Below are 71,029 nucleotides of genomic sequence, written 5' to 3'. Positions count from 1 at the left end.
CCCCTTGTGCCTGCAAGGTGTTAAAAAATTTGCCATGGGCAGTGACACTGCTTTCAGAATCTCCAACACCAACTTCATGGCATGCAAGAAATTTGCCACACTGTTGGCTGTCTGCAGTAAACGCATCACCTCCTGTGTGGGGCCCCTCAGGGTTTTCATCAAGCACTTGAGCTTTTCCTATTCAGACATATTCCAATCTGGCAGGGCCCGTTGACTTGTATCAGCCAGTTTTCAAAAGTTTCTTCCTCCTGGGCTGGCACCACCCTCCAGAGAACAATTTCATCTTTCCTTCTGCCATGTTGACCCTTGAAGGACCAAGACTCCCCTTCCCCCTCAGGGACCTCAACATGGAATGGGCCCAGGGTGGCAAGGCTGTATTCTGCTGCCAGTTGTTACCCACACGTGCAATGATGCTGGCCATGACTGACGATGATCATCTATATGAATGTAACAAAATGCTCAGTCTTTCTAGAAAAGCCTAATCTGCAGCAGAAATCCCCAAAGCAACATTCCGGGCTCCATCTTCCTTGTATCTCAGTAGGGTCTGTAAAGAAAAGGAGAGGGGAAAGGTTAGTAAGGTAGTAGAGCAGTTTGCAGTCGCTTCCTTTATGTTCCTGAACACCCTGTGGGTACATTTTCCATTCGGTCACTGCCCTGAATATCCTGCAGGAAACTGGCAATTACAACCTTCAGGAGTTAATGGGGCTTCCCGGTGCTAGCAGGGTGCTTTTCTGATCTACAACTATCCGGAGAATCCTCCAGGAAGAAAGGCAACAGTGGCTTAGAATTCTAGGTGAAATAGTGCTTAGAGCCCATATTGGGCTCTCAAAATAGAAGGCAGTGGTCTAAGTCTCACAGATTTGTGGTAGCCAATAAGATCTCCATGCAACTGACGGTTTCAGGTCAATCACACCCCCTTCTCAAAGTTTCCCCCGTTATTTTTCAGATTCCTATATGAGCTTGGAAACAAGTGCACGCCTTTATTTCATTATCCGTTTCTGCAACAAGAGCTTGCGTTAGAAAGCTGGATTCCGAGGTAGGTTGACCTCTGTCCACGAGAGATTGCAGATCCGTCTTCAGGCCATGGCGGAGGGCAAAGCAGGGAGGGAAGAGTTAGAAGGAGTTTCATCCCTCATCTCGCTCCCTCGACCCCTCCCTCCACAGTAGTCAGACGGAGAATTCCGACCCCCTATTACGTACCCCCGAACCCACTCCAGGAAATCGTTGTCCTACCAGCCCCGCAATCAGCCGCACAGAAATCTAGTTCGAATTCGAATTGGGTGGCCTGCCACGGAGAGAGGGAATGGGAGTTGGACACACACACCCACATATGCCTCACCAGGAAGGGATCAGGAGATGCAAAGGGGGTTCAAGGCAGACAGCTTGTGATCCCCCCTGCTTCCCGCCCCCTAACTATCCCCCTGAAAACGTCCTCCTGTCAATCTAGGCAAATCCTACCCATTTGGCATCATTCAGTGGAACCCACTCCCGTCTCTGCACAGCCGGGCCGCTGGAGTGCTCCTTCGGCTGCCTTTCAGCTCTCGCGATTCGGTAGAGAGCCGCCCAATCGTGATGGAGCTCTTCCCTCCTCTCTCCGGGACAGGCAATCGCGCCCTTTTTCTTTACCTGTTCTCGGCCGGTGGATAGCGAATGCTCCGGCGTGGACAGGGGTGGATGCCCCCTTCCGGTCGCCGTGGCCCTGCAGGGGAAAAGGATGACGCCTCCTCTACCGCTAACCAACTCGGAGCCTCCAGACGGAGCCTCTTTACCCAGCTTTGGGTAGCTGAGTCGAGGCAGCTAGGTTCCCAAGGCAGCAGCGGCCGTCCCCGCCCACTCGCTGGGCGCTCCCAGCAGCCGCCGCTTCTTTTAACCTCTGCGGGTTGAGACAAAGAGCATGATGAGTCGGTTGGCGAGGCCAATCAGCGGGGCGAGGGGGCGGCCTCCCCGCGCAGCCTCCTGCTCAGGGCCATTGCTAGCAAAAAGGAGTAGCTGGCCGGCGGGGGCTGCGGCACACACGCGCGGAAGCCGGTGCGGTGTCAAGTGCAGCTCGGACTCTCGGACCCTGCCGATTGGCATTTTACAGTGAGTTTGCTGCTTGCCCCTCGCTTTCTTTCTCTTTCACCTCTTCCACCTCTGCTGTCCTCCACGCTTTGAGACGCGGATGTCTTCAACACGAGGTGGATCAGACATCAAGCGAACAGTGAACGTTCCTCACCTTTGTACAGAGGGAAGGGGGAAAAAGCATTTACCGAGCGCTTTCTACGTGCAAATGGGCTTGCACGGACAACTCGTTTATTCTTCTCAACAGCCTTGCGAAGGAGGTAGCAGTATGCCCTTTTAACAGAGAGGGACTTAAGCACTCAGTCACTATGCTTAGGAAGTGCAGAGGTAAGAGCTTACACTCAAGTCTACAAGTCTGATTTCAAAGGCTGCCCCCTACTCCTCTCTACTCTCAGATTGAGGGTTAGTTGAGAAAAGCCAAAGCCAAAGTGGAGATGGGAAGGCCCATTTGGAGCTATATAGAATTAGCGAGCAACGACTATTATCTCCATTTGTCAGATGAGGAAACAGGCACAAGGTTAGGCAGCTTGCCCCACATCCACACAGCAAGTAAATATCAGCATCCGGTTTTACTGTTGTTTTCCAAATACCAACTCTTGTCCATCTGAGCTGCCTAGAGGGCATTTTTTTTACATAAGTGGTCTTAAGCCAGCTCAGCTGCAGTCTTAGTGTGCTGGTAGTGCTGAGGGAGGGCTTGGAGAGGCAACGCAAAGAGGGATAGGGGAAGAGGTAGGAAACTTGTATGGTACCCATTGTACAGAATAAGAAAACTGGAGCCTTTTTCTTTCTCTGCTTTACACTACAACAAGCTGCTTGCTTTTCTTTCAGTAAAACATTATTTTTACAGCTTATGACCTGAAAGGAGACAAGATTCAGAGAGGTAAAATGACTTGCCTGAAATTAAAAGGTGAAGCCAGAACTTGGATCATATCTTCTCTGACACCAGAATCCATGCTATTAACCCACAGTATGGGTATGAAGCTGGCTGCCTCAGAATCATTTAGAGAAAGAGAAAAAGATCTACAAAATCAAATCAACCCCAAAGAATAAGAAAATGGCAATAGGAACATATATATCAATAATTACTTTAAATATAAATGGATTAAATGCTCCAACCAAAAGACACAGACTGGCTGAATGGATACTAAAACAAGACCAATATATATTCTATCTATGAGAAACCCACTTCAGACCTCAAGACACATATCTACTGAAAGTGAGAGGATGGAAAAATATATTCTATGCAAATGGGAAGCAAAAGAGAGCTGGAGTAGCAATCCTCATATCAGACAAAATAGATCTTCAAGAAGATTACAAGAGATAAGGAAGGGGACTGCATAATGATCATGGGATCAATCCAAGAGGAAGACATAACAATTATAAATATGTATGCACCCTACATAGGAGTACCTCAATACATAAGACAAACACTAAGACTCTTGAGAGTCCTTTGGACTGCAAGGAGATCCAACCAGTCCATTCTGAAGGAGATCAGCCCTGGGATTTCTTTGGAAGGAATGATGCTGAAGCTGAAATTCCAGTACTTGGGCCACCTCATGCGAAGAGTTGACTCATTGGAAAAGACTTTGATGCTGGGAGGGATTGTGGGCAGGAGGAGAAGGGGACGACAGAGCATGAGATGGCTGGATGGCATCACTGACTCGATGGGTGTGAATCTGAGTGAACTCCAGGAGTTGGTGATGGACAGGGAGGCCTGGCGTGCTGCAATTCATGGGGTCGCAAAGAGTCAGACACTACTGAGCGACTGAACTGAACTGAACTGAACAGACATAAAAGGAGAATTTGACAGTAACACAATAGTGGTAGGAGACTTTAACACCCCACTCACACCAATGGACAGATCATCAAAGGAGAAAATTAATAAGGAAACACAAGTCTTAAATGATACGTTTCAGGAGATGGATCGCATTGATATCTTCAGGACATTCCATCCAAATCAGAAGAATACACCATTCTTCTCAAGTGCACGTGAACCATTCTCCATGATAGACTGCATCTTGGATCACAAATCAAACCTCAGTAAATATAAAAAAAATTGAAATCTTATCCAGCATCTTCTCTGACCACAATGCTATGAGACTAAATATCAATTACAAGTAAAAAACTGTAAGAAACACCAAAACATGGAGATTTTAAAATGTGTTTCTAAATAACCAATAGGTTACTGAAGAAATCAAAAGAGAAATAGACACGTACACACGTACACAAAGATAAACTCAAAATGGATTTAAAGACCTAAATATAAGACCAGAAACTATAAAACTCTTAGAGGAAAACATAGGAAGGACACTCAATGACATAAATCAAAGCAATATCCTCTATGACCCACAGCCTAGAGTAATGGAAATAAGAACAAAAGTAACCAAATGGAACCTGGTCAAACTTAAAAGCTTTTGCACAGCAAAGGAAACTCTAAGCAAGGTGAAAAGACAGCCCTTGGAATGGGAGAAAATAATGGCAAATGAAACAACTGACAAAGGATTAATTTCCAAAATATACAAGCAGCTCATACAACTCAATGCCAGAAAAACAACCCAATCAAAAAGTGGGGAAAAGGCCTAAACAGACATTTTCCCAAAGAATACATACAGATGGCTAACAAACACATGAAAAGATACTCAACATCACTCATTATCAGAGAAATGCAAACCAAAGTGAGATATCACCTCACACTGGTCAGAATCAGATCAGTTCAGTTCATTTCAGTTGCTCAGTCGTGTCCAACTCTTTGGAACCCCATAAATCACAGCATGCCAGGCCTCTCTGTCCATCACCAACTCCCGGAGTTCACTCAAACTCACGTCTGTCGAGTCGTTGATGCCATCCAGTCATCTCATCCTCTGTCGTCCCCTTCTCCTCCTGCCCCCAATCCCTCACAGCATCAGAGTCTCTTCCAATGAGTCAACTCTTCACATGAGGTGGCCAAAGTACAGGATTTTCAGCTTTAGCATCATTCTTTCCAAAAAACACCCAGGACCAATATCCTTTAGAATGGACTGGTTGGATCTCCTTGTAGTCCAAGGGACTCTCAAGAGTCTTCTCCAACACCACAGTTCAAAAGCATCAATTCTTCAGCGCTCAGCTTTTTTCACAGTCCAACTCTCACAGCCATACATGACCACTGGAAAAACCATAGCCTTGACTAGACGGACTTTTGTTGGCAAAGTAATGTCTCTGGATGGCCATCATCAAAAAGTCTACAAACAATAAATGCTGGAGAAGGTGTGGAGAAAGGGGAATACTCTTGCACTGTTGGTGGGAATATAAATTGATACAGCTACAATGGAAGGAGGTATGGAGAATCCTTAAAAACCTAGGAATAAAACTACCATATGACCCAGCAATCCCACACCTAGCATATACCCTGAAGAAACCAAAATTGAAAAAGACACATGTATCCCATTGTTCATTGCAGCATTACTTACAATAGCTAGAACATGGAAACAACCTAGATTTGCATTGACAGATGAATGGATAAAGAAGTGGTACATATACACAATGGAATATTCAGTTCAGTTCAGTTCAGTCGCTCAGTCATGTCCGACTCTTTGCCACCCCATGAATCACAGCACCCCAGGCTTCCCTGTCCATCACCAACTCCCAGAGTCCACCCAAACCCATGCCCATTGAGTCGGTGATGCCATCCAACCATCTCATCCTCTGTCGTCCCCTTCTCCTCCTGCCCTCAATCCTTCCTAGCATCAGGGTCTTTTCCAATGAGTCAGCTCGTCACATCAGGTGGCCAGAGTATTGGAGTTTCAGCTTCAACATCAGTCCTTCCAGTGAACACCCAGGACTGATCTCCTTTACGACGGACTGGTTTGATCTCCTTGCAGTCCAAGGGACTCTCAAGAGTCTTCTCCAACACCACTGTTCAAAGCATCAATTCTTCGGCGCTCAGCTTTCTTTATAGTCCAAATCTCACACCCATACATGACTACTGGAAAAACCATATCCTTGACTAGACAGACCTTTGTTGGCAAAGTAATGTCTCTGCTTTTTAATATGCTGTCTAGGTTGGTCATAACTTTCCTCCCACGGAGCAAGGGTTGTTTAATTTCATGGCAGCAATCACCATCTGCAGTGATTTTGGAGTGCAGAAAAATAAAATCAGCCACTGTTTCCACTACCATAGGCAATGGGAACTTGCTGTATGGCTCAGGAAACTCAAACATGGGTTCTGTATTAACCTAGAGGGGTGAGATGGGGGAGTAGGTGGGACGGGGGTTCAAAAAGGAGGTGATATATGTATACCTATGGCTGATTCATGCTGGAATTTGACAGAAAGCAACAAAATTCTGTAAAGCAATTATCCTTCAGTAAAATAATAAATTAAAAAGAAAAAAATTTCATACAGATGTATCTAATCAGTTATTTTCTAACAGAGAATCTTTTGATCTTTAAAACAATACCTTTCACGACCTGCAATTTTATGTCCATTAGAGAGTGTCCAGGGAAGGCATTTCAAACATCTATCTCCACTGGTACAGTCAGTTGGGGACTGGCAGCCTGTAAGTCACAGCTCTTGACTCAAAGTGTGGTTGAGTGACCAGAGCTCAAAAGATAATAGCCTTTCTATGAAAATCAAGCTGGAGATTAAGGGGGAAGGAACTGTGGTACTTGGCCAGTTCTTTTTTGGTTCTTTATTTATATTTAGTTATGGAGATTTAAGGATATGAATCCAGAGCAGGTCATGTCTTCAGGCCCTTACAGCAATGTAGAGGAGAATTATCAGCAGTATAAAACCTACAGTATCTCCTTTTACTTCAAGATGTTTGAATGGCCAGGTTCATGTTGAAGTTCACGGCTTTTCTTGTCCATTCCCTTTTCTTTGTGGTCCAGGAAGATTTTTATTTTAATTTCATTTGTGTAAATTTCCTATATACGGAGTGATGAATTTTAATGGTGCTGCTAATTTTCTATTAGTTTCCTTGATAAACAAGTTTCTAGCTTATGACATCTGTTGAGAGAGAGCAGCCTGTGGGATTTCAATCCTTTACAATTTATTATAATTTGCTTTGAAGCTCATTATTTCATCCTATTGTAAAATATTTCATTTGAATATTTAAAATAAGCTATAAGTAACCCTTTTAACTAGGATGATGAAATGTGTGGAGGATATCTCTGTTATGCAAACAATGAGATAAAAGTGATATAAACTACAAAATTCAAAAATTTCAGTGCTCATTCTTCACAGCCAGTGTTCTTGCCTGGAGAATCCCAGGGACGTGGGAGCCTGGTGGGTTGCCATGTATGGAGTCGCACAGAATCGGATGTGACTGAAGAGACTTAGCAGCAGCAGCAGCATTCTTCACAGAGATCAAAAACAAATTATTATATCTCCGACAGAGCACCACCTCCTGAAGAGTAAAAAGGGGGCAAGATTTGATTCCAGAGAGAGTTATTGGACTATTGCAAATATGAATGGGGCCAGTATCACCTCCAGACCTCTCTTTGAGATCAATAGTAAAAGAATTTAGGCAATAGCCCCCTTTCTTCTTATTATTCTGTAATGTTGAAAATTAAAACTAAGGATTTTGAAGGGAAAAAAAGAGCTTATTATGCAAGCTACATTAAAATCAACCATGATGTGTATGCCCAGCAGTGGGATTGCTGGGTCATAAGGCAGTTCTATTTGCAATTTTTAAGGAATCTCCACACTGTTCTCCATAGTGACTGCAATAGTTTGCATTCCCAATCCCACTTCTGGGCATACACACCGAGGAAACCGAATTGAAAGAGACACGTGTACCCCAATGTTCATCAGAGCACTGTTTATAATAGCCAGGACATGGAAACAACCTAGATGTCCATCAGCAGATGAATGGATAAGAAAGCTGTGGTATATATACACAATGGAATATTACTCAGCCATTGAAAACAATACATTTGAATCAGTTCTAATGAGGTGGATGAAACTGGAGCCGATTATACAGAGTGAAGTAAGCCAGAAAGAAAAACACCAATACAGTATACTAACACATATATATGGAACTTAGAAAGATGGTAATTATAACCCTGTATGCGAGACAGCAAAAGAGACACAGATGTATAGAACGGACTTTTGGACTCTGAGGGAGAGGGAGAGGGTGGGATGATTTGGGAGAATGGCACTGAAACATGTATACTATCATGTAAGAAACGAATTGCCAGTCTATGTTCGATACAGGATACAGGATGCTTGGGGCTGGTGCACTGGGTTGATCCAGAGAGATGATATGGGGTGGGAGGGTGGGAGGGGGGTTCAGGATTGGAAACCGATGTATATCTGTGGTGGATTCATGTCAATGTATGACAAAACCAATACAGTATTGTGAAGTAAAATAAAGTAAAAATAATTTTTTTAAAAAATAAAAATTTAAAAAAAAATTAAAATCAAACCATGAAATACAGTGCATACCTTACTGTTGCAGCAATTAAAAATTGGTATATCCACTGGGAAAAAAATTCAGAAGTGGAAACTCTGTGCAGGTCCAATGTCTACTCTGAGAAACCATTGTGAACAATTTGAAAAGAGTGACTTCAGAAAATGACTTAATTTCTATGTTGTTAATAGTTGCTGCTTCAAAACATCAGTTTTTCTTTCTATGAGTCAGAAACGCATTACCAAGGTGGATTTAGAAAAGGCAGAGGGACAAGAGATCATATTGCCAGCATTTGTTGGATCATCAAAAAAGTAAGAGAGGGCCAGAAAAACATCAACTTTGGCTTTATTGACTATGCCAAAGCCTATGACTGTGTGGATCATAGCAGACTGTGGAGAATTCTTCAAGAGATGGGAATACCAGAACCCCTTGCCTGCCTCCTGAGAAACCTGTATGCAGGTCAAGAAGCAACAGATAGAAATGGACATGAACAACAGACTGGTTCCAAAGTCAAGGGAAAGGAATACGTCAAGGCTGTGTATTGTCACCCTGTTTATTTAACTTATATGCAGAGTACATCATGCAAAATACTGGACTAGATGAAGCACAAGCTGGAATCAAGACTGCTGGGAGAAACATCAATAACCTCAGATATGCAAATGACACCACCCTTATGGCAGAAAGGGAAGAGAAACTAAAGAGCCTCTTGATGAAAGTGAAAGAGGAGAGTGAAAAGGTTGGCTTGAAACTCAATATTCAGAAAACGAAGATCATGGCATCTGGTTCCATCACTTCATGGCAAATAGGTTGGGGAAAAGTGGAAAAAGTGGCTGACTTTATTTTTCTGGGCTCCAAAATCACTGCAGATCATAACTGCAGCCACGAAATTAAAAGATGGTTACTCCTTGGAAGGAAAGTTATGACCAGCCTAGACAGCATATTAAAAAGCAGAGACATTACTTTGCTAAAAAACGTCCGTCTAGTCAAGGCTATGGTTCTTCCAGTAGTCATGTATGGATGTGAGAGTCACACTTTAAAGAAAGCTGAATGCCGAAAAACCTGATGCTTTTGAACTGTGGCATTAGAGAAGACTCTTGAGAGCCCCTTCTACAGCGAGGAGATCCAACCAGTCCATCCTAATGGAAATCAGACCGGAACATTCATTGAAAGGACAGATGCTGAGGCTGAAACTCCAATACTTTGGCCACCTGATGTGAAGAACTGACTCATTTGAAAAGACCCTGATGCTGGGGAAGATAGAAGGTGGGGGGAGAAGGGGACAACAGAGGATGAGATGGTTGGATGGCTTCACTGACTCAATGGCCATGAGTTTAAGTAAGCTCTGGGAGTTGGTGATGGACAGGAAGGGGCTGGAGTGCTGCAGTCATTGGGGTTGCTCAACCTTCTTTATAGTCCAACTCTCACATCCATACATGACTACTGGAAAAGCCATAGCTTTGACTAGACAGAACTTTGTTGGCAAAGTAATGTCTCTGCTTTTTAATATGCTGTCCAGCTTGGTCATAGCTTTTCTTCCAAGGAACAATCGTCTTTAATTTCATGGTTACAGTCTGCAGTGATTTTGGAGCCCCCCACCAAGAAAACTCCCTCACTGTTCCCACTGTTTCCCCATCACTGTGAAGTGATGGGACCAGATGCCATGATCTTCATTTTCTGAATTTTGAGTTTTAAGCCAACTTTTTCACTCTCCTCTGTCACTTTCACCTAGAGGCTCTTTAGTTCCTCTTTGCTTTCTGCCATGAGGGTGGTATCATCTGCATATCTGAGGCTATTGATATTTCTCCCAGCAATCTTGATTACAGTTTGTGCCTCATCTACACCAGCATTTCTCATGATGTACTCTGCATATAAGTTAAATAAGCAGGGTGACAACATACAGCCTTGATGTACTCCTTTCACAATTTGGAACCAGTCTGTTGTTCCATGTCCAGTTCTAACTGTTGCTCCTTGACCTGCATATAGACCTCTCAAGAGACAGGTCATGTGGTCTGGTATTCCCATCTCTTTCAGAATTTTCCACAGTTTCTTGTGATCCACACACTCAAAGGCTTTAGCATAGTCGATAAAGTAGAAATAGATGTTTTTCTGGAACTGTCTTACTTTTTCGATGATCCAATAGATGTTGGCAATTTGATCTCTGGTTCCTCTGCCTTTTCTAAATCCAACTTGAACATCTGGAAGTTCAACGTCCATGTACTTTTGAAGCCTGTATTGGAGAATTTTGAGGATTACTTTGCTAGCATGTGAGATGAGTGCAATTGTGTGGTAGTTTGAGCATTCTTTGACATTCCCTTTCTTTGGGATTGGAATGAAAATTGACCTTTTCCAGTCCTGTGGCTACTGCTGAGTTTTCTAAATTTGCTGGCATGTTGAGTGCAGCACTTTCACAGCATCATCTTTAAGGATTTGAAATAGCGCAATTGAAATTCCATCACCTCCACTAGCTTTGTTCATAGTGATGCTTCCCATGGCCCACCTGACTTCACATTCCAGGATGTCTGGCTCTAGGTGAGTGATCATGCCATCGTGATTACCTAAGTCATGAAGATCCTTTTTGTATAGTTCTTCTGTGTATTCTTGCCACCTCTTCTTAATGTCTTGTGGTTCTGTTAGGTCTATACCATTTTTGTCCTTAATTGTGCCCATCTTTGCATGAAATGTTCCCCTGATATCTCTAATTTTCTTGAAGAGATCTCTAGTCTTTCCCATTCTATTGTTTTCCTCTATTTATTTGCACTGATCACTAAGGAAGGCTTTCTTAACTCTCTTTGCTATTCCTTGGAACTCTGCATTTGAATGGGTATATCTATCCTTTTCTCCTTTGCTTTTTACTTCTCTTCTTTTCACAGCTATTTGTAAGGCCTCCTCAAACAGCTATTTTGCTTTTTTGCATTTCTTTTTCTTGGGGATTGTCTTGACCCCTGTCTCCTGTATAATGTCATGAAGCCCTGTCCATAGTTCTTTAGGCACTTTGTCTAGCAGGTCTAATCCCTTGGATCTATTTGTCACTTCCACTGTATAATTGTAAGGGATTTGATTTAGGTCATACCTGAATGGTCTAATGGTTTTCTCTTCTTTCTTCCATATAAGTCTGAATTTGGCAATAAAGAGTTCATGATCTGAGCCACAGTCAGCTCTTGGTCTTGTTTTTGCAGACTTTATAGAGCTTCTTCATCTTTGGCTGCAAAGAATATAATCAATCTGATTTTGATGTTGACCATCTGGTGATTTACATGTGTAGAGTCTCCTCTTGTGTTGTTGGAACAGGGTGTTTGCTATGACCAGTGCAGTCTGTTTGCCAAACTCTATTAGCCTTTGCCCTGCTTCATGCTGCACTTCAAGGCCAAATTTGCCTGTTACTCCAGGTATCTCTTGACTTCCGACTATTGCATTCCAGTCCCCTATAATGAAAAGGACATCTTTTGGGGGGTGTTAGTTCTAGAAGGTCTTGTAGGTCTTCATAGAACCGTTAAATTTCATCTTCTTCAGCATTACTGGTCAGGGCATAGACTGGGATTACTCTGATATTGAATGATTGCCTTGGAAACAAAAAGAGATCATTCTGCATCCAAGTACTCCATTTCAGACTCTTTTGTTGACTATGATGGCTACTCCATTTCTTCTAAGGGATTCTTGTCCACAGTAGTAGATATAATGGTCATCTGAGTTAAATTCAACCATTCCAGTCCACTTTAGTTCACTGATTCCTAAAATGTTGATGTTCACACTTGCCATCTCCTGTTTGAGCACTTCCAATTTGCCTTGATTCATGGACCTAACATTCCAGGTTCCTATGAAATATTGCTCTTTACAGCATCGGACTTTCCTTCCATCACCAGTCACATCCACAACTGGGTGTTGTTTCTGCTTTGGCTCCATCTCTTCATTCTTTCTGGAGTTATTTCTCCACTGATCTCCAGTAGCATATTGGGCACCTACCCACCTGGGGAGTTCATCTTTCAATGTCCTATGTTTTTGCCTTTTCATACTGTTCATGGGGTTCTCAAGGCAAGAATACTGAAGTAGTTTTGCCATTCCCTTCTCCAGTGGACCACATTTTGTCTGAAACCCTCCGTCATGACCTGTCCATCTTGGGGTGGCCCTACATGGCATGGCTCATAGTTTCACTGAGTTGGACAAGGCTGTGGCCCACGTGATCAGGTCAGTTAGTTTTCTGTGACTGTGGTTTCACGCCTGTCTGCCCTCTGGTGGAGAAGGATAAGAGGCTTATGGAAACTTCCTGATGGGAAAGACTGACTGAGGGGGAAACTGGGTCTTGTTCTGATGGGTGGGGCCATGCTCAATACATTTTTAATCCAATTTTCTGTTGATAAGTGGAGCTGTGTTCCCTCCCTCTTGTTTTACCTGGGGCGAAACTGTGGTGGGGGCTTCCCTAATGGCCCAGATGGTAAAGCATCTGTCTGCAATGCAGGAGACCCAGGTATGATCCCTGGGCTGGGAAGATCCCCTGGAGAAGGAAATGGCAGCCCACTCCAGTATTCTTGCCTGGAAAATCCCATGGACCATGGAGCCTGGTAGGCTACTGTCCATGGGGGCGCAATGAGTCAGACACGACTGAGAGACTTCACTGTAAACTATGGTGGAGGTAATGAAGATAATGGCAACTTCCTTCAAAAGGCCTCATGCATGTACTGCTACACTCAGTGCCCCAACCCCTGCACAGGCCACCACCAACCTACGTCTCCACTGGAGACTCCTGGACACTCCCAGGCAAGTCTGGGTCAGTCTCTTGTGGGGTCACTACTCCTTTTTCCTGGGTCCTGGTGAGCACAAGTTTCTGTCTGTGTCCTTCAAGAGTCTATTTCCCAGTCCTGTGTAAGTCCTGGCCCCTCTATGGTGGGGTTAATGGTGACCTCCTCCAAGAGGGGCTTATGCCATACCCAAGTCTGCTGCACCCAGGGCCCCTGCCCCTGCGGCAGTCCATTCCTGACCCGTACCTACACAGGAGACACTCAAACCCAGTTCTGTCTCAGTCTATGTGGGGTCTCTGGGTCCTGGTGCACACAAGGTTTGTTTGAGCCTTCTGAGTGTCTCTGGCAGAGATGGGGGTTGTGATTTCTAAAGGCGCAGTTTCACCCCTCCCTACCATCCTTGCTGGGGCTTCTCTGACCTTGGACATGGGGTGTCTCCTCAGGGCCACTCCAGTGCCACACAGTATGTGGCCCGCTTCTGTATTTCTTGCCTGGAGAACCACTGCTCCCTGACAGAGAAGCCTGGCTAGGCCACAGTCTCCAAGGGTCGCAAAAAGTAGGACACTACCAAAGCAACCCACACATGCAGAGGCAGCAAGATGTTTTTTTGCCTGTGGCAGCTCTGCCCCAGTGAGAGTTGAGGGTGAAGGTGGCACAGGCTTGCTTGCAGGGACTCCTGGGCAGCACCACAGTGTGCAGGGACATCGAGACTGCCTCCAGCTGCAGGAAGTTATGGCCCTATCAGAGGTCTTTCTTTTCAAGCCTATTGTAGCTGGCAGAACAGAAGGCCTCTTTGGACCAGTCTTTCTCCTGATAGCTCCACCCGTTCAGGCACTTAGAGCGGCTTCCTTGCCTGGAGGCCAACTTCTCTGCATAGATTGGCACATCAGGCACTTAAAGGGGCACCCTGGGTGGGGTCCTACTCTGTAGTTCAGTGCGTCAGGTGCTTGCTGGGCCAGCCTCTCTGTTGTTCAGCTGCCAATGCTGGCACTGTGGGGAGAGAGGCTATGGTGATGGCTCCATCCCCAAACGTGACTCAGCAGTATCGCCTAGCTTCCATGGCTGCCTGGCTTTCCTCCACAGGCATTTCCCACCACAGTCTCCTCCCTCACATCCCCTTGATAAGTCTCTCCACAGTTGCAGCAGCCCTCACTTTGGGATTGCTCCACAATCCCTAAACTCCAGCTACCAGCCGCTGCACCTTCCAGGGGATCTGCATCCCCGTCTTGGGTATGTATGGTTGCGAGGACTGTCTGATTCTCATTCCATTTTGGCTGCCACAGATCAGCTGTTTCACTCTCAGCCTTAAACGCTTCTCCGCTGACTCAGACAATTGCCCTGATGTGGGGATCGGACCCCTGCTTCAGTTCCCCCACCTGCCGAGGGCAGGTCCAGTCCTACTCACACTCCTGTTTTCCCCCCAGGTTCCTTCATCCTACCAAGGTTTGGATGGGTCTATATATTATTTTCCGCTGGTCAATGACTGCTGTCCACTGTCAGCTGGTGTTCTGCATGCACTTCTGTGTCCGAAGGTGTATTCCTGATGTATCCGTGGAGAGAGATGTACTCCACGTCCACCTGTTCCTCTGCCATCTTGTTCTCCTGTATGAATGTTTAAAACAATTTCAAAAACCAGGAAATTAGAAAATTGAAATGTGTGTGAAATTTTTGTTTTGCCGGTTCTGTACTATATGTCAGTCCTCATTTATATATTTAAATGTTTGATTAACTAGGATATGTGGAAAATATGTAAATGAACTGGGATATGTGGGGGAAATATACTAGAGGTAGTGGATGAGTATATCAGTTTCTTCACTCTGTCTATTGCATATCACACATAAACTGCTTCTGAAGAACTCCATAGTACACTTTGGGAGAATGAGAATAAACTGGGAAATGAAATTGCTAGGAAAATAATTCAGAACTTACCGAACTCTGTCATGACTGACCTAGAGAAAATTCTACAGCTGGGGTCAAGAGGTTGGAATTTTGTAGATCCTCCTAGCTTTTCTCTCATTGTTCTGCTGAGAATCAAATCCTTCACAGATTTTTACATCCAATAACAGTGGTACTGATAAATTCTTTTCAACTTTAAATTTTTTTATGGATATATTCATGAGTTGCAATATTATATTTGTTCAGGTTTACAACATAGTGCTTCAGTTGCTTTATATATTATACTTTGTTTACATTATTATTAGATAATTGGTATATTTCTCTGTGCTGTACAGCATATCCTTGTTGCTTAAAGTTCAAAATGAAGAGTTTAAAATATCATGAAATATTAAGTTCTAATGAAAACCATTCTAAATTAGAAAAGACTGAAATCGCAGAATGCCTTCTCTCTCTCCAAGGATGTAGTAACCTTGAAATCAATCTTTTAAAAAAGAAATAGGAGAATAGAATTATGGACAGAGGGAAAGGGGAGGAGAGGGTGAGATGCAAAGAAAGAGTAACATGGAAATTTACATTACCATATGCAACATGGACATCACCAGATGGTCAACACCGAAATCAGATTGATTATATTCTTTGCAGCCAAAGATGGAGAAGCTCTATACAGTCAACAAAAACAGGACCAGGAGCTGACTGTGGCTCACATCATGAACTCCTTACTGCCAAATTCAGACTCAAATTGAAGAAAGTCAGGAAAACAGCTAGACCAAGCAGGTATGACCTAAATCAAATCCCTTATGATTATACAGTGGAAGTGAGAAATAGATTTAAGGGTCTAGATTTGATAGATAGAGTGCCTGATGAACTATGGAATGAGGTTCGTGACATTGTACAGGAGACAGGGATCAAGACCATCCCCATGGGAAAGAAATGCAAAAAAAGCAAAATGGCTGTCTGAGGAGGCCTTACAAATAGCTGTGAAAACAAGAGAGGCAAGAAGCAAAGGAGAAAAGGAAAGATAAAAGCATCTGAATGCAGAGTTCCAAAGAATAGCAAGAAGAGATAAGAAAGCCTTTCAGCAATCAATGCAAAGAAATAGAGGAAAAGAACAGAATGGAAAAGACTAGAGATCTCTTCAAGAAAAATAGAGATACCAAGGGAACATTTCATGCAAAGATGCCTCGATAAAGGACAGAAATGGTCTGGAAATAACAGAAGCAGAAGATATTAAGAAGAGGTGGCAAGAATACACAGAAGAACTGTAAAAAAAAGATCTTCATGACCCAGATAATCATGATGATGTGATCACTAATCTAGAGCCAGACATCTTGGAATGTGAAGTCAATTGGGCATTAGAAAGCATCACTACGAACAAAGCTAGTGGAGGTGATGGAATTCCAGTTGAGCTATTTCAAATCCTGAAAGATGATGCTGTGAAAGTGCTGTACTCAACATGCCAGCAAATTTGGAAAACTCAGCAGTGGCCACAGGACTGGAAAAGGTCAGTTTTCATTCCAATTCCAAAGAAAGGCAATGCAAAAGAATGCTCAAACTACCGCCCAATTGCACTCATCTCACACGCCAGTAAAGTAACGCTCAAAATTCTCCAAGCCAGGCTTCAGCAATACATGAACTGTGAACTCCCTGATGTACAAGCTCCTTTTAGAAAAGGCAGAGGAACCAGAGATCAAATTGCCAACATCCGCTGGATCATGGAAAAAGCAAGAGAGTTTCAGAAAAACATCTATTTCTGCTTTATTGACTATGCCAAAGCCTTTGACTGTGTGGATCACAATCAACTGTGGAACATTCTGAAAGAGATGGGAATACCAGACCACCTGACCTACCTCTTGAGAGATCTGTATGTAGGTCAGGAAGCAATAGTTAGAACTGGACATGGAACAACAGACTGGTTCCAAATAGGAAAAGGAGTACGCCAAGGCTGTATATTGTCACCCTGCTTGTTTAACTTCTATGCAGAGTACATCATGAGAAACGCTGGACTGGAAGAAACACAAGCTGGACTCAAGATTGCTGGCAGAAATATCAATAACCTCAGATATGCAGATGACACCACCCTTATGGCAGAAAGTGAAGAGGAGCTAAAAAGGCTCTTGATGAAAATGAAAGAGGAGAGTGAAAAAGGTGGCTTAAAGCTCAACATTCAGAAAACGAAGATCATGGCATCCGGTCCCATCACTTCATGGGAAATAGATGGGGAAACAGTATAAACAGTGTCAGACTTTATTTTGGGGGGCTCCAAAATCACTGCAGATGGTGATTGCAGCCATGAAATTAAAAGATGCTTACTCCTTGGAAGAAAAGTTATGAGCAATGTAGGTAGCATATTCAAAAGTAGAGACATTACTTTGCCAACTAAAGTCCGTCTCGTCAAGGCTATGGTGTTCCCTGTGGTCATGTATGGATGTGAGAGTTGGACTGTGAAGAAGGCTGAGCACCGAAGAATTGATGCTTTTGAACTGTGGTGTTGGAGAAGACTCTTGAGAGTCCCTTGGACTGCAAGGAGATCCAATCAGTGCATTCTGAAGATCAACCCTGGAATTTCTTTGGAAGGAATGATGCTAAAGCTGAAACTCCAGTACTTTGGCCACCTCATGCGAAGAGTTGCCTCATTGGAAAAGGTTGTGATGCTGGGAGGGATTGGGGGCAGGAGGAGAAAGGAACGACCGAGGATGAGGTGGCTGGATGGCATCACTGACTCGATGGACGTGAGTCTGAGTGAACTCCGGTAGATGGTGATGGACAGGTAGGCTTGGCCTGCTGCGATCATGGGGTCGCAAAGAGTCGGACACGACTGAGTGACTGAACTGAACTGAACTGAACGGGAATTTGCTGTTATGGCTCAGGAAACTCAAACAGGGGATCTGCATCAACCTAGAGGGGTGGGATGGGGAGGGAGTTCCAAAAGGTAGGGGATATATGTATGCCCTAGGCTGATTCATGTTGAGGTTTGACAGAAAACAGCAAAATTCTGTAAAGCAATAATCCTTCAATAAAAAAATAATTAATTAAAAAATAAAACATATCTCAAAACAAACAAAAATAAAAGGAATAGGAAAATCACCAACTACTTTGAAATTCAGCAATATACTTTTAGAAATAAAAATGTCAATGCACCAAGAAGAAAACACAATGCACATTAAATTCAGTAAATACTATCATAAGCAATAGCAGTCAAATACTTGAGGTGGAAGAAGAAGTCATCTCATTTCTCTTAACTGCTGAACATCCTCCTCCTTATTTTGATGCAAGGAGCTAGAGGCATGTCCCACAAAAGAAATGGGTGCATGCATGCGCGCTAAGTCTCCTCAGTTGTGTCCCGCTCTTCGTGGCCCCATGAACTGTGGCCCACCAGCCTCCTCTGTCCCTGGGAATTATCCAGGGAAGAATACTGGAGTGGGTTTCCATGCCCTCCTCCAGGGAACCTTCTCCATCTAGGGACAGAACCTGGGTCTCCTGTGTCTCCTGCATTGCAGGGAGGTTCTTTACTACCGGCACCACCTGGGAAGACCCAAGAAATGGATGCGTGCATGCTAAGCCGCTTCAGTCGTGTCTGACTCTTTGAGACCCTATGGATTGTAACCCGCTAGGCTCCTCTGTCCATGGGACCTTCCAGCAAGAATACTGGAGTGGGTTGCCATGCCTTTCTCCAGGGCATCTTCCCACTCCAGGGATTGAATCCATGGCTCTTCCATTCCCACATAAGAAGGCAGGTTCTTTACCACCAGCACCACCTGGGAAGCCCCAAGAAATGGATGCCTGTACTTAAATCGGCATGGTTAAAAGCAGGTGCTTGAATGGAAAAACATCAGGGAAACTATCACCCCATGTTCCCACTCCATCTCTAGGATGAGTGTCACAGGAAGGTTGCTATTTGTTCGTCTCTCCTCACTCCACCATACGTTTGGCCAATTGCTTTGGCTCATGGGCTACCAGTCCCTCATTGGCTGCTACTGTGGAGACTGGCTACATTCTCTGTCACTGGACTATCCCATCATCCCTGCAAGTGTGCAATTCAGTCAGGATTTTTGTTTTCTTTCTTTCTTTTTTTTAAAGCAAAATGTTCTAGGTTGCAAACAAAAAATAGGATCAGAGAAATCTGGATAAGGTAATTTCAAAAGATACGGCACTTGATTCCAGAAATTTAGAATTTTCTTATTTTACACTGTGTTTGAGTCCTATTTTACACATGGAAGTGAATTGGGATTGAAGGAATAGAATGGGTAAATGTGATTTTTATATCTTCTACTGCTGGTGCAGTGGTTTAGAATCTGACTGCCAGTACAGGAGATGAAAGAGACACAGCTTCTATCCCTTGGTCAGAAAGATCCCCTGGAGTAGGAAATGACAACCCAGTTCAGTATTCTTGCTTGGAAACTTTCAAGGAGATAGGAGCCTGGCGGGCTCCTGTCCATGGGGTCAGAGTCGGACATGACTGAGTGACTGAGCGCGCACACACACACACACACACACACACACACACACGCATACACACACACAATCGTGCTCTTTGTGAGCCTGCGTGCTACCTTGCTTCAGTGGTGCTTGACTCTTTGCAGACCCTATGAACTGTAGCCCACCAGGCTCCTCTCTCCATGGGATTCTCCAGGAAAGAATACTGGAGAGGGTTGCCATGCCCTCCTCCCGGGGATCTTTATGACCCAGGGATGGACCCTGCCTCTCCTGCGACTCCTGCATTGCAGGCGGATTCGTTACTGCTGAGCCACCCGGGAAGACCACACTGGTTTTTATCGGTTGCTATACTCATATAAAAATCTCTGGATGATACCTAAATATAGATGGGAGAATGAAAATGGAAAAGGCCAATGAAACTTTTAGGGAAAGAATTTTGACCATAAAGATCCCTGAAATCACTGAGAAACCACGAATAGAAATAACCATTTAGGAAAGGGACGAGTTGCAACATGTTAAGAAAAAAGGACACGATCTTCCGTCGAACAAATGACACAACCGACACATATTGAAGCAAAGTTAAAGAGGTTTTTAATGTTTTCTTTGGGGTAGAAATGTTTTAAAGATTAAATGTAGGGCCTAAGGGGTGAACCCTTAAGTCTGGTTTGCGATGGTCAGACAGTCCTGAGGCAGTTCATCTGCAGAGGTGGTATCTGATGACCGACTTGGTGGCCTCGGACGTGGCATACTTGCCGAGCTCCCCAGGCAACAGAAGACGCACAGATGTCTGGATGTCTTCGGTCATGATGGTGCAGCGCTTGTTGCTGTGGGCCAGGCGCCCGGCCTCTTCGGCAATCCGCTCGAACATATCTTTCACAAACGAATCCAGGACGTTCACGGACTCACGGGAAAGACTCAGGCCTGTATGTACTTGCTTCAGCACCCTAGGGAAATAGGTAGCAAAGCTTGAGAAATTGCCCTGACGGCAGCGGCGGCGACGGCAACGGCGGCCCTTAGCTGTCTTCTGCTTCGCCTTTCTTGGTTCCGCATCATAGGGCTCTGGTTTGGAGGTCTCTGCTTTCGCCATCTCCGTTTCAGAGGGCTCAGTTTCGGAGGTGCTGGTGTCTATGGTGATCACGTCTTCCTCATGGCTGTCAGAGGACGGTTTCCACACGGCAGTGCCACCATTCTCCATAGCGCAGCCCAGAAGAACAGTGAGGCCGTTGAAGGCCGTTGGTCGAGTTTATAGGCCCGGCTTTCCCTGACGTCACAGACACTGTCCATCTCTGATTGGATGCAAGGCAGGGAAGCCTGTTACTATGGCAGCTCATGTCCCGTGACACCGGACGTCCCACCTCCCAACTCCTGCCCTGCCCCTCCCCCATGTTTAACCCCCAGTCAGCCCATCTCCCCTGGTGGCTCTGATGGTAAAGTGTCTGTCTACAATGCGGGATACCTGGGTTGGATGCCTGGGTCGGGAAGATCTCATGGAGAAGGAAATGGCAACCCACTCCAATACCATTGCCTAGAAAATCATATGGATGGCGGAGCCTGGTGTCCATGGGGTCGCAAAGAGTCGGACATGACTGAGCGACTTCACGTTCACTTTCAGCCAAACTCAGTGAAATTCACCTAAGTTGGAAAATGAAACAATCAGTTAAAGCTTCCTGAAAGAGTATAACAGTCCTCCATAGCTCCAGCTCTTTCAGGCATCAGAGTGACTCAGGTCACTTGGTGGACATTTTACTCCAACACAGAATCTTCTCTTGGCTGACCTACAGTGGCATGAGCAGAAAGTCCTGGCTTCCCCAGCAGAGTGCTCCTGAAAATCATAGGAATGAAATGAACAGCTATTACCTCCAGAATTTATCAAAACCAGTGATCAGTATGAAGAGAATGACAGAATCCCATTCTCCAAATACAGAACACAAACAGAAATAGGAATACTTACACATATACACTAAAAATATGTAACATTTTGCAAATTATAAATTCTTGTCTTAAACCTCATTTAGGTCCCCCAAATACCACACATACTGGAATTGATTAATGATTTATAGTGGTTATTTCTCAAAAAATGATCACTCTTATTGCTGAGAAGCCACTAGGGTGAGTTAAAACGCATAAAAAGAGAGAGAAATAAAACACCTAGAAATAAACGTACCGAAAAAGAAAGTGAAGAAGAACTAAAAAGCCTCTTGATGAAAGTGAAAGAGGAGAGTGAAAAAGTTGGCTTAAAGCTCAACATTCAGAAAACGAAGATCATGGCATCCGATCCCATCACTTCATGGGAAACAGATGGGGAAACAGTGGAAACAGTGTCAGACTTTATTTTGGGGGGGGCCCAAAATCACTGCAGATGGTGACTGCAGCCATGAAATTAAAAGATGCTTACTCCTTGGAAGGAAAGTTATGACCAACCTAGATAGCATATTCCAAAGCAGAGACATTACTTTGCCAACTAAGGTCCGTCTAGTTAAGGCTATGGTTTTTCCAGTAGTCATGTATGGATATTAGAAGTGGACTGTGAAGAAGGCTTAGCGCTGAAGAATTCATGCATTTGAACTGTGGTGTTGGAGAAGACTCTTGAGAGTCCCTTGGACTGCAAGGAGAAGGAGATCAGCCCGGGATTTCTATGGAAGGAATGATGCTAAAGCTGAAACTCCAGTACTTTGGCCCCCTCATGAGAAGAGTTGACTCATTGGAAGAGACTCTGATGTTGGGAGGGTTGGAGGAAGGAGGAGAAGGGGATGACAGAGGATGAGATGGCTGGATGGCATCACTGACTTGATGGACGTGAGTCTGATTGAACTCCGGGATTTGGTAATGGACAGGGAGCCCTGGCATGCTACGATTCATTGGGTTGCAAAGAGTCGGACACGACTGAACGACTGAACTGAGAGCTCCTGTCCAAAATGCTAGTGATTAGGTCAATTAAACACATTCATTTATTGTCTCATACTTGTGGAGGCTCTAAGTCGAAATCAAAGTTTCATCTGAGTTGGATCTTTTGCAAGGTGTGAATGCATAAGGGGCCTTCATTCCTGGCCACTTTCCTTGGCTTGTAAATAGCTGAAATCTCCCTATACCTCCCCACATTTTCTTCCCTATATGTATGTATCTATGTCTGATTTTCCCTTTTCCAGTTCAGTTCAGTTCATTTCAGTTGCTCAGTCATGTCTGACTCTTTGTGACCCCATGAAACGCAGCACGCCAGGCCTCCCTGTCCATCATCAACTCCTGGAGTCCATCCAAACACATGTCCATTGTGTCGGTGATGCCATCCAACCATCTCATCCTCTGTCGTCCTTTTCTCCTCCCGCCCTTAATCTTTCCCAACACCAGGGTCTTTTCCAATGAGTCAGCTCTCCACATCAGGTGGCCAAAGTATTGGAGTTTCAGCTTCAACATCAGTCCCTCCAATGAACACCCAGGACTGACCTCCTTTAGGATGTACTGGTTGGATCTCCTTGCAGTCCAAGGACTCTCAAGGGTCTTCTCCAACACCACAGTTCAAAAGCATCAATTCTTCGGTGCTCAGCTTTCTTTATACTCCAACTCTCACATCCATGCATGACCACTGGAAAAACCATAGCTTTGACTAGACGGACCTTAGTTGGCAAAGTAATGTCTCTGCTTTGGAATATGCTATCTAGGTTGGTCATAACTTTCCTTCCAAGGAGCAAGCGTCTTTTAATTTCATGGCTGCCGTCACCATCTGCAGTGATTTTGGAGCCCAGAAAAGTAAATTCAGCCACTGTTTCCACTGTTTCCCCATCTATTTCCCATGAAGTGATGGGATCAGATGCCATGATCTTCGTTTTCTGAATGTTGAGCTTTAAGCCAACTTTTCTCTCTCCTCTTTCACTTTCATCAAGAGACTTTCCCTTTTTATATGGATATAGCTCATTTGGATTAAGACCTATTCTAATGAACACATTTTAACTTGTTTACTTGGTAAATACTCTATCTCCAAATATGATCACATATGAGTATGAGTGTTTATGGCACAGATACATTAAGTTTAGAGGCACAAAATCAACCCAAAGGAGATATACATTTTGAACTAATTGTGGGCATATCGCCTTCTTCTTCCATCTTATTAAAAGAACACTGGTGACCACTTATGAGAAACAAGGTGGCCCCACCACAGTCAGTTTCACAATTCTGTGAATGTTCAGTAATGTCATTTTAGTATTTTACCTCTTCTTCCCTCTGTGAGGGAGAAGATCATCTGTCATTCGCAATTGGTACAAAGTATTCTTTACACCTACATTTGTAATTATTTCCTATTGTGTAGGATATAAGAGCCTGTAAAGTACACCACTCTCAGCCAAACACTGAGACAAAATCCTGATAATTCACAAAATCAAACTTTTCCTGAGCCCTTCAGGAAAGGGACATGGCTCTACAGGACAGAAAAAAAAAACCAAAAGATTTTCTTTAAACTGGCAGAACCTCATGAGATTAAGAAAAAGAACTGAGGTCCTCATTTCACGCCAGTCAGAATGACTGCTATCCAAAAGTCTACAAGCAATAAATGCTGGAGAGGGTGTGGAGTAAAGGGAGCCCTCTTACACTGTTGGTGGGAATGCAAACTAGTACAGCCACTATGGAGAACAGTGTGGAGATTCCTTAAAAAACTGGAAACAGAATTGCCGTATGACCAGCAATCCCACTTCAGGGCATACACACCAAGGAAGCCAGAATTGAAAGAGACACGTGTACCCCAGTGTTCGTTGCAGCACTCTTTACAATAGCCAGGACATGGAAACAACCTAAATGTCCACTGGCAGATGAATGGATAAGAAAGCTGTGGTACATATACACAGTGGAATATTACTCAGCCATTAAAAAGAATGCATTTGACTCAGTTCTAATGAGGGGGATGAAACTGGAGCCTATTATACAAAGTGAAGTAAGTCAGAACGAAAAACACCATTACAGTATGAAAATGAAAGTGAAGTCGCTCAGTCGTGTCCGACTCTTTGCGACCCCATGGACTGTAGCCTACCAGGCTCCTCCCTCCATGGGATTCTCCTGGCAAGAGTACTGGAGTGGGTTTCCATTTTCTTCCCCAGGGGACCTTCCAGACCCAGGGATTGAACCAGGGTCTCCCGCATTGCCGGCAGACACTTTAACCTCTGAGCCACCAGGGAAGCCTACTAACGTGTATATATGGAATTTAGAAAGATGGCAATGATGACCCTATATGCGAGACAGCAAAAGAGACACAGATGTATAGAACAGTCTTTTGGACTCTGTGGGAGGAGGTGAGGGTGGGATGATTTGAGAGAATAGCATTGAAAGATGTATATTATCATATGTGAAACAGATTGCCAGTCCAGGTTTGATGCATGAGACAGGGTGCTCAGGGCTGGTGCACTGGGATGACCCAGAGGGATGGGACGGGGAGGGAAGTGGGAGGGGGGTTCAGGATGAGGAACACATGTACACCCATGGCTGATTCATGTCAATGTATGGCAAAAATCACTATAATATTGTCAAGTAATTAGCCTCCAATTAAATAAATAAACTTTTTTAAGTAAAATAAATATATTAATTTTAAAAAACCATAATGAATTTATAAGGACTGAAATGAAACAGTAACTTCTCTCTTCAAATAGAGGGGGAAATCAGAAACTTTTATAAAGTGAATAAAATTATTCACTATTGAAATAGTTGAGGAATTTACATGAGTGGTGTGACTTTATTTTCCCTTAAGTGCTCACCAATGTTCTCTGTATTATTATTATTATTATTATTATTATATGAGTATGTACACACCATTACTTATTATCAAGCATCCATGTTAGAATGCAGAGAAGTGTCTTATATACTATTAATTATGAAGCAATGTTATATAAATTGTACAAGGGACCATGAAAAACAGAGGGAGCTACAAAAATCTTACACTTACTAGCACATCAGCAGAAACATTCATAGATATATAAGAAATCATAAATAATCGCTCCCTTAATGCACTAAGTTCTGAAGTAATTTATAAGGCATCCATCAATAAATAACTTGTGATTATCAAAAATTCAATATTTTCCAAATTGCACAGGGATTTGGATACCCTTATTCATCAAAAAATTCTATATAAGTCTTTCCCTCAATATTCTACATTTATATGCTTGAAGAATTAAAAATTGCAACTATACCACCTAGTAAATGTCATACCAGCATTTATCTGTGAAAAAAAATTGGTTTCAATACAATGGAAAATTCAACAGCTATGCCCACCTAAACTCAAAATTCTTGTCTTCTCTGGGTTGAATTCCGTTCAGTTCAGTTCAGTCACTCAGGCATGTCCAACTCTTTGCGACCCCAAGAATCACAGCATGCCAGGCCTCCCTGTCCATCACCAACTCCCAGAGTTCACTCAGACTCGCATCCATCGAGTCAGTGATGCCATCCAGCCATCTCATCCTCTATCGTCCCCTTCTCCTCCTGCTCCCAATCGCTCCCAGCATCAGAGTCTTTTCCAATGAGTCAACTCTTCGCATGAGGTGGCCAAAGTACTGAAGCTTCAGCTTTAGCATCATTCCCTCCAAAGAAATCCCAGGGCTGATCTCCTTCAGAATGGACTCTGGATCTCCTTGCAGCCCAAGGGACTCTCAAGAGTTTTCTCCAACACCACAGTTCAAAAGCATCAATTCTTCGGCGCTCAGCTTTCTTCACAGTCCAACTCTCACATCCATACATGACTACTGGGAAAACCATAGCCTTGACTAGATGGACGTTTGTTGGCAAAGTAATGTCTCTGCTTTTGAATATGCTATCTAGGTTGGTCATAACTTTTCTTCCAAGGGGTAAGTGTCTTTTAATTTCATGGCTGAAGTCACCATCTGCAGTAATTTTGGAGCCCAGAAAAATTAAGTCTGATACTGTTTCCACTGTTTCCCCATCTATTTCCCATGAAGTGATGGGACTTGATGCCATGATCCTCGTTTTCTGAATGTTGAGCTTTAAGCTAATTTTTTTTCACACTCCACTTTCACTTTCATCAAGAGGCTTTTGAGTTCCTCTTCACTTTCTGCCATAAGAGTGGTGTCATCTGCATATCTGAGGTTATTGATATTTCTCATGGGGAAATTAAATAAATACTCTTGTTTAGGCTTCAGAGACAGCACAATAGGCCTCTGACTTTGCTTCTGACCAACCTGGACACTGCCCTGACTACTGCTGTGGCTGTCAGCCACATCTACTGTGAGTGTGGAAGAGAAACACAATTGATAGATAGGAAGTGGATCTTGCAGTTTGTTAAGTGCCTGGAGGAGGTCTGGCCAACCATTCCAGGATTTAGCAACTTTCCAAGATTTGCAGAACAAAGCCAACAGCATTGGAAAAAATTAACATCGTACCACAGCTGCAGTTTTGCTTACAGATTGAAAATGATAATCAGTTTGTGGCCTGGGATTATAAGCAGGGAACCCGGAACTGCAATCTTTGAAGTCTCACCCACGGAGTGGACGGGCTGCCTGGGACCTTTTCCCAGTTGGGGCTCCAGATGTGCTGTGTCACGTGACTTCCCAGAGCTGTTTAAGTCTGAATGCTGTTCGAAATCCAGATTGGTGATGTATCCTCTGCTCTATTTCTCTCTCTCTTTTTAATGTTAGTATATTGCAAGTAAGTTAGATAATTCTCTAATAACACTTGTATTGTTTATTTGTATATAATGAGTAGCTCATTTTGTTAACAAATCCTTTGAACCTGCGATGAAAGTGAAAACTTTTGACAAAACGACTATGGTAAAGTAACTCCTAAGAAATGTTTGTCACTTCTGGTAGGCAGAGGAGATGTATTTTCTTAGTCCATTTCTTAGGTTTCTTGACCTCCATTTAATTCTTTTATTCTCTTTATGAAGTATTTTGTAGTATTTCTTTCATCTATCTTCTAGATCATATATTCTCTCTCCATTTCTGTCTCGCTGTTTAAACTTTCTTTACCCTTCTGTTATGATGTTCAGTACTAGAAAGCTTATTTGTCTGCTGATAATTAGCTATTTATTACTCATGTCTTATGTATCTTATCATCTATTTAAATATGTTAGGTATATTTCTTGTACTTCGCATCTGATTATTAGTCTTTACAGGTTTTCATCTTGGTTTATAGTTTATGCTGATGCTGTCATTTTAGAGGGGGAAGTTGTATTTGCTCGGGAGGGGGGGCATTAATTGCAGGAATACTTGTGGAAGCCTCAATTAGGGTTAAGCTCCTCTAGTTGCAATTAGATTTGCATTTGCCATACGTTTGCAAACAGAAATTACTTGGGCCATGCTGATAGTATTAATTAGAATACCAAAGCTACATCAGTGCACTCTTTTGGTTACAAATGCTTTATCAAAATTTTATTCCCCACCCATAGCTAAAGACAAAAATTAGAATTTTCTTTGATCCTTTCTTAGTTATGAGAAAGAAAGTCCAGTTTTTCACTATGGGCATAGTCAATTAATCAGTTAGAATTATGTGTGTGTGTCAGCTGTCTATTGATTTGAGCCACTTTTCAAGCACATCTGAGTATTTGAAATACTCTTTAGCATAACTTTGTATATTACAATTTATAATGGGAACATTTAAAAATTTTCTAGCACAATTTCCAAATGTGAAATGTAAATATCTGTTAAAAATATGAACCATCCTAAGACCACTCAGTGATAATCACCTGATACCTAAGCTACACTGCAAAGTTCCAAGCGCCTTCACACATATCTGGTGCTGAAAGGGGCCTCTTTTCTTGTGGGGAGGTCTAGCAGGACAGACTAACCCTTTCCATGGTAGCTCTATGTCCTCAAACAGCAAGGCAGAAGGACATTCCTTCTTAAACCTTAGGCTGGTAAATGGCCTAATACAATTTCTACCAGTTTTATTTATTCATTGCTCAAAATAATCAGAAGCTTCATCAGCTCAAGAGGAGGGGGAAACAGACAAGACTTCTTATTGGAAGGAGTACTCAGGGACAAGCAATATTCCTGAATCTAATAGACACTGAAATTAAAGTCAAGCTTCTTGCAATATTTTTGTGTGCCATACACAGGGTAAGGCTATAGAAATAAGTGTTCACTATAATATGATGATTTCCTTGGATTGGCTTACTCTTTACTTACTACTAGGAGAGGGACACCTACTATTTAGTGGAATCTTATACTGCATGCCACAGCTTTCACACCAAAGTGAACTGAAATTTCTAACCATTATAGACATCGTAACCATTTATATAGACAAAGAAACAGGCAGATAGACAGCAAGGAGAATGTAAGTACAGATTTCTTGGTGAAAGGAACACAGACAGACCTGGCCTGAATAACTAACTTTTTTGATTTAGGAATACAGAGTTTTCTCATATACCTCATGGCCCTCTTCTTTTTGGGTCCTCTAATATCTGACATTTATTTGTAATTTGCCTCCTCGATTGTGAAAAGTGCATATCCACAGAGTCATAAATGGGGCAGTCTTGAGGAAAAAAATTAGGGAGAGGGAAAAGCATAAAAAACTGCCCTTGTATGATGTTGGAGTTTGGTTAAGGGAAACACTTTATTATATGTTTTTCACTTGAATTATTTTCCAGAGGATTATTTGAGATCATTGGAGGTTATGCTTTTATATCGAGATATTTCCTATGAAGCAGGCTCATCAAGAGAAGCATGGTTTCTGTAATCCTCTGTTAGAATCACTCAAAGGCAAAAGCATGCCTAATACTGGATCAGACACTGAAGTGAGATTCAGGAAATCACCTGGATCCTGGTGTCAGTTCTAACTCAGTAGCTGTGTGGCTCTGGGTAATGCTCTTCACCTACCAGAGTATGGTAAAGGACTCGAGTTTTCAGACAGTTATATTACACGGATATATTACATAAGCCAGTCCATTGACTTCCACAAGCACAGTAACCCTGCATATTACTCCTACTTAAAACAAATTTCCCTCAGGTGCATGACAAAATACCTGCTCAAGCATCAGCCCTACCATGCTATATGACTTCTGCTTCTCTTCACTTCTCAAAGATCGATGAATTCCACAATGCCTCTGTATAGAGGGATACTGCAGTTATTTCTGCAATATTTTGAACTGAACGAATTTCAGCTCTCGTTTATGTTTTACAGTAAATTCTATCATAGAGATGATGTTGAAAAACATTTGAACTATTTCCCTGGGGTTGAAACTTACAGTTTGTTACTTAAGCAGTAAAGCCCTTGTGCTAATTTGTGTTTGCAGTAGCCAGCACCACTAGGTCGTGATTATTCTTTAGGTGCCTGTTTTCTTCAATCACCCTGTGAAGTGAGCAGTTACGTATGCTCATTTCCCCTCTTGGTCTTCAGCAGTGAACCTCATTTCTCTCCCTCCTTCCTAGGTGGCAAGTCTCAGTCACCCATGCACTTCTGCCTTCATGGACTACATGATGCGGTTGTAAAACTGGTTTCCTAACGCCTGTATTTGATTATTGGATTCAGTAAATGTGAAACACACCTAGACCAGTAAAAATATGCTAGTGGGTTAGGTTTGCTGGCAGGAATTCTCACATAATAACAATGTATAAGATTTGACTGGAAAAACATTTGTATGTCATATGGGTAAACACTGGGATATTGAAAGCAGCAACAATGAGCACAACAGAAATGAAGTTATTCTGTGAAATAATGTCTTTTTCCTATGGGTCCATAGTTCTCTTTTCAAAAATGCAATGGCTCTGAAATGAGCTTTTCATTTCCAAAATTATATTCAGCTTGTCTGCAATCATCTCAAGGTCCCACCTAGAGATATTTTCTTGCCATTGCTTTGGTGGAAGAAGTTCCTGCTCTCCTTGGGAATCATATTCTTTTTTTGAGAATGACATTCTAACATGTATACTATCATGTAAGAATTGAATCGCCAGTCTTTGTCTGATGCAGGATACAGCATGCTTGGAGCTGGTGCATGGGGATGACCCAGAGAGATGTTATGGGGAGGGAGGTGGGAGGGGGGTTCATGTTTGGGAACGCATGTAAGAATTAAAGATTTTAAAATTAAAAAAAAATAAAATAAAATAAAAGTTCTCTCATGAGATTTCTCTAATTTTCCACAAGATGCTAAATAATATTCTTGATAATTGGACTCACATTTCCTAAATATTTAGTGCAGTGACCAAAGAGAGCCCTGGAGGTATAACAGCCCATCAGAATTCTTCTATATTGGACCAAAAGATACAGACCTTCATTGCCCATTCTTGAAAAGGCACTGTCCACTTCATACCTGTACTACTCAGGGAGGCTCTCTCTAGTATCTTGCCACAGGACCTAAATTCTTTTTCTTTATCTCATGAGGTTCTGCCACTTTAAAGAACGCCTTTTGTTTTTTCTGTCATGTAGAGCCGTGTCCTTTTCCTGAAGGGCTCAGGAAAAGTTTGATTTTGTGGATTATCAGAATTTTATGTCAATGTTTGGCTGCTGCTCCTGCTAAGTCACTTCAGTCGTGTCCGACTCTGTGCGACCCCATAGACGGCAGCCCACCAGGCTCCCCCGTCCCTGGGATTCTCCAGGCAAGAATCCTGGAGTGGGTTGCCATTTCCTTCTCCAATGCATGAAAGTGAAAAGTGAAAGTGAAGCTGCTCAGTCGTGTCCAACTCTTCGCGACCCCATGGACTGCAGCCTACCAGGCTCCCCCATCCATGAGATTTCCCAGGCAAGTGTACTGGAGTGGGTTGTCATTGCCTCCTCCTCTTATATCCTATCCAATACGAAATAATTACAACTGCAGGTGTGAAGAACATTTTGTAACAATTGAAAATGACACACTATCTTCTCGCTCACAGAAAGAAAAAGAAATAAAATACTAAAATGAAATTACTAAACATTCACAGAATTGTGAAAATGACTGTGGTGGGGCCACCTTGTTTCTCATAAGTGGTCACCAGTATGCTCTCTTTTTATTTATTTATTTTACTTTACAATACTGTATTGGTTTTGCCATACATCAACATGATGGAAGAGGCTGGAAATATTCTCATGTTTAGTTCAAAATACATATCTCCTATGGGTTGAATTTGTGCCTCTAAAATTAATGTATCTATGCCATAAACACTCATATTCATATGTGATCATATTTGGAGATGAGCATTTACCAAGCAAACAAGTTCAAATATGTTCATTAGATAAGTGTTAATTTAAATGAGTCATATCCATATAATAAGGGAAAATCTGACATACATACACAGAGGAAAGAAAATGTAGACAGGTATATGGGGATTTCAGTTATCTGCAGGCCAAGGAGAGGCCTCACACCTTGCATAAGATCAATTCAGATGAAACCTTGATTTGGACTTAGAACCTCCACAAGTATGAGACAAATGAATGTTGTTTAAGTGACCTAATCACTAGCATTTTGTACAGGAGCTCTAGAATACTTGAGAAAGTGTTGAAAGTGTTACTCGCTCAGTCGTGTTTGACTCTTTCTGACTCTATGGATTGTAACCTAGCAGGTTCCTCTGTCCATGGAATTTTCCAGTCAAGAATACTGGAGTGGGTTTCCATTTCCTACTCCAGGGAATCTTCCGGACCCAGGGATTAAACCTAGGTCTCCTGCATTGCGGTGGATTCTTTACTACCAAGCCATTTCCTAATACTGATAATATATATAAATGACCTTGATTAGTTTTATAAGACCAACTATAGATAATTGTGCTTGTTACCCTACTGTCAGAGTAGATAAATAACCAAACCTGTTACCTGCTGTCACCAGACCTGAACACCCCAGGAAGACAGTTATTGGTTCAGTCAGGAAAACCTCGCTGTAGAGTGGTTCAGTGACTGTGCCTACCAGTTTGAGTCCCTCCTTGGCTGACATGGAGTCAACATGAACTTTTTTAGCTTCTCTGACTGAATGAATGCTCTCACCATCCCTATGAGGTTAAGTTGCAAATCATGAAGGTTTTCCACTTCAAAAACAAGAGAATGAGGGGTGAAAAAGAATGACATTAGATTAGCTGAACAAGTTAGGGTAGAAACTTGTGATTATAGGAAGTTTGAAATGGGTTTGTTTGTTTGTTTTTGTTTGTTTTTGTTTGTTTTTTTCCTGAATTTTCTGTTGCACTTAACTTTTATGCTGTGTCGGAGTCTTCTTTTTATGTGAATCCATAAACAATGGTAATGTTGAGAAGGTTTCTGAATGGAGTATGCCTTTCCTATCAACACCATCATTCGTGAGTTGAGACTGGCAATTGTTATTTAAGCCGTGAAGCCATTTCCCTTATTTTGCATTCACAGTGACCCACAACACTGCAAGGTGATTGCTCACTAGGCGCTCTTATTTCCTCAATCATCAACTGAAGTGCATAATCACCAGTGTTACTCCCCCTTCCAATCTTCAACATCAAACTCTGCTTTTCCATCTCCATCCTAGATTTCCTGTGTATCAGAGACTTTTGAGGTCACAGTTATCCCCTCAAAACCCAATTGTGGTTATTTTCAGTGTTTTTTTTTTAATATAACTGATGTGTTCATTTAATGTCTGAATTTACAAATGTGAAAGAAACACAGCTCATTAAAATGTCTAATGGAATCTTAAAATGACTTCCTACACAAGATATGATTATATTTAGGTCTTCAGTCCATTTTGAGTTTATTTTTGTATATGCTGCTAGAGAATGTTCTAATTTTACTTTATTGCATGTAGCTATCCAATTATCCAAGCACCACTTATTGAAGAGACTGTCTTCTCTCCATTTGTACATTCTTGCCTTTTTAAATTGTAGATTAATTGATCATGGACTGCAAGGATATGCAACCAGTCAATCCTAAAGGAAATCAGTCCTGAATATTCATTGGAAGGACTGATGCTGAAGCTGAAACTCCAATATTGTGTCAAATGATGTGAAGAACTGACTCCTTGGAAAGACCCTGATGCTGGGAAAGATTGAAGGAGGGAGAGAAAGGAACGACAGAGGATGAAATGGTTGGATGGCATCACCGACTTGATGGACATGAGTTTGAGTAAGCTCTGAGAGTTGGTGATGGACAGGGAAGACTGGTGTGCTATAGTTCATGGGGTCGCAAAGGGTCACACATGACAGGGAGACTGAACTGAACTGAATTGACCATAAGCCCATATGTTTATTTCTGGGCTCTCCTGTTCTAGGATCCATGTGTCTATTTTTGTGCCAGTACTACACTGATTGGATTACTGTAGTTTTCTGTTCTAGTCCAAAATCAGGGAACCCGATTCCTCCAGTTCTGGTCTTCTTCTTGAAGATTGATTTGGCGATTCAGGGTCTTTCATCTTTCCATACAAAATTTAAAATGGTTTGTTTTAGTTCAGTGGAAAATGCCCTGGTATTCAATCCACATTGAATATGTGGATTGCCATTGATAGCATGGTTGTTTAAAGAATATCAATTCTTCCAATCCACAAACAAGGTAGACCTTTCCCTCTGTTTGTATTATCTTCAATGTCTTTGATCAGTCTTATTCTTTCTAAGTACAGGTCTTTCACCACCACCTAGGTACATTTATTCCTAGGTGTTTTATTTCTCTCTCTTTTTATTCTTTTTCTCTCACGCTGGTGGCTTTCTAGCAATAAGAGTGATCATTTTTTTGAGAAATAACCACTATAAATCATTAATCAATTCCAGATTGTGTGGTATTTGGGGGACCTAAATAATGTTTAAGAAAACAGTTTAAAATTTGCAAAATGTTAAATATTTCTAGTATGTATTCCTATTTCTGTTTGTGTTCTGTATTTGGCAAATGGGATTTTGTCATTCTCTTCATAGTGATCATTGTCTTTGGTAAGTTTTGGAGATAAGAGCTGGTCAACTAATTCCTATGCTTTTCAGGAGCTCTGTGCTGAGGATGTCAGGAAATTTCTGCTCTGGGCACTGTAGGTCAATCAGAAGGAAAAGATTCTGTGTTGGAGTAAAATGTCCACCAAGTGACCTGAGTCATTCTGATGTCTGAAACAGCTTGAGTTATGGAGATCAGTCAGACTCTTTCAGGAAGCTCTAACTGATTATTACATTTTTCAACTTAGATGACTTTGGTGACATCTTTGAAACTTCTCTTGCATCAACAGTAGACATAAATCAGCTGAGGAGAATAGATGACTGGCTGTCTCCTTCATGGGGCAGAGTTCAAAGATTTTTCCGGTGGAAGTCACGGAAAGTTTAAAGATACCACTGATTTTGACTGTCTGTGTGGTTAAACGTGGGGGAGGGGCAGTGGGAGTTGGGGGTGGGGCATCCAGTGTCACGTGACATGGGCTGCCATAGTAACAGGCCTCCTGCCTCGCATTTTATCCAATCAGATATGGACAGTGTTTGTGACTTCAGGGAGGGCAGGGCTTATAAACTCCGCCAACTGCCTTCAATTCCCGCATGTCCTTTCTTCTGAGTAGTGGGGACTGGTGGCTCTGACATGGCTCAGCCATCCTCTGACAGCTCTGAGGAAGACCTGGGCACCAACGAAGCCGGAACCTCCAAAATAGAGCCCTCTGAAATGGAGTCCTCTGAAACAGAGACCTCAGAAACGGAGCCCTCTGACACAGAGACCTCGGAAACCGAGCCCTCCGAACCAGAGCCCTATGATGCTGAGCCAAAGAAGGCGAAACAGAAGACAGCTAAGGGCCGCCGCCGCCGCCGCCGCCGCCATCTGAACAACTTTGCAAGCTTCGCCACATATTTCCCCAGGGTGCTGAGGCAAGTGCACACCGGCCTGAGTCTCTCTCACGAGGCCATGAACGTCATGGATTCGTTCGTGAAGGATATGTTTGAGCAGATCGCCGAAGAGGCCGGGAGCCTGGCCCGCTCCAACAAGCACTGCACCATCACGAGTGGGGAGATCCAGACAGCCGTGAGTCTTCTCCTGCCTGGGGAGATCGGCAAGTACGCAGTGTCCGAGGCCACCAAGTCGGTCATCAGATACAACACCCGCAGATGAACTGCCTCATGACCACTGCAACATCGCAAACCAAAGACTCTTATCAGAACCACTTGAAGGGAAAAGACCTGTAGTGATAAAGAGCCACGTCCATCCACTCTGGCTTCTTTAGGTATGCCCTACTTTCCATCTTTAAAACTTTTCCATCCCAAGGAAAACATTAAAAACCTCATCAAGTGTGCTTCAATAACGGTCGGTTGTGTCATTTGTTTGATGGAAAAATCGTGTACTTTTTTCTTAACGTATTGCAACGGGTCGCTTTCCTAAATGGTTATTTCTATTCGTGGTTTATCAGTCAGTGATTTTAAGTATCTTTATGGTCAAAATTCTTTCCCTAAAAGTTTCATTGGCCTTTTTCATTTTCACTCTCCCACCTATATTTAGGTTATCATCCAGGGATTTTTATATGGGATATGCTGCTGCTGCTACTGCTGCTAAATCGCTTCAGTCGTTTCCAACTCTGTGCTACCCCAGAGACAGCAGCCCACCAGGCTCCCCCGTCCCTGGGATTCTCCAGGCAAGAACACTGGAGTAGGTTGCCATTTCCTTCTTCAATGCATGAAAGTGAAAGTGAAGTCGCTCAGTCATGTCCGACTCCTAGCGACCCCGTGGACTGCAACCCACCAGGCTCCTCTGTCCATGGGATTTGTAACCGATAAAGAGTGGTGTATGCTTCCCGGGTGGCTCAGCGGTAAAGAATCCGCCTACAATGCAGGAGTTGCAGGAATGGCAGGTTTGATCCCTAGGTCACAAAGATCCCCTGGAAGAGGGCATGGAAACCCACTCCAGTAGTCTTACCTGGAAAATTCCATGGACAAAGGAGCCTGGTGGGCTACAATCCATAGAGTCGGAAAGAGTCAGAAACGACTCAAACCACCTAGATGCCGGCATCCATTTCTTGGGGCTTCGCAGTTGGAATCAGTGGTAAGAAACTTGCCTGCAATGCAGGAGACACAGGAGCCCTGGGTTTGATCCCTAGGTGGAGAAGGTTCCCTGGAGGAAGGCATAGAAACCCACTCCAGTATTCTTGCATGGATAAGCCCCATGGACAGAGGACCCTAGTGGGCTACAGTCCATGGGATCACAAAGAGTCTGGCAACACTCAAGAGGCTTAGCACACACAGATGCATCCATTTCTTGTTGTGGGACATGCCTCTAGCTCTTTGCATCTGTAAAAGAGGAGGAGGATCAGCAATTAAGAGAAATAAGATGACTCCTTCTACCTCAAGTATTTGACTGCTAATGCTTAAGAGAATATTTACTGAGTTTAATGTCCATTGTGTTTAATGCCTTTCTAAAAATCAGACTGCAGATTAATGGGGAAGGTACTGTGGTACTGTGCCAGTTCACTAAGACACTGCTATCGTGCTCTGTGTTTTTTGTGTTTGTAAATACAGAAATGCAATAGGATCACTGTTGAAAGATGTTACAGATGCAGCATAATTGGTCTAGAGAGTGAAGACTGGGAGTGTAAGGGAGGACAACACATAAGAAATCTAGAAAGAAAAAAAGAAAATTGGAATTTTGCATATCAGTTTCTTCACTCTATCTATTGTATATCACACATAAACTGCTTCTGAAGAACTCCATAGTACACTTTGGGAGAATGAGAATAAACTGGGAAATGAAATTGCTAGGAAAATAATTCAGAACTTACCGAACTCTGTCATGACTGACCTAGAGGAAATACTATAGCTAGAGTCAAGAGGTTGGAATTTTGTAGATCCTCCTAGCTTTTCTCTCATTGTTTTGCTGAGAATCAAATCCTTCACAGATTTTTACATCCAATAACAGTGGTACTGATAAATTCTTCTCAACTTTAAATTTTTTTATGGATATATTCATGAGTTGCAATATTATATTTGTTCAGGTTTACAACATAGTGCTTCAGTTGTTTTATATATTATACTCTGTTTACATTTATTATTAGATAATTGGTATATTTTCCTGTGCTGTACAGCATATCCTTGTTGCTTAAAGTTCAAAATGAATAGTTTAAAATATAATGAAATATTAAGTTCTAATGAAAAGCTTTGTAAATTACAAAGGACTGAAATCGCAGAGTGCTTTGTCTCTCTCCAAGGATGTAGTAAACTTGAAATCAATCTTTTAAAAAAGAAATAGGAGAATAGAATTATGGACAGAGGGAAAGGGGAGGAGAGAGTGAGATGCAAAGAAAGAGTAACATGGAAATTTACATTACCATATGTAAAATAGATGGCCAATTTGAATTTGCTGGATGGCTCAGGAAACTCAAACCAGGGCTCTGTATCAACCTAGAGGGGTGGGATGAGGAGGGAGTTCCAAAAGGGAGGGGATATATGTATACCCTAGGCTGATTCATGTTGAGGTTTGACAGAAAACAGCAAAATTCTGTAAAGCAATAATCCTTCAATAAAAAATTAATTAATTGAAAAATAAAACATATCTCAAAACAAACAAAAATAAAAGGAATAAGAAAATCACCAACTACTTTGAAATTCAGCAATATACTTTTAGAAATAAAAATGTCAATGCACCAAGAAGAAAACACAATGCACATTAAATTCAGTAAATACTATCATAAGCAATAGCAGTCAAATACTTCAGGTGGAAGAAGAAGTCATCTCATTTCTCTTAACTGCTGAACATCCTCCTCCTTATTTTGATGCAAGGAGCTAGAGGCATGTCCCTCAACAAGAAGTGGGTGCATGCATCCGCGCTAAGTCTCCTCAGTTGTGTCCCACTCTTCGTGGCCCCATGAACTGTGGCCCACCAGCCTCCTCTGTCCCTGGGAATTATCCAGGAAAGAATACTGGAGTGGGTTTCCATGCCCTCCTCCAGGGAACCTTCTCCATCTAGGGACAGAACCTGGGTCTCCTGTCTCTCCTGCATTGCAGGCAGGTTCTTTACTACCGGCACCACCTGGGAAGCCCCAGGAAATGGATGCCTGTACTTAAATTGCCATGGTTAAAGCAGGTGCTTGAATGGAAAAACATCAGGGAAACTATCACCCCATGTTCCCTCTCCATCTTTAGGCTGAGTGTCACAGGAAGGTTGCTATTTGTTCGTCTCTCCTCACTCCACCATACGTTTGGCCAATTGCTTTGGCTCATGGGCTACCAGTCCCTCATTGGCTGCTACTGTGGAGACTGTGGCTACATTCTCTGTCACTGAACTATCCCATCATCCCTGCAAGTGTGCAATTCAGTCAGGATTTTTGTTTTCTTTCTTTTATTTTTATTTTTTTTAAAAGCAAAATGTTCTAGGTTGCAAACAAAAAATAAGATCAGAGAAATCTGGATAAGGTGATTTCAAAAGATATGGTGCTTGATTCCAGAAATTTAGAATTTTCTTATTTTATACTGTGTTTGAGTCCTACTTTACACATGGAAGTGAATTGGGATTGAAGGAATAGAATGTGATTTTTATATCTGCTACTGCTGGTGCAGTGGTCAAGAATCTGACTGCCAATGCAGGAGACGAAAGAGACACAGCTTCTATCCCTTGGTCAGAAAGATCCCCTGGAGTAGGAAATGACAACCCAATTCAGGATTCTTGCTTGGAAACTTTCAAGGAGATAGGAGCCCAGTGGGCTCCTGTCCATGGGGTCAGAGTCGGACATGACTGAGTGGCTGAGCGCACACACACACACACACACACACACACACACACGCATACACACACACAATCGTGCTCTTTGTGAGCCTGCGTGCTACCTTGCTTCAGTGGTGCTTGACTCTTTGCAGACCCTATGAACTGTAGCCCACCAGGCTCCTCTCTCCATGGGATTCTCCAGGAAAGAATACTGGAGAGGGTTGCCATGCCCTCCTCCCGGGGATCTTTATGACCCAGGGATGGACCCTGCCTCTCCTGCGACTCCTGCATTGCAGGCGGATTCGTTACTGCTGAGCCACCCGGGAAGACCACACTGGTTTTTATCGGTTGCTATACTCATATAAAAATCTCTGGATGATACCTAAATATAGATGGGAGAATGAAAATGGAAAAGGCCAATGAAACTTTTAGGGAAAGAATTTTGACCATAAAGATCCCTGAAATCACTGAGAAACCACGAATAGAAATAACCATTTAGGAAAGGGACGAGTTGCAACATGTTAAGAAAAAAGGACACGATCTTCCGTCGAACAAATGACACAACCGACACATATTGAAGCAAAGTTAAAGAGGTTTTTAATGTTTTCTTTGGGGTAGAAATGTTTTAAAAATTAAATGTAGGGCCTAAGGGGCGAACCCTTAAGTCTGGTTTGCGATGGTCAGACAGTCCTGAGGCAGTTCATCTGCAGAGGTGGTATCTGATGACCGACTTGGTGGCCTCGGACGTGGCATACTTGCCGAGCTCCCCAGGCAACAGAAGACGCACAGATGTCTGGATGTCTTCGGTCATGATGGTGCAGCGCTTGTTGCTGTGGGCCAGGCGCCCGGCCTCTTCGGCAATCCGCTCGAACATATCTTTCACAAACGAATCCAGGACGTTCACGGACTCACGGGAAAGACTCAGGCCTGTATGTACTTGCTTCAGCACCCTAGGGAAATAGGTAGCAAAGCTTGAGAAATTGCCCTGACGGCAGCGGCGGCGACGGCAACGGCGGCCCTTAGCTGTCTTCTGCTTCGCCTTTCTTGGTTCCGCATCATAGGGCTCTGGTTTGGAGGTCTCTGCTTTCGCCATCTCCGTTTCAGAGGGCTCAGTTTCGGAGGTGCTGGTGTCTATGGTGATCACGTCTTCCTCGTGGCTGTCAGAGGACGGTTTCCACACGGCAGCGCCACCATTCTCCATAGCGCAGCCCAGAAGAACAGTGAGGCCGTTGAAGGCCGTTGGTCGAATTTATAGGCCCGGCTTTCCCTGACGTCACAGACACTGTCCATCTCTGATTGGATGCAAGGCAGGGAAGCCTGTTACTATGGCAGCTCATGTCCCGTGACACCGGACGTCCCACCTCCCAACTCCTGCCCTGCCCCTCCCCCATGTTTAACCCCCAGTCAGCCCATCTCCCCTGGTGGCTCTGATGGTAAAGTGTCTGTCTACAATGCGGGATACCTGGGTTGGATGCCTGGGTCGGGAAGATCTCATGGAGAAGGAAATGGCAACCCACTCCAGTACCGTTGCCTAGAAAATCATATGGATGGCGGAGCCTGGTGTCCATGGGGTCGCAAAGAGTCGGACATGACTGAGCGACTTCACGTTCACTTTCAGCCAAACTCAGTGAAATTCACCTTAGTTGGAAAATGAAATAATCAGTTAAAGCTTCCTGAAAGAGTATGACAGTCCTCCATAGTTCCAGCTCTTTCAGGCATTAGAGTGACTCAGGTCACTTGGTGGACATTTTACTCCAACACAGAATCTTCTCGTGGTTGACCTACAGTGGCATGAGCAGAATGTCCTGGCTTCCCCAGCAGAGTGCTCCTGAAAATCATAGGAATGAAATGAACAGCTATTACCTCCAGAATTTATCAAAACCAGTGATCAGTATGAAGAGAATGACAGAATCCCATTCTCCAAATACAGAACACAAACAGAAATAGGAATACTTACACATATACACTAAAAATATGTAACATTTTGCAAATTATAAATTCTTGTCTTAAACCTCATTTAGGTCCCCCAAATACCACACATACTGGAATTGATTAATGATTTATAGTGGTTATTTCTCAAAAAATGATCACTCTTATTGCTGAAAAGCCACTAGGGTGAGTTAAAATGCATAAAAAGAGAGAGAAATAAAACACCTAGAAATAAACGTACCGAAAAAGAAAGTGAAGAGGAACTAAAAAGCCTCTTGATGAAAGTGAAAGAGGAGAGTGAAAAAGTTGGCTTAAAGCTCAACATTCAGAAAATGAAGATCATGGCATCCGATCCCATCACTTCATGGGAAACAGATGGGGAAACAGTGGAAACAGTGTCAGACTTTATTTTGGGGGGGCCCCAAAATCACTGCAGATGGTGACTGCAGCCATGAAATTAAAAGATGCTTACTCCTTGGAAGGAAAGTTATGACCAACCTAGACAGCATATTCCAAAGCCGAGACATTACTTTGCCAACTAAGGTCCATCTAGTTAAGGCTATGGTTTTTCCAGTAGTCATGTATGGATGTTAGAAGTGGACTGTGAAGAAGGCTTAGCGCTGAAGAATTCATGCGTTTGAACTGTGGTGTTGGAGAAGACTCTTGAGAGTCCCTTGGACTGCAAGGAGATCCAACCAGTGCATTCTGAAGGAGATCAGCCCTGGGATTTCTTTGGAAGGAATGATGCTAAAGCTGAAACTCCAGTACTTTGGGCCCCTCATGAGAAGAGTTGACTCATTGGAAGAGACTCTGATTCTGGGCGGGATTGGGGGCAGGAGGAGAAGGGGACGACAGAGGATGAGATGGCTGGAAGGCATCACTGACTTGATGGACGTGAGTCTGAGTGAACTCCGGGAGTTGGTGATGGACAGGGAGCCCTGGCATGCTGCGATTCATTGGGTTGCAAAGAGTCGGACACGACTGAGCAACTGAACTGACAACTCCTGTCCAAAATGCTAGTGATTAGGTCAATTAAACACATTCATTTATTGTCTCATACTTGTGGAGGCTCTAAGTCCAAATCAAAGTTTCATCTGAGTTGGATCTTTTGCAAGGTGTGAATGCATAAGGGGCCTTCATTCCTGGCCACTTTCCTTGGCTTGTAAATAGCTGAAATCTCTCTATACCTCCCCACATTTTCTTCCCTATATGTATGTATCTATGTCTGATTTTCCCTTTTCCAGTTCAGTTCATTTCAGTTGCTCAGTCATGTCCAACTCTTTGCGACCCCATGAAACGCAGCACGCCAGGCCTCCCTGTCCATCATCAACTCCTGGAGTCCATCCAAACACATGTCCATTGTGTCGGTGATGCCATCCAACCATCTCATCCTCTGTCGTCCCCTTCTCCTCCCGCCCTTAATCTTTCCCAACACCAGGGTCTTTTCCAATGAGTCAGCTCTCCACATCAGGTGGCCAAAGTATTGGAGTTTCAGCTTCAACATCAGTCCCTCCAATGAACACCCAGGACTACCTCCTTTAGGACGGACTCGTTGGATCTCCTTGCAGTCCAAGGGACTCTCAAGGGTCTTCTCCAACACCACAGTTCAAAAGCTTCAGTTCTTCGGTGCTCAGCTTTCTTTATACTCCAACTCTCACATCCATGCATGACCACTGGAAAAACCATAGCTTTGACTAGACGGACCTTAGTTGGCAAAGTAATGTCTCTGCTTTGGAATATGCTATCTAGGTTGGGCATAACTTTCCTTCCAAGGAGCAAGCGTCTTTAAATTTCATGACTGACATCACCATCTGCAGTGATTTTGGAGCCCAGAAAAGTAAATTCAGCCACTGTTTCCACTGTTTCCCCATCTATTTCCCATGAAGTGATGGGACCTGATGCCATGATCTTAGTTTTCTTAATGTTGAGCTTTAAGCCAGCATTTTCACTCTCCTCTTTCACTTTCATCAAGAGACTCTTTCCCTTTTTATATGGATATAGCTCATTTGGATTAAGACCTATTCTAATGAACATATTTTAACTTGATTACTTGGTAAATACTCTATCTCCAAATATGATCACATATGAGTATGAGTGTTTATGGCACAGATACATTAAGTTTAGAGGCACAAAATCAACCCAAAGGAGATATACATTTTGAACTAATTGTGGGCATATCTCCTTCCTCTTCCATCTTATTAACAGAACACTGGTGACCACTTATGAGAAACAAGGTGGCCCCATCACAGTCATTTTCACAATTCTGTGAATGTTCAGTAATGTCATTTTAGTATTTTATCTCTTCTTCCCTCTGTGAGGGAGAAGATCGTCTGTCATTCGCAATTGGTACAAAGTATTCTTTACACCTACATTTGTAATTATTTCCTATTGTGTAGGATATAAGAGCCTGTAAAGTACACCACTCTCAGCCAAACACTGAGATAAAATCCTGATAATTCACAAAATCAAACTTTTCCTGAGCCCTTCAGGAAAGGGACATGGCTCTACAGGAAAGAAAAAAAAAAACAAAAGATTTTCTTTAAACTGGCAGAACCTCATGAGATTAAAAAAAAAAAAAAAAGAATTGAGGTCCTCATTTCACGCCAGTCAGAATGACTGCTATCCAGAAGTCTACAAGCAATAAATGCTGGAGAGGGTGTGGAGTAAAGGGAGCCCTCTTACACTGTTGGTGGGAATGCAAACTAGTACAGCCACTATGGAGAACAGTGTGGAGGTTCCTTAAAAAACTGGAAACAGAATAGCCATATGACCCAGCAATCCCACTGCTGGGTATACACACCAAGGAAGCCAGAATTGAAAGAGACACGTGTACCCCAGTGTTCATCGCAGCACTGTTTACAATAGCCAGGACATGGAAACAACCTAGATGTCCATTGGCAGATGAATGGATAAGAAAGCTGTGGTACGTATACACAATTACTCACCCATTGTAAAGAATGCATTTGACTCAGTTCTAATGAGGTGGATGAAACTGGAGCCTTTTATACAGAGTGAATTAAGTCAGAATGAAAAATACCAATACAGTATACTAACACGTATACATAGGATTTAGAAAGCTGGTAACAATGACCCTATATGTGAGACAGCAAAAGAGACACAGATGTATAGAACAGTCTTTTGGACTCTGTGGGAGAAGGCGAGGGTGGGATGATTTGAGAGACTAGCATTGAATCATATATATTATCATATGCGAAAAGATCACCAGTCCAGGTTCGATGCATGAGACAGGGTGCTCAGGGCTGGTGCACTGGGATGACCCAGAGGGATGGGATGGGGATGGAGGTGGGAGGGGGGTTCAGGATGGGGAACACATGTACACCCATGGCTGATTCATGTCCATGTATGGCAAACACACTACAATATTGTAATTAGCCTCCAATTAAAACAAATAAATTTAAAAAAAGAATTTGGCAATAAGCCCCCTCATGAAGCTCATTTCTTAGTATTATTCTGTAATGTTGAAAATTAAATTGATGGAATTTGAAGGGGAAAAAAAGATGTTATCTGCAACCTAAATTAAAATCAACCATGAAATCCAGTGCATACATTATTGTTGCAGCAATTAGAAATTGGAGTATCCACTGGAAAAAAAATTTAGAAGTGTACAGGTGACTTCTAGGAGAAACAAGTGTGAAATTTTCAAGTTCAAAAGTGTGAACTTTTCAAGTCACACTTTGAAAAGAGTGACTTCAGAAAATGCCTTGATGTCTATGTTGCTAATAGTTGCTGCTTCAAAACATCAGTTTTTCTTCCTATGAATCAGAAATGCATTACCAAACTGGATTTAGAAAAGGCGAGGAACCAGAGATCAAATTGTCAACATGTGTTGGATCATCGAAAAAGTAAGAGAGGTCCAGAAAAACATCTAATTTTGCTTTATTGAGGATGCCAAAGCCTTTGACTGTGTGGATCACAGCAGACTGTGGAGAATTCTTCAAGGCATGGAAATACCAGATCCCTTGTCTGCCTCCTGAGAAATCTGTGTGCAGGTGAAGAAGCAACAGATAGAAATGGACATGGAACAACAGACAGATTCCAAATCGGGAAAGGAGTATATCAAGACTGTGTAGTGTCACCCGGCTTATTTAACTTATATGCAGAGTACATCATGCAAAATGCTGGACTAGATGAAGCACAAGCTGGAATCAAGACTGCCGGGAGAAATATCAATGAACTTAGATATGCAGATGACACCATCCTTATGGCAGAAAACGAAGAGGAAGTAAGAGCCTCTTGATGAAAGTGAAAGAGGAGAGTGAAAAGGTTGGCTTGAAACTCAATATTCAGAAAATGAAGATCATGGCATCTTGTCCCATCGAGTCATGTCAAATAGATGGGGAAACAGTGGAAACAGTGGCAGACTGTATTTTGGGGGGCTCCAAAATCACTGCAGATGGTGATTGCAGCCATGAAATTAAACGATGCTTACTCCTTGGAAGGAAAGTTATGACCAATCTAGATAGCATATTAAAAAGCAGAGACATTACTTTGTCAAACAAAGTTCCATCTAGTCAAGGCTATGGTTTTTCCAGTAGTCATGTATGGATGTGAAAGTTGGATTGCAAAGAAAGCTGATTGCCAAAGAATTGATGGTTTTGAAATGTAGTGTTGGAGAAGACTCTTGAGAGTCCCTTCGACAGCAAGGAGTTCCAACCAGTCCATTGTAATGGGAGTCAGTCCTGAACGTTCATTGGAAGGACAGATGCTGAAGCTGAAACTCCAATACTTTGGCCACCTGATGCAAAGAACTGACTCATTTGAAAAGACTGATGCTGGGGAAGATTAAAGGTGGGAGCAGAAGGGGACAACAGAGGATGAGATGGTTGGATGGCATCACTGACTCAATGGACATAAGTTTGAGTGATCTCCGTGAGTTGGTGATGGACAGGAAGGCCTGGCATGGTGTAGTCCATGGGGTTGCAAAGAGTTGGACAAGACTGAGTGACTGAACTGATGGTTAGTTTTGCACACTGGTCCCAAAGCGATGGTCACTGCCAAAAGTAATTTCAAGATATCTAAGACACTAAGACAGTTCTGTTTTTAGGAGATTTGGGTGTTTTGCATTTGTAGACACAAATGAAATAGGATCATTGTTGAAAGATGTTACAGATGCAGCATGATTGGTCTAGAGAGTGAAGACTGGAAGCGTAAGGGAGGACAATACCTAAGAAATCTAGAAAGAAAAGAAGAAAACTGGAATTTTGTTAATGGTTGTTGAAGATGGAAGGGGGAGTAGTGATTCTGACTATACACTTTAGTGGGCCCTTTTGGAAAGAAGGGCAGCTAGTACCCAATCGCAATCTAACGGTGTGGTTTACTGTGAAGAGGAAATGAGGGAAATCCCTCACTGCTTGATCAACAAATTATTATCATTAATGCATGTAAAATAGTACTGATAGGTCAAATGTACCCCCATTGAAATTTTTTTCTCCATTACCTGTGTTATGCAATTCATTTGGAGTGTGGATTCAAAGACAGTGAATGAATTACTAAATCATTTTAAGGAAAAAAAATTATTACAGATTCTAATCTAACTGGAAAAATCTTAAATCTTCTAACTGAATGGTTTATTCTAACTTGTTCTGGCGAACTGTTTCTTCTCTTGTCCAGGCTTTACTCTTCTAATTTTGAAAATGGCAGCCTTAGTGATATTCCCCTCAGATGATGGGAAGTCCAATCAGAGAAGTGCAAGGGCAACTCTTCTATGAGTCAGCCAATCAGAGATTGGCCTGAGTGAGCCACAGCCATTGGTCTGAAGTTCAAGCCACTTTTTTCACGCCCAAGCAGTACATCCCTTCCTGGATGTTCAGCTTTGGTAACATGGACGGCATCAGGCGCCATTGTTTGCCTGCACTGTCTTTGCTGAATTGCTTGAATGATTCTAATTGTGGTCATTTAATATCATATTAGTTACCTGGGATGATGTACAAAATGCCTGAGATTGGTTTACTTGAGATACTTAGGGTCTCACATATCTGGAGGTGAAAGTTCAAATCAAGATGACAGCTAATTTGGGTCCTTTAGAGTGGTGTGAAGAAAGCGTCCGTTCCAGTCTTGTCATCTTGGTTTGTCAAAGTGGCAAAGAGACCCTTACATTTGTTCAGTTTCCTCCCTATGGGAGAGTCTCTGTGTCCATATTTCCTCTTTTTATATGGCTATCGGTCATTTTGGATTAGGAGGCATCCTAATGAATATAGTTGAACTTCATTCGTCCAGGTTAGATTGTATCTCCATAAACAATCACATGTCGGGTACTAGGGTTTAGGACATCAGCATAGGAATTTTAGGGAGAATGAATTCAACTCACATAAGACATGAATTTTGAGTTATAGGTGGGCATATCTCCTCACGCTTCCATTCTATTAAGAGCACATTGGTGTTTTTCACACATATACTGTGGTTTGATGCTTACCGGGTGGTGTAGTTACAGTTTCTTCATTCTTCTATGCTATGTAAGCATGAAATATTGATGGAAAGTCTTATTAAACTTTTTAATTTTGATAAATCAAAGGTTTCAAATAAGTCAGCAGTCTGTGATAAACTTGACTTTTCATAATATGTATCATTTAGTGGCTGTTCCATTGTAAATTATTTCAGAATTCAGTGAATTAAAGCAGCAATTATTTATCACTTCTCATGTATCGGTGGGCTGGCTGAATGCTTCTGTTGATCTGTCTGGTATGAATCAGTATTCATTTTGTATCAGAATACTGTAATCAGCATTCAATTTGTAGCTCCCTCTTTTTTCATGGTTCCTTGTACACTTGTGATATAACATTGCTTCAAAATTAATAGTGTATATGTAGGACTTTTCTCTGTTTGGTAAAATTGCTGTTTGGTTATAAGCAATGTTTTCTAGATTCTCCTATAACAATAATAAAAAAAGGGAACAGTAGTGACTGCTGCTGAGCTCAGTAGCTCAGTCGTGTCCAGCTCTTGGCAACCCTATGGACTGCAGCCTGCCAGGCTCCTCTGTCCATTGAATTTTCCAGGCAAGAATACTGGAGTAGGTTGCCATTTCCTTCTCTAACACTAACTTAAGGGAAAATAAGGTGACTGCACTCATGTAATTTTCCTCAACTATTTGAAGACTGAATAGTTGTATTTACTTTTGAAAAGTTTCTCACTGTCCATCTCAAAAGTGATGGAACATACACTTTCAATTCAGTCCTTACAAATGCTTTAAAATATTATCATTTGTGTTAAACACTGATTACATTCTGTTATGTTTGGTATCTGTTATTTGCTTGTAAAATAAGTTTTAAATTTCTCTATTGATTAGGATATTTAAACCTCAAAAGGATGACACTCAGTCAAACAGTGAGACAAATGATGGATAACCTACACAAATCAAAACTATTTTTGAGGCCTTGAGAAAAGGGACAGCCCTGTGCTGAAGGGACAAAACAGCAACTTTTTAACATTTCAGAAACCCACAAGCTCAGGAGAAAGACATGGGCAAAGCAGGATACTAGAGAGCTTAACCACTTCGAGTGTGTGCCGGTGGAGGGGAACATTTGCTGATCAAGGAAGACTCTAAAGGCCTTTTTTTTTTTTTTTTTTTGGTCCACAGTAGAACTCTGTTCTGCCATTACTTCTCAACAGTGTCTAGGGCCCATTATACTAAGGATTATGACAGGTAAGCCACAGGAATGGGCATATAACTTACATGCTTGAATATCATAAGAATCTTATGAAAATATTTCCAAAACATTGACTTCCAAGGAGACCAGGAAAAGCTATCACCAAAGGACCTGCAGGTAAATACCTCTTTGTAGTACCTCAGGATGCTCTTACACACCTGGAACAAAATGTTGGATGAGAAGAACTCTTGGTAAAGCTCAAGGACGACTGAATCACAGGAAATTTAACAAAGAGTGAAACAGTGGGGGTTGATGCTGAGGAGACTAAGGCCAAATAAGCACAAATGTTACCTGAATTCAGTAGGTATTCGAGGAGAAAGGACACCTAGTGAACACTCATAATTTAACACTGGAGTTTGCTGAAATAACATTTGGAAAGAACTTTATGTTTAATAACAAAAGATGAGCAAGAACTTGGAGAAAATAGTATTAATAGGATAAATATACCCCATTCAAGCCGTGATAACAGTATTTGTATCATAGAATTCATTTGGAAATATAGTCAAGGTCCCAAACCCAGTGCTAAAATAAGTACAGCAGAATGTTCCAGAAGCAAAACATATCCAGAGTGGAAGAAACTGAAGTTACTTTTCTGACTGGTTCAGATCAATCTTATTTGGTTTTTTCCTGAAGAGTACATTCTCCCGTTTTGGAAAATTGGGAGCCTTCGTGGCTTGCACCTCTGATTTGTGACGATGCTGGAAGCATCCAATCAGAGCAGCCCAAGCGCCGCTTGGGACTGGCTCAGCCAATGAAAAGCCTGCAGTTCCTGAGGCACAACCCTTCACTCAAGGTGGGAACACTGTCCTGGGCTGAAGCAATAGGAGTCTTAGTGGCACCTGCAGCCTTTGATATTGAGGTAGGCAAAGGATGTGGTTCCTGGCCATTGGGCCAAAATGTTATAGTGTGACACAGGATACACCAATCACAGCCTTCTGGGGAGGTTTGACCTTTGGAGGTTATGGAGTGTATTGGTATGGTTCACTCCCTGTGGTTTGTCTCTTGGCTGCTGTTTAATCATGGTGCTTTAATGATATGAATTCAGAGACTGTCCTGGATAAGTCTTTTGTTCCTTGCATCAAAAAATGGCAAGAAGTTGATTGCTAATATTTCAGGTAAGATTTTTAAATTCTTAGTTGTAGATGGAACTCTTCAGATATTGAATGGTAAGATTTCACCACTGTAACTTTCCAGTACATTTTCTAGTAATAAAATTCAGCTTTTCCCACTTCATGACTGACATCACCTTTTTAACAGTAGAAGTGGCTGTCCCTTAAATGTCTAAGAGGAAACACCATAGGAAGCCTAATCATTGGGAATGAAACCACATTGATGAGTCCCATTTCTTCAATTCTTTCAAAGTCTTATTTTTGGTTCCATTTCTTATTTCTACATAAATATATTTTTAAAATACCATTGAATGCATTATTGTATATTCTTGAAAGTTATATGATTTTAATTTTTGTGTGTTTCTCACTTATTGGTTCCCTTTTTCACCCCATGGTGGCTTCTTAAACAATGAGGTAACATTTTTTCCCCAAACAAGTACTCTGATATACATTCACCCTGTGGGTTATTTTTCAGAACCTAAACTATGTCAACATCTTTTTTCATTTGATATATACTAAATATTTTTAATAATTTGATACCAGCATATTTCAGTATGTGTTTTCTACATAGAGACTCTGATTTTGCCATTTCTCTTTCCTGATGTCATGAGAGTTTGATCAGGCCTGGAGAAAATACTAGGCCAGTTATCTCCATGATTTCCAAGAGCACTACTCTGTGTACAAGGAGCTGACTTTGCACTTCTATGTCCATCTGTGTCTAGCAGGTTGTGGAGCACTTTTTCATTAAATTTGGCATTTCTTTAAACGTCATGTGTGAATTATTTTCTTAACAATATCATTGAGAGTTGATCAGATATGTCTCCTTCCTGGCTCCTTCCATCAAGGGCTCGATCCTCACCTCCAGAGAGACCCTCTGCACAGATCCTCTCCAGACAGCACTCTGCACCTGGTACTGCCAGGGGAGATTGGTGAGCACAATGTGTCTGAGGCCACCAGGGCTGCCATCAGATATGCCACCCACAGATGAGCTGCCTCAGGATCACCTGAACATCACAAACTGAAGGGTTTTTTTTTTTCTTCTTTTATTTTCTTTTTTTACAGAGCCACACCCTTGGTGGGAGAAACTTGGAGCTCTCAAAAATAGGTTGTGTTCCAGTTTTCAGACCTGTGCCATATCCCCCTCTTTGAAAATCTTTAATGGTGAAGAAAACACTATCTCACATTATTAGATCTACAAGAAAAATGGCTCTAGTGCAGTTTTTAAAAGGAAAATCATTTACATTCCCTAAGCATATATGACTTCACCACTTTCTTAATGGTAATTCTCCCAGCATCAGGGTCATTTCCAATGAGTCAACTCTTCACATGAGGTGGCCAAAATATTGGAGTTTCAGCTTCAGCATCAGTCCTTCCAATGAACACCCAGGACAGATCTCCTGTAGGATGGACTGGTTGGATTTTCCTTGCAGTCCAAGGGACTCTCAAGAGTCTTCTCCAGCACCATAGTTCAAAAGCATCAATTCTTCGGCGCTCAGCCTTCTTCACAGTCCAACTCTCACATCCATACATGACCACTGGAGAAACCATAGCCTTAAGTAGACAAACCTTAGTCGGCAAAGTAATGTCTCTACTTTTGAATATGCTATCTAGGTTGGTCATAACTTTCCTTCCAAGGAGTAAGCGTCTTTTAATTTCATGGCTGCAGTCACCATCTGCAGTGATTTTGGAGCCCCCCAAAATAAAGTCTGACACTGTTTCCCCATCTATTTCCCATGAAGTGATGGGACCAGATGCCATAATCTTCGTTTTCTGAATGTTGAGCTTTAAGCCAACTTTTTCACTCTCCTCTTTCACTTTCATCAAGAGGCTTTTTAGTTCCTCTTCACTTTCTGCCATAAGGGTGGTGTCATCTGCATATCTGAGGTGATTGATATTTCTCCCAGCAATCTTGATTCCAGCTTGTGCTTCTTCCAAAATTCATGCCTAGCATTCCTCAAAACTTTCAAATCATAACGCTCTCAGAAAATAGTCTTGTCATCTTCCTAACTCTAAATAGGAGTGACAGTAGCATTTTATCAGCAAACATTATATTGGGCTATCCTTTGATGTCCATGTTTTTTCACAATACCATTTTTGGTTTCAAAAATCTTAGTTACCTAAGAGATATCAAACATGCACTAGAGTCATCTGAACAGCAACTGAGATTCACACGTCTTTTTTCTTTCTGCTTATTCATATAAATCACATTAACATTTTTCCACTCTTCAATCACGTTAGCATTCTGGGGAGGAAATACCTTCCTGAGGTAGGTTTCCTGGGCCATTAATTAGGTCCTTTCCCATGCAGACTCATGAGGACAGCGGCCAGCATTGTCAGAGCTCTGTTTTCTCATGACTTCTCTACCCTTGGCCACTGGATTCCTTCAACAGTCCCTGAAGTCCTACTGTGTCCTGGGGGTTTCAATTGCCCTGTAGAAGTCCACACCCAGGGCCTAGCTAGACTCTGATTTAAGGCAAAGCAGGGGCTACTGGAGTGGGCATGAACCCATACGTAGTCTTTTAGCACGTGCTTTTGTTAGAGTCCTCAGTTCTCCATGCTCCACATATTTCATGCGCAGCTGTGCTGAGAGGGTATCTGAATTCAGTGGCACTGGCTCCCAAGTAGAGCACATTCTGCATTCCAGGCATACTTCTACCCCTGATTCTTGACTGCTCCAGGACCAACACACTAGAATGTACACAAAAGCCCTCAAAAGCACCTTTGCAATGTGTTTCTCCTATATTCCATCTCATGGAGAGGTGTGCTACTCCCCTCAGGTCGACCTCGAATCTCAGGCAGAAGCACCTGCCCAGCAGGTATGCCAGGGTTGCGCAGGGACATGATGTGTGAAGCTGTTCGCCTCTTCATAGGGATGATCACTGTATAATTTCTTGTCCAATTATGCAGACCCTTTTGAGAGTCAAAGGAGCACTACAAAGAATTGTGCTGGGACAACACGGAAAATCAGGGCATGTGGACACACTTCAAGGGAAAAATCCTGGGGAAAGGGAAAAGACATCACTTAGGACTGGGGAATTAAAGAGCATTAGGGGTCAGTGGGTGGGGAAGGCAGTGGCACCCCACTCCAGTACTCTTGCCTTGAAAATCCGATAGATGGAGGAGCCTGGAAGGCTGCAGTCCATGGGGGTCGCTGAGGATTGGACACGACTCAGCGAGTTCACTTTCACTTTTCACTTTCATGCATTGGAGAAGGAAATGACAAACCACTCCAGTGTTCTTGCCTGGAGAATCCCAGGGAAGGGGGAGCCTGGTGGGCTGCCGTCTCTGGGGTCACACAGAGTCGGACACGACTGAAGTGACTTAGCAGCAGCAGGGGTGGGAAAAGGAGAATGCCTCACTCCTCCAAGTTTTGTTCTCCTCGGAATTCGGGTGCCTTTGATCTCTAGAGACAAATAGTACTGCATAGCACATGAACAGGGAATAGACACACAACAGGTTGACAGTGTTTGTTTGCGTCCTGTAAATACTTTGAGCAGTGCGACTGTAATCGGCAGTAAAAGTGATTAAGGACAGAAGTTTGGGAGTCCAGTTAGACCTGGATTGAAACACCAGCTGTCCTTCCTAGATGTGGTGCTTTGGGTAAGTGACTTGACCTCTCTGAACCTCAGTTTCCTCCTCTGTGGAAGAGGGTCTATAAGACTGTTGTGAGGACTCAGTGAAATAAGGCAGATGGAATGCCACGTTTCCTCGGTGTCTTTGGGGCCAACTCAGGTCTCTGGGCCAGCTGTTCCTCCTCACTCCAGTGAAAATTCGCCCCTCGCCCTCTCCCTTCCTAATCTTATTCACCTTCCCAGTCTTGGCTCCAATCCTACCTCCTCTATGAAGATGACTTCACGACCCCAGCCTACTGTAACTCCCCTAACCTTCAGCGTCTTCACCTGCACATGTAAAAAGGGTATACTATTGACAATGCCCCTACAGAGGGGCTGGGATCAGGACTGAATGAGAGTGTAGACGTAGCCTGACAAGTGCAGTGTCTGGTAAAGGCCTACGGTGGGTTCTCAGGCGGTTTCTCTTCCCATTCCCTGAACCTTCATGATGTTCATCATGGTTGTGATCAGGTGCAGCCTTCTATAGGCAAACACTCAGCTCTTCGTTCATTTGTAATGTCATAGAGTTTGGGGTCACATTTTAACCCTCCTCACTCTTCAGGAGCCAGCTCCACACAAATTGCCATAGAAAACCTTTTTTATTTGAGCACTTTAGGATTCTAGGTAGCAGGCACTCTGCTGGATATGTTATGCACATCTATCTAGAACTTAAACTCTGTTCTTATAGTTTCCTCACAGAACAAGCAGGTGAAAGTCTCGCTGTCAAGAAGACTGAGGCTCTGAGACATTTGGTTAAGTACAACCCAAGCTCCCCACATAAGTAAGTGTCCTGGCCGGAAATCAAGTCTGAGTTGACTTCTATGTGAGATTAAGTGAACAAGGAATGGCTCAGAATGGGTGGGTGGGAGGACAGAGAGAAGTAGACACCAGAGGAGGGACACCTGCATCCTTACTTGGACTTGTAGAGGGAGGCTGCTTGACAAAAACATTTAGATAATAAAAGAAGTTAGATTCAGTGGGTCCCCAGCCATTTTCAAGAGAAATTGTTAAACAAACAGGGGTTAAACAAACATCCATTGAAGAGGATCATTAGCTTGCAAAGGCTTGCTTTCTCTTGTAATCAAGGCAGAGCATTTCCCTCCAATAGGTCCTTGGTAAAAACGAGGACCGTTTATCAAGCCTGCAGTGGATTAGTAGGTGTGGAGACAACTTCTGCTGCACTCCTGTATCACGTGTGGTGATGGAGAGAGCAGAGGGTATTTTACATTTCATTCGGTGGACTCCAAATTTGTATGCCTTTCCTCTGGCCTGAGAACCCATGATAATGATGTCACAGTCTAAAAGGCTGGTAATCCTCAGCAAAACACAATGCCAACACTTCCAGCCATTGGCCTGAGGGAATCAGGGTGGCGGGACTGGGCTCAGCTAGGACTTGCCCAGCCACTAGAGGCAGGTCTCCTACAGGTGAGTGCTTTAGGGGTCTATGAACTGTCTCATTGGGCCCGCCAGATGTTCCAGAGGCCTCCCACACTAAGACACGGCAAAGAGCCCATCCTTGGCTGAGTTCTAGGTTCCAGCTCTCCTCCTGCCTTGGCTGCCAGACGTTATTAGCCTTAGTGGGGGAGCAAGGATCACCCAGACTCTCCCCTGCCTTGACTGGCTGGCCTCAGGAGCATCCTACCCATTCCCTGCTTCTCCTCACAGTAGCCTCCCCTAAGCCCTGCTTAGGGAAGCCTTGGGATACAAGGAGCATGAAACTTTCCATGGGTGTCAGGGAGAGACCTGAGCTCTGATCCTGGCACACTTGTGTCCTGAAGGGGGTGAGGCATGGAAGTAGACTCAACATTCCACTAATGGGTCTATTCTTTGTCCATCAGCAACATAAACAGCACTCACCTCCCAGGCTTTTAGAGATCCTTTTGAAGGGTTATCATGTGCCTGCTCCCAACTTCCCAGAACCAGGGAAAGGTGAACTCTCAGAAAGGCAATAAAACTGTCAAATCTGTGTGAAATCATCCATGTAAGCTGTGCAACATTATGTCGCAGTATTATTTTCTTTCTTCTTCTGGGCAACAGGATAAAAATTGGTAACTGCTTCTTAGTACAGAGGAAAAAATGAAAAAGTGCTATGGCCACTTTCAAGTCATTTTCAGTTCTCCAACCACAGTATTTTAATTATGCTATCCTCATGAAGTTCAGGAAATTTCATTGTAGGCTTTAGAGCCCACCTGCATTCATTCAGTCAACAAACATTTACTGACTACCTACGACATCAGGCACTGCGTGCTGCTGGGAATCACTAAAGTTGACTCTGTGAACTGGTTAGTGACTAGAAAAAGGAAGCAGATACTTTTGACAGATATTGAAAATATATTAAATGTTGTGACAGAGCTGTGTCCAGGTCGTTTGAGGAGCATAGCAGAAGGGAATCCATCCCAGATAGGGGGTAGTCAGGAAAACATGTGGTTATAGGGGAAGCAGAAATAACCCTCAGTGTCTGACATCCCATGTTGGAGGTGGAGATGCTGGTAGGAGAAGGGAATCTAGGATTCATTTCCTTTTATTTTAAACGATTTTCTGTCCAGTAGGATAATTCAGAGAAGCATAGTTTCTAGGTGCCTCAGATATGCTCTAGAAATGAAAGGGTGATATGACATTGGAATGAGATTCCAGAGATCACCCAGGTTCCTGGAGTCAAATCTACTCAGTAGCTATGTGACCTTGGGTAAAGCCATTCACTACTCTGAGTATATCCCATCTAGAAAAAGTCACTGAGTTCCTAGAAGTAATACAACTCACTATGGCGTTGCAACCGTTATAAACAGCACAGAACTAATGAACATAATTCCCCCTTAAGGGAATTACCAATGGTAAATGACCAACTTACCAATGGCGTATGTAAAATACCTGGAGAAGTATCATGTCTTCCCAAAGCCAAATAGTATTTGGCTGACTTCAACACACAAGATCTGACATTGTTCTTCACTACCCTTCTGTAGGAAGATGTTGGAAGCACGAGAGTTACTTATGGACAGCTCATAAGATTTCAGAAGAATCCTGAGGAAACAGCAGAGGTCATGAAAATCAGGAATGGCCTTATCACAATGCCAGAGGTCAAGGCCTGGATTCATGACCTGCTAACAGGGATCTGGGGTGCTTTCTTGCTCCGCTAATGTCCACCAGTGATCCTACTTTTTAACTTCCTTACAATATGGAAAAATCATAAATGCACAGTTTCTTCAAAGTTACTTTTCCCCCACCCCACACTCATTCTCCTCTCATCCAGGTGTGACAGAAGAATGAGGAAAACGATGGATCAGGAACCAGGAGCTGCCCATTTCCTTGACCCGTGTATTAAAAGCTGGGTGTGATTTCTTCCTGCCAAGACAACCTAGCGGGTTCTATTTCTGTCAGGTCGATTGCTTGGAGAAGAACAAAGAATACTTCAAAAATTTTATAGCTAGAGAAGGAAAACAGGATCTAGGCAGGGGTGATTATTATAATCACTGTTGATAGCAAGGAATCATATCCCTTTCCCACTTCAATCTCAAAGGTTGGACGTTCCTGAAAGACTTTTTTTTCTTCAGCCCAGGACAAGTGTTCATACTTTGAGTCAATGGCTGTACCTCAGAATCTGCAGGCTTTTCACTGGCTGATCCAATTCTTAGTGGCAAGTGGGCTTCTCTGATTAGATGTTTCCAGAATCCTCACGATGCTGATCTGAGAGTCAAGAATGCTTCCATTTCTTCAAAGATAGGAGGATGTATTCCTGGGAAGAAACCAAATGTGATTAATCTGAAGCAGTCACTTCAGTTAATAATAACTTCAGTTTCTTCTGCTTTGGATACTTTTTGAAAGAATGTTTCTTGAACATTTTGCTCTAATTATTTCTGTGCTGTGTTTGGGTCCTCGATTCTGTTTCCAGATGATTTCCCTGACACAAGTAATGTTGGAAAAGTTGAGTGGGGTGGTGGTTGTTTTGTCGCTGTCACGTCTGACTCTTGGGACACCCTGGGCTATAGCCCGTCTGGCTTCTCTGTCCATGGTATCTCCCAGGTGAGAACACTGGAGTGGGTTGCCATTTCCTCCTCCATTGAATAGCGTCTGTGTGTCCTAGTAAAACTATTGTGTCTGAGTTGATGGTTTCCATTTGTTTTTATATCAGTAAAGTTCTTTCTCTTAGTTTATCATTTCGGTAAACTACACTGTTAGATCGTGATTGCTCACAAGCTTCCCTTTCTCTTGATCACCATTTGAAGTCAGTAATCACGTTTGCTAATTTGGTCTTATGCTCTTCAACATCAAATCCCATTGTTCCTCCCTTTCTTAGATTTCCTGTGTTTTCATCATCCTTGATGCTGAAGCTGAAACTCCAGTACTCTGGCCACCTCATGGGAAGAGTTGACTCATTGGAAAAGACTCTGTTGCTGGGGTGGATTGGAGGCAGGAGAAGAAGGGGACGACAGAGGATGAGATGGCTGGATGTCATCACTGACTTGATGGACATGAGTTTGGGGGATCTCCGGGAGTTGGTGATGGACAGGGAGGGCAGGTGTGCTGCGATTCATGGGGTCACAAATAGTCCGAATTGACTGAGCGACTGAACTGAACTGAAGTGAACTGAATCATCCTTGGACCCCCAGTCTTCACTTGCCATCCTTACTGTAGTGTATTTTAAATATTGTTTAGTATTGCTTCTGCCTTACTTCTGAAATTACACATGCATAACGTCCAAGCATAATTAGGTATATCGTAGTGTTGTAGGTTTCCTAAAATCTCACCAAATGCAATGATCATGATAGAAAATAAATCACTTACTAAAAGTGCTGTGTTTTCAAACTGGCCCATGACACTGTCTTTGACAATGTACAGGGCTTTACCAAGAGCTCTTCTTGTTGAAAATTTTGTTCCAGGTGTGCAAGATGATCCCGAGGTACCACACAGGCACATCTACTTGCAGGTGATCTGGTGTTAGTTTTTCTTGGTCTCCTTTGAAATCAAAGTCCTTTCATCAAATGAAAGTGAAAGTCACTCAGTCATGTCGAATTGTTGCGACCCCCATGGACTATACAGTCCATGGAATTCTCCAGGCCAGAATGCTGGAGTGTGCAGCCTTTCCCTTCTCCAGAGGATATTCCCAACCCAGGGATCAAACCCAGGTCTCCTGCATTGCAGGCAGATTCTTTACCAGCTGAGCCACAAGGGAAGCCCAAGAACTCTGGAGTGAGTAGCCTATCCCTTCTCGAGCAGATCTTCATGTCTCAGGAATCGAACCAAGGTTTCCTGCATTGCAGGCAGACTCTTTACCAACTGAGCTATCAGGGAAACCCCAACTGTTGTCATAAAATTCTTATCATACAAGAATGAAAATAATCAGCATCAGGGAATTCATTTATTTCAAATCCATAGTCTAACGATCTCCAGGACAGTTATGGAGGGGTGGTAACTCATCAGAATTCTACACTGGACCAAATAAAACTAAAAACCAAAAAGAAAACATTCTTGATCAGGCCCCATTTGTAGCCCCATAGCAGTGAGTGATTAAGGTCTTTCTAGTATCCTGCCTTGCCCAATTTTTTTCTCTTGAGTTTATGTATTCATTTATTGCAAATCCTTAGTCTAATGATCTCCAGGACAGTGTTTGAGGTGTGATAACTCATCAGAATTCTACAATGGTCAAAAAAGCTGAAAAAAAAAAAAATAAGATCCTTGATCAGGCCCCATTTGTAGCCCCATAGCACTGAGTGATTAAGGTCTTTCTAGTATCCTGCCTTGCCCAATTTTTTTCTCTTGAGTTTATGTATTCATTTATTTCAAATCCTTAGTCTAATGATCTCCAGGACAGTTTTTGAAGGGTGATAACTCATCAGAATTCTACACTGGACCAAAAACACTAAATAAAAGAACATCCTTGATCAGGCCCCATTTGAACCCCATAGCACTGAGTGATTAAGGTCTTTTAGTATCCTGCCTTGCCCAATTATTTTCTCTTGAGGTTATGTATTTCTTAAAATGATTTTCTTTTAATGTATTTCTGAAAAAAAATTAAAATACTTTCTGTTTTGTATCTCGAGTGTGGTGCTGTCTCTTTGATCAGAGCCTGAAGAACACTGTTGATTTCTGTGGTTGTCCATATTTTGCCTGTTTGCCTGACAGTGACTTTTTTTAGAGGTTTTGATACTCTAATTGATGGGGGAAAATGTGTCTTATTTTAAAACTAAAACGAATATCAAACATAACTGAAGAAACATTGGGGTTTCAAACAAACCAGACTGAGGGGGGCGGTCCTATGTTGGCAGAAGAATAGAATGGGGAGACCACTTTCTCCCCAACAAATTCATCGAAAGGTCATTTGAATGCTGAGCAAATTCCACAAAACAACTTCTGAACATTGGTGGAGAACACCAGCCACCCAGAAAGGCAGCTCATTCTCTTCCAAAGGAGGTAGGGCAAAATATAAAAGATAAAAAGAGAGACAAAAGAGTTAGGGACAGAGACCTATCCTGGGGAGGGAGTCGTGAAAGAGGAGAAGTTTCAAATACCAGGATACCCTCTCACCGGTGGCTCTGTGGGGAGTTGTGGAATGTCAGAGGGCAACATAACTGGGAGGAGAAAAATAAAAAAATAAACCCCACAGCTTATGTGCCTAACAGCAACTCCCAACAGAGAAGTAGCCCAGAGGCTCGCATCCACCACCAGCAGGTGGGGGTTGAACAGGGAGGCACAGGATGCATTGCTTAGGGTAAGGACTGGGCCTGAATGCCCTGAGGACAATCTGAGGGAGCTAATGTGAGATAGCAACCCAAACTGTGGGATAGCCAGAGAGAGAGAAAAAGAGAGAGAGAGAGAAAGAGAGAGAGAGAGAGAGAGAGAGAGAGAGAGAGAGAGAGAACTTTCCTGCAAAAAGCTCTAAGCTAAGGCACTGCCAGGTCCACTCACAGAACAAAGGACTGAGTGAATACCAGAGGAGAGCTAGCTGGCTGCGGACCAGCCCATCCCCCGCTGGAGGTGGAGAGGCAGGCGGCGACAGCCAGAGCCAGAAAGGGGCTATCTCAGCCCAGAGACAGCATCCTCTACCAAACTGTGAGCAGGCTCCCAGTTGCTAACCAAGTCTTCCAGGGATCCTGGACGGTTGACATCTGCCAGGAGGGCCACAGCCACAGATCAGCTCCCCAGAGGAGACACATGGCACACCTGAGACGGTGCTCCTGCTGCACACCCGAGACGGTGCTCCTGCTGCACACCCAGGAAAGTGAGCAGCGGGGACAGGGGAGGTGATAAGATGTGCTGCACACCTGGGGAGAGTGCACTCGCCAGGTACCTGGTCACCTGAGCTGCACGGACCTGGGAAGGACACAAAAGGCAGGGCCAACGGAGTCTGTGTTCCTTTGTGGAGAACCCGAGAACCTGAACCTGAGCGGCTTAGACCTGGAAAGTGCATACAACCTAGGGCCCACCTCAGACAGTTCCTGGCAGAGCAACCTAGAGCCTGAGCAGTGTAGACTGGGAAAACATACACGCCATGAGGGGGCCAAACCCAGTGTGGCCGAGACACTGCGAGCACTCCCCACACACGCTAGTGATATTTGTTTGCAGTGTTCCTCACTCCCCACAGCACGACTGACCAAGTGAGCCTAAATAAGTGACCACCTTCGCCCCCTTGTGTCAGGGCAGAAACTAGACACTGAAGGGACCAGAAAACAGAAGAAGCTAAAATAAACTGAGGGAAATCGCTTTGAAGAGACAGGTGCAACAGATTAAAACCCTGTAGTTAGCACCGACTACATTGGAAGGGGCCTATAGATGTTGAGACATATAAGCTGGATCAAGGAACTGTCTGAAACTGAACTGACCCCACACTGTCTGCAACAGTTCCAGAGAAATTTCTAGATATAGTTTTACTGTTATAATTTTTTAATTAAAATTTTTTTATTTTTAAGTGCTCTATTACTCCTTTACTTTTCATTTTTATAACCTATTATTACCTTGCAAAAACAGACCCTATTGTAAAGCAAACTTTATATATATATTTGATAATTTTTGTGACTTTCTTTTTTTTAATATTGTATCTTTGAGAGTCTTACATCTAATCTAGATTTTTAATCTTTGCTTTTTGGTATTTGTTATCAATTGTGTACCTTTAAGAACCCAATTCTCACTACCCATTTTTACTTGGGAGTGTGATCACTGGCTTGATTCCCCGCTCCCCCTTTTGACTCTCCTTTTTCTCCACCAGGTCGCCTCTATCTCCTCCCTCCCCCTTCTCTTCTCTTCCTAACTCTGTGAAACTCTTTGGGTATTCCAGGCTGTGGATAACACTTAGGGAACTGACTACTGCCTGGATCCGTCTCTCTTCTTTTGATTCCCCTTCTTCTCCTCCTAGTCACCTCTGTCTCCCTCTTCCCTCTTCTCTTCTCTTCTCTGTGTAGCTCCATGAACACCTCGGAGTGGTCTGGACTGTGGAGCGCACATGCTGCTAAGTCACTTCAGTCTTATCTGACTCTGTGACCCCATAGATGGCAGCCCACCAGGCTCCCCTGTCCCTGGGATTCTCCAGGCAAGAACACTGGAGTGGGTTGCCATTTCCTTCTCCAATGCAGGAAAGTGAAAAGTGAAAGTGAAGTCGCTCGGTCGTATCCGACTCGTAGCCACCCCATGGACTGCAGCCTCCCAGGCTCCTCCGTCCATGGGATTTGCCAGGCAAGAGTACTAGAGTGGGGTGCCATTGCCTTCTCCGGTGGAGCACACATAGGGAATTGATTACTGGCTAGATTGCTTTCTCCCCTTTTGATTCCCCCTCTCCTCTTCCTGGTGACCTCTATCTCCCTCCTCCCTTCTTCTCTTCTCCATGCAACTCTATGAGCCTCTTCGGGTGTCCTTCACTGTGGAGAAACTTTTCATCATTAACCTGGATGTTTTACCATCACTGCTGTATAGAGGAAGTCTTGAGACTACTGTTAGAATAAGACTGAAAATCAGAGGCAAGAGGCTTAAGTCCAAAACCTGAGAACACCAGAGAACTCCTGACTCCAGGGATTATTAATCGATAAGAGCTCATCCAAAAGCCTCCATACCTACACTGAAACCAAGCGCCACCCAAGAGCCAACAAGTTCCAGAGCAAGACATACCACACAAATTCTCCAGCAATGCAGAAAAATAGCCCTGAGCTTCAATATACAGGATGCCCAAAGTCACAACAAACCCACAGACATATCAAAACTCACTACTGGACACTTCATTGCACTCCAGAGAGAAGATATCCAAACCCACCTACCAGAACACCTACACAAGCTTCCCTAACCAGGAAACCTTGACAAGCCACCTGTCCAACCCCACCCACAGGGAGGAACCTCCACAATAAAGAGGAACCACAAACTGCCAGAATACGGAAAGGCCATCCCAAACACAGCAATCTAAGCAAGATGAAATTGCAGAGAATTACTCAGCAGGTAAAGGAACAGGATAAATGCCCACCAAACCAAATAAAAGAGGAGGAGATAGGGAATCTACCTGAAAAAGAATTCAGAATAATGATAGTAAAAATGATCCAAAATCTTGAAAGCAAAATGGAGTTACAAATAAATCGCCCAGATAGGTGATGTATCCTCTGCTCTATTTCTCTCTCTTTTTTTAATGTTAGTATATTGCAAGTAAGTTAGATAATTCTCTAATAAACACTTGTATTGCTTATTTGTATATAATGAGTAGCTCATTTTGTTAATAAATCCTTTGAACCTGTGATGAAAGTGAAAACTTTCGACAAAACAGCTATGGTAAAGGAACTCCTAAGAAATGTTTATCACTTCTGGTAGTTCTAGGAGATGTATTTTCTTAGTCCATTTCTTAGGTTTCTTGACCTCCATTTAATTCTTTTATTCTCTTTATGAAGTATTTTGTAGTATTTCTTTCATCTATCTTCTAGATCATATATTCCTTCTCCATTTCTGTCTCAGCTGTTTAAAATTTCTTTACTCTTCTGTTATGATTTCAGTACTAGAAAGCTTATTTGTCTGCTGATAATTAGCTATTTATTACTCATGTCTTATGTATCTTATCATCTATTTAAATATGTTAGGTATATTTCTTGTACTTCGTATCTGATTATTAGTCTTTACAGGTTTCCATCTTGGTTTATAATTCATGCTGATGCTGTCATTTTGGAGGGGGAAGTTGTATTTGCTCGGGAGGGGGCCTTTAATTGTAGGAATAGTTGTAGAAGCCTCAATTAGGGTTAAGCTCCTCTAGATGCAATTAGATTTGCATTTGCCATACGTTTGCAAACAGAAATTACTTGGGCCATGCTGATAGTATTAATTAGAATACCAAAGCTACATCAGGGCACTCTTTTGGTTACAAATGCTTTATCAACATTTTATTCCCCACCCATAGCTAAAGACAAAAATTAGAGATTTCTTTGGTCCTTCCTTTCTTATGAGAAAGAAAATCCAGTTTTTCACTATGGGTATAGTCAATTAATCAGTTAGAATTATGTGTGTGTGTCAGCTGTCTATTGATTTGAGCCACTTTTCAAGCACATCTGAGTATTTAAAATACTCTTTAACATAACTTTGTATATTACAATTTATAATGGGAACAGTAAAAAAATTTTTAACTCAATTTCCAAATGTGAAATATAAATATCTGTTAAAAATATGAACCATCCTAAGACCACTCAGTGATAATCACCTGATACCTAAGCTACACTGCAAAGTTCCAAGCAACCTTCACACACATACCTGGTGCTGAAAGGGCCTCTTTTCTTGTGGGGAGGTCTAGCAGGACAGACTAACCCTTTCCATGGTAGCTCTATGTCCTCAAAAAGCAAGGCAGAAGGACATTCCTTCTTAAACCTTAGGCTGGTAAATGGCCTAATAGAATTTCCACCAGTTTTATTCATTGCTCAAAATAATCAAAAGCTTCATCAGCTCAAGAGGAGGGGGAAACAGACAAGACTTCTTATTGGAAGGAGTACTCAGGGACAAGCAATATTCCTCAATCTAATAGCCACTGAAATCAAAGTCAAGCTTCTTGCGATATTTTTGTGTGCCATACACAGGGTAAGGCTATAGAAATAAGTGTTTTGTTCACTATACTATGGTGATTTCTTTGGATTGGCTTTCTCTTTACTTACTACTAGGAGGGGGACACCTACTATTTAGTGGAATCTTATACTGCATGCCACAGCTTTCACACCAAAGTGAACTGAAATTTCTAACCATTATAGACATTGTAACCATTTGTATAGACAAAGAAACACGCAGGTAGACAGCAAGGAGAATGTAAGTACAGATTTCTTGGTGAAAGGAACACAGACAGACCTGGCCTGAATAACTAACTTTTCTGATTTAGGAATACAGGGTTTTCTCATATACCTCATGGCCCTCTTCTTTTTGGGTCCTCTAATATCTGACATTTATTTGTAATTTGCCTCCTCGATTGTGAAAAGTGCATATCCACAGAGTCATAAATGGAGCAGTTTTGAGGAAAAAAATTAGGGAGAGGGAAAAGCATAAAAAACTGCCCTTGTATGATGTTGGAGATGGTTAAGGGAAACACTTTATTATATGTATTTCACTTGAATTACTTTCCAAAGGGAGATTTGAGATCAATGGAGGTTATTCTTTTATATCGAGATATTTCCTACCAAGCAGGCTCATCAAGAGAAGCATGGTTTCTGTAATCCTCTGATAGAATCACACAAAGGCAAAACCATGCATAATACTGGATCAGACTCTCTTTTTATTTATTTATTTATTTATTTTACTTTACAATACTGTTGGTTTTGCCATACATCAACAGGAAGGAAGAGGCAGGAAATGTTCCCATGTTTAGTTCAAAATCCGTATCTCCTATGGCTTGAATTTGTGCCTCTGAAATTAATATATCTATGCCATAAACACTCATATTCATATGTGATCATATTTGGAGATGAGCATTTACCAAGCAAACAAGTTCAAATATGTTCATTAGAGTAGGTCTTAATCTAAATGAGTTGTATCCATATAATAAGGGAAAATCAGACATAGACACATACACAGAGGAAAGAAAATGTGGACAGGTATATGGGGATTTCAGTTATCTGCAGGCCAAGGAGGGGCCTCACACCTTGCATAAGATCAATTCAGATGAAACTTTGATTTGGACTTAGAACCTCCACAAGTATGAGACAATAAATGAATGTTGTTTAAGTGACCTAATCACTAGCATTTTGTACAGGAGCTCTAGAATACTTGAGAAAGTGTTGAAAGTGTTACTCGCTCAGTCGTGTTTGACTCTTTGTGACTCCATGGATTGTATGTAGCCTAGCAGGTTCCTCTGTCCATGGAATTTTCCAGTCAAGAATACTGGAGTGGGTTTCCATTTCCTACTCCAGGGAATCTTCTGGACCCAGGGATTAAACCTAGGTCTCCTGCATTGAGGTGGATTCTTTACTACCAAGCCATTTCCTAATACTGATAATATATATAAATGACCTTGATTAGATATATAAGACCAACTATAAAGTAGATAATTGTGCTTGTTACCCTACTGTCAGAGTAGATAAATAATCAAACTTGTTACCTGCTGTCACCAGACCTGAACACCCCAAGAAGACAGTTATTGGTTCCGTCAGGAAAACCTCACTGTAGAGTGGTTCAGTGACTGTGCCTACCAGTTTGAGTCCCTCCTTGGCTGACATGGAGTCAACATGAACTTTTTTAGCTTCTCTGACTGAATGAATGCTCTCACCATCCCTATAATGTTAAGCTGCAAATCATGAAGGTTTTCCACTTCAAGAACAAGAGAATGAGGGGTGACAAAGAATGACATTAGATTAGCTGAACAAGTTAGGGTAGAAACTTGTGATTCTAGGAAGTGTGAAATGGGTTGTTTTTTTTTTCCTGAATTTTCTGTTGCACTTAACTTCTATGCTGTGTCGGAGTCCTCTTTTTATGTGAATCCATAAACAATGGTAATGTTGAGAAGGTTTCTGAATGGAGTATGCCTATCCTATCAACACCATCATTCGTGAGTTGAGACCGGCAATTGTTATTTAAGCCGTGAAGCCATTTCCCTTATTTTGCATTCACAGTGATCCACAACATTGCAAGGTGATTGCTCACTAGGCGCTCTTATTTCCTCAATCGTCAACTGAAGTGAATAATTACCAGTGTTACTCCTCCTTCCAATCTTCAACATCAAACTCTGCCTTTCCCATCTCCATCCTAGATTTCCTGTGTATCAGAGACTTTTGAGGTCACAGTTATCCCCTCAAAACCTAATTGTGGTTATTTTCAGTGTTTTTTTTTAATATAAGTGAGGTGTTCATTTAATGTCTGAATTTACAAATGTGAAAGAAACACAGCTCATTAAAATATCTAATGGAATCTTAAAATGACTTCCTACACAAGATATGTATTATATTTAGGTCTTCAGTCCATTTTGAGTTTATTTTTGTATATGCTGCTAGAGAATGTTCTAATTTTACTTTATTGCATGTAAGTATCCAATTATCCAAGCACCACTTATTGAAGAGACTGTCTTCTCTCCATTTGCACATTCTTGTTTTTTTAAATTGTAGATTAATTGATCATGGACTGCAAGGATATGCAACCAGTCAATCCTAAAGGAAATCAGTCCTGAATATTCATTGGAAGGACTGATGCTGAAGCTGAAACTCCAATATTGTGTCAAATGATGTGAAGAACTGACTCCTTGGAAAGACCCTGATGCTGGGAAATATTGAAGGCGGGAGAGAAAGGAATGACAGAGGATGAAATGGTTGGATAGCATCACTGACTTGATGGACATGAGTTTGAGTAAACTCTGAGAGTTGGTGATGGACAGGGAAGCCTGGTGTGCTGTAGTTCATGGGGTCGCAAAGGGTCACACATGACTGGGAGACTGAACTGAACTGAGCTGACCATAAGCCCATAGGTTTATTTCTGGGCTCTCCTGTTCTACGGATCCATGTGTCCATTTTTGTGCCAGTACTACACTGATTGGATTACTGTAGTTTTCTGTTCTAGTCCAAAATCAGGGAACCCGATTCCTCCAGTTCTGGTCTTCTTCTTATAAGATTGTTTTGGCGATTCAGGGTCTTTCATCTTTCCATACAAAATTTAAAATGGTTTGTTTTAGTTCTGTGGAAAATGCCCTGGTATTTTCATAGGAATTGCATTGAATATGTGGATCGCCTTTGATAGCATGGTTTTTTAAAGAATATCAATTCTTCGAATCCATAAATAAGGCAGACCTTTCCCTCTGTTTGTATTATCTTCAATGTCTTTGATCAGGGTCTTATTCTTTCTCAGTACAGGTCTTTCACCACCACCTAGGTACATTTATTCCTAGGTATTTTATTTCTCTCTTTTTATTCTTTTTCTCTCACTGTGGTGGCTTTCTAGCAATAAGAGTAATCATTTTTTGAGAAATAACCACTATAAATCACTAATCAATTCCAGATTGTGTGGTATTTGGGAGACCTAAATAATGTTTAAGAAAAGAATTTAAAATTTGCAAAATGTTAAATATTTTTAGTATATATTCCTATTTCTGTTTGTGTTCTGTATTTGGCAAATGGGATTTTGTCATTCTCTTCATAGTGATCATTGGCTTTGATAAGTTTTGGAGATAACAGCTGGTCAACTAATTCCTATGCTTTTCAGGAGCACTCTGCTGAGGAAGTCAGGAGTTTCTGCTCCTGGCACTGTAGGTCAATCAGAAGGAAAAGATTCTGTGTTGGAGTAAAATGTCCACCAAGTGACCTGAGTCATTCTGATGTCTGAAACAGCTTGAGTTATGGAGGTGAGTCAGACTCTTTCAGGAAGCTCTAACTGATTATTACATTTTTCAACTTAGATGACTTTGGTGACTTTTGAAACTTCTCTTGCATCAACAATAGATGTAAATCAGCTGAGGTGAATAGATGACTGGCTGTCTCCTTCATGGGGCAGAGTTCAAAGATTTTTCTGGTGGAAGTCACGGAAAGTTTAAAGATACCACTGAGTTTGACTGTCTGTGTGGTTAAACGTGGGGGAGGGGCAGTGGGAGTTGGGGGTGGAGCATCCAGTGTCACGTGACATGGGCTGCCATAGTAACAGGCCTCCTGCCTCGCATTTTATCCAATCAGATATGGACAGTGTTTGTGACTTCAGGGAGGGCAGGGCTTATAAACTCCGCCAACTGCCTTCAATTCCCGCATGTCCTTTCTTCTGAGTAGTGGGGACTGGTGGCTCTGACATGGCTCAACCATCCTCTGACAGCTCTGAGGAAGACCTGGGCACCAATGAAGCCGGAACCTCCAAAATAGAGCCCTCTGAAATGGAGTCCTCTGAAACAGAGACCTCAGAAACGGAGCCCTCTGACACAGAGACCTCGGAAACCGAGCCCTCCGAACCAGAGCCCTATGATGCTGAGCCAAAGAAGGCGAAACAGAAGACAGCTAAGGGCCGCCGCCGCCGCCGCCGCCGCCATCTGAACAACTTTGCAAGCTTCGCCACATATTTCCCCAGGGTGCTGAGGCAAGTGCACACCGGCCTGAGTCTCTCTCACGAGGCCATGAACGTCATGGATTCGTTCGTGAAGGATATGTTTGAGCAGATCGCCGAAGAGGCCGGGAGCCTGGCCCGCTCCAACAAGCACTGCACCATCACGAGTGGGGAGATCCAGACAGCCGTGAGTCTTCTCCTGCCTGGGGAGATCGGCAAGTACGCAGTGTCCGAGGCCACCAAGTCGGTCATCAGATACAACACCCGCAGATGAACTGCCTCATGACCACTGCAACATCACAAACCAAAGACTCTTATCAGAACCACTTGAAGGGAAAAGACCTGTAGTGATAAAGAGCCACGTCCATCCACTCTGGCTTCTTTAGGTATGCCCTACTTTCCATCTTTAAAACTTTTCCATCCCAAGGAAAACATTAAAAACCTCATCAAGTGTGCTTCAATAACGGTCGGTTGTGTCATTTGTTTGATGGAAAAATCGAGTACTTTTTTCTTAACGTATTGCAACTCGTTGCTTTCCTAAATGGTTATTTCTATTCGTGGTTTATCAGTCAGCGATTTTAAGGATCTTTATGGTCAAAATTCTTTCCCTAAAAGTTTCATTGGCCTTTTTAATTTTCACTCTCCCACCTATATTTAGGTATCATCCAGGGATTTTTATATGGGATATGCTGCTGCTGCTGCTGCTGCTACTGCTGCTAAATCGCTTCAGTCGTTTCCAACTCTGTGCTACCCCAGAGACAGCAGCCCACCAGGCTCCCCCGTCCCTGGGATTCTCCAGGCAAGAACACTGGAGTAGGTTGCCATTTCCTTCTCCCTTGCATGAAAGTAAAGTCGCTCAGTCGTGTCCGACTCCTAGTGACCCCATGGACTGCAGCCCACCAGGCTCCTCTGTCCATGGGATTTGCAACTGATAAAGAGCAGTGTGTGCTTCCCGGGTGGCTCAGCGGTAAAGAATCCGCCTACAATGCAGGAGTTGCAGGAATGGCAGGTTCGATCCCTGGGTCAGAAAGATCCCCTGGAAGAGAGCATGGCAACCCACTCCAGTAGTCTTACCTGGAAAATTCCATGGACAGAGGAGCCTGGTGGGCTACAATCCATAGAGTCTGAAAGAGTCAGAAACGACTCAAACCACCTAGATGCCGGCATCCATTTCTTGGGGCTTCGCAGTTGGAATCAGTGGTAAGAAACTTGCCTGCAATGCAGGAGACACAGGAGCCCTGGGTTTGATCCCTAGGTGGAGAAGGTTCCCTGGAGGAAGGCATGGAAACCCACTCCAGTATTCTTGCATGGATAAGCCCCATGGACAGAGGACCCTAGTGGGCTACAGTCCATGGGATCACAAAGAGTCTGGCAACACTCAAGAGGCTTAGCACACACAGATGCATCCATTTCTTGTTGTGGGACATGCCTCTAGCTCTTTGCATCAGTAAAAGAGGAGGAGGATCAGCAATTAAGAGAAATAAGATGACTTCTTCTTCTACCTCAAGTATTTGACTGCTAATGCTTAAGAGAATATTTACTGAATTTAATGTCCATTGTGTTTTCTTCTTGGTGCATTGACTTTTTTTCTATAGGTATATTGCTGAATCTCAAAGTAGTTGGTGATTTTCCTATTCCTTTTTTAAAGATTGATTTCAAGCTTACTTCATCCTTGGAGAGAGATAAAGCACTCTGAGATTTCAGTCCTTTGTACTTTACTATGGTTTTCATTAGAACTTAATATTTCATTTGATTTTATACTACTCATTTTGAACTTGAAAATAAGCAACAAGAATATGCTGTACAGCACAGAGAAATACAGCAATTATTTATTAATAATATACCTCATTGAAACTCTTTTCTCTATTACTTGTGTTATGCAATTCATCTGAAGTATGGATTCAAACAGTGAATGAATAATTAAATCATTGAAAGGAAAAAAATTATTACAGATTCTAATCAACTCAGAAAAAACTTAATCTTCTAACTGAATGGTTTACTCTAACTTGTTCAGGTGAACCATCTCTTTTCTTGTCCAGGCTTTACTCTTTAAGTTTTGAAAATGACACCTTTAGTGATATTCCCCTCTGATGATGGGACGTCCAGTCAGAGAAGTGCAACGGCCACTCTGCTCTGAATTAGCCAATCAGGGACCAGCCTGAGTGAGCCACAGCCATTGTTCAAAATGTTCATTGTCCTAAGTTCAAGCCAGTTTTCCAGCATCCATGGAGTATATCCCTTCCTGGATGTTCAGCTTTGGTAACAGGAATGGTATCAGGTGCCATTCTTTGC

The 71,029-nt window shown here is 42.6% G+C and overlaps 5 protein-coding genes across 5 annotated transcripts in view; 2 read left to right on the top strand and 3 right to left on the bottom strand.

The window, feature by feature from the left end:
- LOC102187924 (zinc finger CCHC domain-containing protein 18) overlaps window positions 1-470 on the bottom strand; it is a 4,148-nt gene extending 3,678 nt beyond the window's left edge. The window contains 4 exon segments of the mRNA XM_005709716.3: window positions 1-66; window positions 69-209; window positions 212-265; window positions 268-470. Coding sequence (XP_005709773.2) covers window positions 1-66; window positions 69-209; window positions 212-265; window positions 268-421 — 415 coding nt within the window. The 5' untranslated portion in view covers window positions 422-470.
- A 19,608-nt stretch (window positions 471-20,078) lies between these two features.
- On the bottom strand, window positions 20,079-20,723 carry LOC102186003 (histone H2B-like). Its single transcript, XM_005701491.2, has one exon. It carries the CDS (start codon window positions 20,703-20,705, stop codon window positions 20,205-20,207), a length of 501 nt encoding a protein of 166 aa, XP_005701548.2. The 5' UTR covers window positions 20,706-20,723; the 3' UTR covers window positions 20,079-20,204.
- A 14,171-nt stretch (window positions 20,724-34,894) lies between these two features.
- On the top strand, window positions 34,895-35,416 carry LOC108634441 (late histone H2B.L4-like). Its single transcript, XM_018044105.1, has one exon. It carries the CDS (start codon window positions 34,895-34,897, stop codon window positions 35,414-35,416), a length of 522 nt encoding a protein of 173 aa, XP_017899594.1.
- Window positions 35,417-39,692: 4,276 nt separating this feature from the next.
- Window positions 39,693-40,193, bottom strand: LOC108634440 (histone H2B-like). Its single transcript, XM_018044104.1, has one exon. It carries the CDS (start codon window positions 40,191-40,193, stop codon window positions 39,693-39,695), a length of 501 nt encoding a protein of 166 aa, XP_017899593.1.
- A 28,296-nt stretch (window positions 40,194-68,489) lies between these two features.
- Window positions 68,490-69,011, top strand: LOC108634439 (late histone H2B.L4-like). Its single transcript, XM_018044103.1, has one exon. The coding sequence runs from the start codon at window positions 68,490-68,492 to the stop codon at window positions 69,009-69,011; it is 522 nt and encodes a 173-aa protein (XP_017899592.1).
- The last annotated feature ends 2,018 nt before the right edge of the window (window positions 69,012-71,029 follow it).

Source organism: Capra hircus (assembly GCF_001704415.2).
Source record: "Capra hircus breed San Clemente chromosome X unlocalized genomic scaffold, ASM170441v1, whole genome shotgun sequence".
In the NCBI taxonomy this organism is placed as follows: Eukaryota; Metazoa; Chordata; class Mammalia; order Artiodactyla; family Bovidae; genus Capra; species Capra hircus.
The sequence above is the reverse complement of the archived record's forward strand: the minus strand, read 5'-3'. Positions and strand labels throughout refer to the sequence as shown.

What these genes read in the sequence shown, in the direction of transcription:
- LOC102186003 (XM_005701491.2), bottom strand. Translation starts at nt 20,705, where the DNA reads ATGGAGAATGGTGGCACTGCCGTGTGGAAACCGTCCTCTGACAGCCAT.
- LOC108634441 (XM_018044105.1), top strand. Translation starts at nt 34,895, where the DNA reads ATGGCTCAGCCATCCTCTGACAGCTCTGAGGAAGACCTGGGCACCAAC.
- LOC108634440 (XM_018044104.1), bottom strand. Translation starts at nt 40,193, where the DNA reads ATGGAGAATGGTGGCGCTGCCGTGTGGAAACCGTCCTCTGACAGCCAC.
- LOC108634439 (XM_018044103.1), top strand. Translation starts at nt 68,490, where the DNA reads ATGGCTCAACCATCCTCTGACAGCTCTGAGGAAGACCTGGGCACCAAT.